Raw genomic sequence first — 72,089 nt, forward strand, 5'->3', positions numbered from 1 at the left:
GTCAAAACCCCTTATTTTGTAAAATAATGGGATTAAATTATATGTTTTGAGTCTGCCCATGGTTTGCGGACCATGGTATTGTAAGGGAAAAAGATATATAAAGTGATATCTTAATAATTCAAAGGCATGTTATGTTAGTATTGGATGTTTTGAGTCTATAATTATTATATATTTTTGTATTCGGGTGAAGGAGAAGGCTCCTACAGTTTTGTGCACGAAGACCTTGGTAAGTCTCTAGCTGTGTGCGCAGGCCCCTACAGCTATGTGCACAGGGTAAGAAATATTGTAATTCTGAAGATAATAAAGAATATTTTGAAGGCATATCTATGTACTTACATGTTGTGCTTCTTTTATATTTTTTTCTTGGCGTAGTTAAGCTCACAAAGATGAATGGAGAACTCTTTCCTAGATGAGTAAATGGGAGTAGGTTGAAACTCTACAGGGATGATTCTATCCCTGTGACTGTGCAATGACTATATGAATGGAAAATAGTCTTAGTGATTTAGGAAGTTGGAAGGAAGCATGGGACTTTAAACTACGCTACCAAAGAAGGAATTTGTCAAGGAGGAATTGTTGCATGGTATTCAGGAGGATGGTGCACATGGAGGAAGCTGCGATGAAGAAAGAGTAACTTCACTATAGGGCAGGGTCTGACACAGTTCATCTAGAATATGACAATTGGGATTTCTATAGTTGACTTGACAGAAAAATTGACGTTAAAAGGAGTGGGGGGAACACATTTAATGAGAAAATCTAGGCAAATTTGCTGCCAAATTTTCATTTATGAGGTCGATCTGAAGGAGATCATGAATTTTAAAATTCAAAAGAGTTATAAATATGGAAACCCGCTCCACATTCGAACACTTTGCTTACTGAGATTTTGACTGGTTGTTTTTTGCTTAAGTGTGAGTCGAGCGTTCTATTGCATGACTTGGGAGGCGATTGAGCACACATATCTTAGACAAGGGCTAGGATTCCTAATGGCTGCTACACCGCCAACACCTGTCACTAGGTCGAAGTCCCAAAGGAGGAAAACCATTGGCACAAGAGCGCAGAAGTAGAAGACGAAGTAGCCTCTAGTTAGGGAATTGTCGAGAAAAATAATTAAGGAATAAAGAACTAAGGAGAGGATGGACAAGAAGGAACAATCGATGGATCCCCAAGATTCAGATGTGGAAGAAGTGACCGGTAGAATAGAAGATATCGACGTAGAAGATGTGGAACCAATCTCCAAGTTTCCACCTTATATGCTGCCATGAAAATGAAACTCAAAAGTTACCAAGGACCCAGATGCTATAAAATTAAAAGTATCTACACCACTACAACCAGATGAGATGCTAAGTGAGGGAGAGTTGTTGGCAAGGGTGCCACAAATGCACATGGATCACTGGGATCTTAAATTTCAGAGAAATTATCCCTAATTCGAGCCATGCCTATCTGAAATAATTTTACTATGAAGAAGTTGGAGAAACAAGGGTCGGACCATTGCCATGGGCAGCAGGAATTCAGTGATCTGGGCTATTGAATATGCTATATATTCCGCACTTTGGGGACAACAATATCAACACAATTTGGGTGTGTCAACTGTTATCGTTGGTGCTGTTAGGTTCCTATACCAATAGGAGTTATAATTTTGAATGACTAAGGTTAAGACTTGTAATATTGTATATACCTTTGCTTTCTACAAATGTTTTCCATATTAAAAAATTTAAAAATGTAAAGAGGGCATGTCCTAAAAGAAAAATCAAAGGATAAAAAGAATGAGAAAAGGTCAAAAAATGAAAATATATGAACCCCAAAAAACAAAAGGAGACCATGAAAGTGAGCAAGTCTAAATGCCACTACTATTTACTTTTATGCATAATAATGATTATGTGCATCTTGTTATTCATGCCACAATCCATGGTGATCAAACTGTTTAATTTGATTATATCATGTTTTGAATTTTATGTTTACAGTTCGAGAATAAAATCTGACCAAACAGTTTAATCTTGGGAGTTCATTAAATAGGTAGAGAAAATAAAAGGAGCTCATCACTTTAATCTAATCCCTTAGATCATATAAGGTTAGAAATAGATAGTTTGTTTTATTAAAGAAAAGATAGAATAAGGGTTTGCTAGCCTAAATGCACCCAATGAAATGAAGAAAACAGGTTAGGATAAGAAATGGGTAAGTAAAAGAAAAGTTGTTGAACTACAAATTTTATTGGATCAAAACACATGCATTAGGCTTAGGCACATATTTCAATATGTATGATCAACTATGGAAATGCAAACAAAGGTTTACAAGTTAATTTAATTAACTCCCCCTTAGTCATTTTTCCCCTATACTTACTAATTTCCTATCTACAAGTGTGTTCTACTACTTTAAATCCTTCAAGTCAAAGAGGCTCAAAGCATTTCTCTGACTTTTGGGTGGATTGGACCCTCGGCTTAATGGCTTATGGACATCAAGTGCTAGAATCCCCTTCATGAAAACCACCATATAAATCCCATTTCACCCAAAAAAACCCACAAAAACTTTTTACCCTAAGTATAAAGTGCAAGCACAAATATTACACTTTACACTATGCTTAGGGCGATATCCACTCCGCCCATCACATTTCACATTAATTATTAACTTTATTATATAATTCCTTGATAAAACCTTTTCCCATATATTAAATAAATTCCTTAAATAAATATCCCAACCCTTAGTTTTGATAAAAACTATACAGTTTACCCCTTATCCCGACAAAATAAATAAAACCCGTCATTAAGCCCCTCTCGATCTACTAAGCCCGAGATTAAGTCTTAAATTAATCACAAACCACCCGGGATTAAAGCTTTGGGCCCCTCGAAACCCATGCTCTTATCACCCACGCACTTCCCTCGTCCGACTGTCATCCGATCATCTTCCAATTCATCCAACGGTCCACAGCCATATTGGCCGCGCTCAATGGCTGACCGTTACCCACCTGATAAAGCGATTTTCTCTGGCCCCCCCAACTGCTACATGTCATTCTTTGGATTAGATCGAGTGACCCCTCCTCAATGCTGCCTTCCCCACGAAGATGGTGCGATGGCCTGGGAAACTGCCTCCCTGCTTAACCCGCCAAACCATCTACTATTCATTTGAAATCACTCGCCAAAAAATAATTGTTGCTCCATAAAAAGGCTGAGAAGCCCTTTTTCACCTTTTTTTTTCTCGTTTTCTCTGTGAACCTTTGTGAACCAGTGTGATTCCTACAAACACTGAATTCACCATTTGAACTCCGAATTCACTCCTGAAGAAAGTTGCAGAGAACCTAGTCGACCTCTCAGTCCGTACTAGATCCATTCGAACCTCTGCAGCTACCATAAACTCTGAAATTTGCAAATAATTAACCCAATTCCAGGGATACGAATTACCACTCACCCTTTCAAATTTGGAAAAAGTTCAATCTGTGAAGTATTGTAATTAAGTAAAATTAATTGAAAAATACTCTAAATTTGAAAACCCCTGGCCAAACCATCTGAAAGTTTCCAGTTTCCGTTCAAAACCCCTAAACAAACCTGTAAATCCAAATTTAAATCCATAAGAACTAAATTATGGCTACCCCTATTTCCATGGATGTTAGATCTATCACAACTCCACATTTGGACTTGGACCACCTTCCCCTGGCTAACAGGGATTTCCAAATTAATTATACATCTACCCAAAACCTCCTGCTTAAAATCCATTGTTTAAGTAGGGACAAATACTTCAACCATGTTGATGATATTGGCCTTTGGGAGTCAAATTTTCCCAAATACTTGTTCCCATAGGTACATGTTTTCCTTGAAATTGTCCACTAGTGCCATGCCTGTTACATTCCCAGCCTGAGAGCTATTATGTCCTCAGGCCAAAAGATTCTATTCACCATTACAGCTGATTCCATTAATGAAATGTTGCAAATCCAACTAGGTCAAAACCTAACCCCACTCCCCATTGGGGATTTGCTAGACCAGTACTCCAAGTTGAGTCCATCTAGGTTAGCCCAAATATTCTAGACATTCATTGTAGAAGAGAGGAATATTACCAAAGATCTCCATCCATATGTTTTTGCCATGTTCTTTGAAAGGGGAAAACAAATCATCACCATGATGTCATGTGTTCTTGGCTGCACCACTGATGAATTTGGTGATGAACTTGTCCTGGCCTTCATGTCAATTTATACCCTAGGACAACCTCCTACTATTTTGTACAATTATGTTTTGTTCATAGCTGAGAGAATGCATGAAAAGTTCACTAGGGTGCACAATGAGAGAGTGTTTAAATACTCATCTGTCCTCTATGATATGTTCCTATATTATCAACCAAGCAAATTTCATTTTGCCCTTCCGAAGCTGGATACCAAAGGCCAACCCAATTCTGTCATTTTTTGGACCCCACTATTCCATAAGTTTGAGTCACCATATACCTATTCAAATTTCATAGATTCTTTTGTTCATCCAGTCATGACTATGCTGACAGGAAGCCCTCCACCCAGGATTAGTCCAGAGATCAAAAGGGTCCTTCAATTGTCTAAACAAAGCAAAGTGGGAGATTCATACCTTTACCAAAACCACACAGAGATAAGAATTTATGGTTGCCATCTTGAACCATATAAACTACCCAAATACCTCCCCATGAGGTTATTTTCTCTAGAGTACTATAGACAAATAATGAAATCTGATGAGATAAATTTTGTCTTGGCCAAGGAAAGATCACAATTCAAAGTAAAAAACCAGTTAGGACCCTTCATCTGTAATTCTAGAGAGGCAGGGGAGGAAGAAGACCAAATTTTGTAGAAAATGAAGTTCCAAAAGAGTTTCATGTGGAGGTATAACCCTCAAGAATTTATAAGCATATTGATAAAGAAGGGCAAGTCGGGACCTTATATTCACCATCCCATGCCAGAGAGAATGATATGCAAATCAATCTGAGTGGGTGGAAAATACTCTTGTAGATAGAGACAGTACGAAGGTAGAAGTAGAAAATGCCTTATGTGACTTAGAAAGACAGTTTGATGAGAGCTCATTTCGACAGGTACCTGAACAGCAAGAAGCATCCATGGGCACTGCTCCTATCATGCAGACTCCTCAAAATGAGGAAAGGAATCCCAAGAGAAATAAAGAGGGAGCCTTCACTTCAGGAATGGAAACATCCAATGTACACCAAGAAACCAGTCAAAGCAAGAGGTAAAGGCTTAATCCCGTTTCAGAGCAGGAAGACACAGAAGGCTCAATAGAAATAACTAATACTGAGCTGGACAAAAGTAAAAGCACGACTCCATCGGAGGAAACATAAGGTCCATCCACATCAAAGACCCAGATCTTGGAAAGGAAACTGAGTGTAGAAGTATCCTCATTCAGCAGGGCTGCTGATAAGGATAAGGATATAAAATAGAGATATAAAGAGATCAAGAAGAGAAATGAGAAACTAAAGGCCCAAACTTATGCTCAATAACTCAAACTCACACCTACTAATCAGACCAGATTGATGTCTGCTTTCGACATCAAAGAAGGAAAACTACATATGTCCTTCATGAAACCAACTGCACAACAACCAAGGACATCAACAGATTACAAGACAATTGATTTTGAAGTGATGGCAAGGGATATTCACCCCATATACCAAAATGAGTTTCATAAACAGGATGGAGAAATGATATACTCCACTCTCACAGGTAAAGCGATAGCTGCTCATCAGTTACATAATTGATTGAGCAACATCTCAGCTCAATATCAATTAGAGAAGGCCTCCTCATAGGCCAAGGATACTAGAATCAAGTCTTTGGAAGACTTAGTGATTGAATTGGGACATGATCCAAAAGACATTAAAGCCACTGAGAAGCTGATTAAACGAAAGAATGATGACATTGTAGCACTGAAAAAAAATTGAAGATACCTCAGCTGCAGCATCCCCAAACATTGGAAGTTTTGGAGAACTAGACTAGACATGAAGAGTTGATGGACTTGGTCCTAAAACTTAATGATCAATTAAAGGAAACAGAGAAAGAATTGGACACTTTAATTCAACTGAGGCAAAGTGATATAGCCACTACATCTATAATGTCATCCCAATGGTCTCGATAACAGTCGCTTCAATGCTGGCATCCTTATTGGCTCCCACAGTTCCCATGCCTACAACACAACCAATTTCAATAGAGTCTACATCAGCAGCAGGTGCATCATGAGAAGAAGTAGCAGAGTTGGTTAGAGCCATGGAGGAAATTTCTATTCAGGCTATAGAAATGAACAAAGTGAAAGAAAAGGTGATCAGATTAGAAACAGATTGTAAGCATTCCAAAATTATGCACAAGGAAGAAGTGCAGAAAGCTGCCAGAATGAATGAAAGATTAAAGGCCATGGAGAAAGATCTAACACTAAAGGGACCCCTTGGGCAAGCCAAGGAACTACTATGGGCGAATATCATTGACTCTGTCAATGATATTTGGCCATCCATTCATGTGATTTTTGAATAGATTGATCTGATAAAGATAGCTACAGAAGCTATCCAAAAAGTCAAGGAAGAATTAGGAGACATGCCTGAAGATGCTACTAGACTTATCCACTTCCTCAACAGTAAAAACAAATATGAACTTCAGGAATTGGATATAGAAGACATGATAGAAACAATTTTGGAGGTAAGAAAGGTCCTTTCCAAGAGAAACTTAATGTTAAACTTGGAGGACAAGTGTTAAAATATGTAGGTAGAAGTTGATAGATTTATGGCCAAGTTTGAAATTTTGAGAGAGAAAGGGTTATCCAGTCCCTTGGTCATAAAGGACAAGCTCATGACACAACAGGATTATGACAACAACATTAGAGAGATAGCTAAAGAACAGGCCAGTACATCATCGATAAAGGCATTGCCAACAGGTAAAGTTCTTTACCAGACATTTGAAAACCAGTTTTTCCTCTAGCATGAGGTGAAACACCTATTCATTACTAGGCCTACTTTTGCTAAGTACACCGAGGTAGATGAGATATGTAGGAGAATTTTGAAACTCAAGTTACCTGATGCTGAATTATGGGAAAAATTGACTGATTTACTATTATAAAATGTAGTAAAATAGTTAATGTACAGTCAACAGGGTAAAAGGGTGAAGGCAGGTCAACAGGATTAAAGAGTTCAGTGTCAAAGTGTATATGATGAAAGCCAAAAGTGAATGCAGCTTCCAGCGTAAAAAACCAAAAAGCAAGGCAGCATAAAAGGCTAGAAACCCAAATATAAAGGCCAGCAGCACCAAAATACTAGGGACATCATGAAGCAGTTTAATAGATGTCTCTACCTTCTAGCAAGAAGATATTTTTATTTCCTATATTAAATCTCAAGTTAGTTTGGGATATTTTATAATAAACTTTTTTATAAATACTTCAGAAATCGAAGTATGTAGGGTTGATTCTTGGGCATTTCTATATACTTCTTGATCAAAAGACTGTAAAGCTATCGTATCACTGACTGGGCCAGTAAGCTAGATTGATGGATAAAGACAAGATATTTCACAAGATTCATGTGTTAAGTGAAATGCAGACAAGTATTTTCTCATGTTGTTGTTATCTTTCTTAAAATTTTTACTCAATCTTTAGTGTATTTCTGAATCTGAATGCTATAACTGGAATAATATGTCAGAATTTGTTTAATTACACTCTATTTTAACAGTTTGGCATTTAAATGTTTTCAACTGATATGTAAGTTAAGGAATTCTTAATTGCTCCTTAGTTTAGGTTGTTTCTCGCTAATCCATATCAAAGGATTCTTAATTGCCCTTTGTTTTGATTACCCTCCATTCCTCCGTTATATCTTGGTCTTAGAATTCTTAATTTTTCTATCACCCTGATTAAAACCATTTCACCCCCCTGTTCCAAAGAACTGCACTTTACTCTGCTAGCTTTCCCTCTGAACATTCCCTTTAGTGAGTTGATCGAGTCTGGATGCATTTCTGTTGACTCCATAACCGAATGGTCTAAATGCATCATTCTATCCATCTGTTTTATGGATCCCACCATCCAATCTTCAATACAAATAAAAAACCGCCTTGAACATTCATAACTAGCCTAAAATCCCAGCAAACAAAGCTAAACCATACAGAGAGAGCCCTCTCTGAGCAAAGGTTGGCTAGAGCCTATGCCCAAACGTTGGTTTGTAGTTACCTCGGTCATTTTCTTTCTTCTGATAACTTCTAGAGAGAATTTAGAGTGATAACATAGTGGTGACCATATTGGGGAGCATCGAACCCTCAGTCCTAATAAAGATTTAAGAAAATTATAAATTTACATTTTGAGCCTCTTAAAGTCATTTGTTAGAAGATTTCTTGAAAAAATCTCACAAAACAATTAAAAAAAAAATTTGAAATTCTGGCTTCGAGGAAGTCTCATTTTACTAGGGCTAATCTAGACCCAAACCCTACCCCAGTAGTTGATAATCCTAACCTAATTTCAAGAAAATCCAAAAAGAAGAAAGTTCAGTTAGTCAAATACCATTAGTTAAAGCTAATTCATGTCCTGATGAGTGGTTATTTTTAGAAGAACTTCCCTTTGATGTGCCATCCAGACATTCATTATTTAGAACAAAATGCGAAAATGCACTCAGTAAAACTGTTCTATATCCTGAGTTTATCACAGACCTTGATGTTCAACATTCCAACAAATCCATTGATGAATACATTCTGAATTCTCCACAATCATCCATTAATATTGCCACAACCCCAGAGCTTTCTGAACCATTTTCCATTACTTTGAGTTCACCATTGTTCCCTTCAACTTCATGAATAATACCTTCTGAAGTCCATTCTTCACCACCATTTATACCTACACTCCCTCACCAACCTATCATCACTCCCTCACCAACCTATCATTACCCATTCATCACCTACTAGTCCTAGTTCTTCATCCACTACTGCATCATCTCCAAGTACCTCAACCCCACATCTTACCTCCTCCTAGATTACAACCATGGCAAATAGATATGCTCCTCTTGTTTTACCTACCCAACTTGGTGCTATGCCAGCAGACTACCAAAGTAAAATTGTTCAATTTGAATGCACAGGACATTACACTTCACAACAACATGTCAAAAAGATAACAGATTACTTTGAATTGCACAAGACTAACACAGATAATGTTCAAATGAGACTCTTTGCCCAGACTTTGGCTGGTGATGTTAGGAAATGGTTTAGAGAATTGCCTGCTAATAGTATTGATAGTTTAGATGCATTTCACCAAAAAATTTTAAATAGATGGGAAAGGAAAAAGAATCCCCTTCAAATGCTTTCAGAATATGAGAATATTAGAAGAGGACCTAATGAAACTATTCAAGATTACTGCACCAGATTCAATAATATATATAACGCCGTCCCAGTTAATCTTAGACCCCCACATGACTTAGCATTAATAAAGTTCCCTGATGGTTTTGACACAGATATGGCATACCAACTTAGGGAAATAAATCCCCTAACATTAGAAGAAATGCAAAGTTTAGGAGTTAGTGTAGAGGCTAATTTTGTTAGCCAAAAGTGCTAGAGTTAGAAATGAAAGGAGAGGAACTACAAAGGATGAAGCTTCACCCTTTGACATCAAAATAGATAGTTTAGCCAAAAGTATGGAAAAACTAATGGATAGAATAGAGAATATGGAGAGGAAACCTCAATGGGATAACCAACAAACACCTCTAGTTAGAAACCCAAAGTTTAGAAAAAACCAAAACATTGGGGAAAATGGACTGGATCAGAACATTAGGCCTGCTTTTTAAGAAAATTATGCAGAGACATCACAACTAGAAGATCCAAAACAAGATACACAAATTAACCTAATGGGAATAAATGATGAGGACACTGTTTTTCTAACCCAAGATGAGCAGGAACTGCATATGTTGCAGCAATTACAAATACAGTCTAGAGAATCATTTGATTACAAATAAGGATATGATTCTGCCATCTTTGAATTACATAAACAATATAATCTAAGAAGCAAAAAGAATGTTGATGTCCCTGAGAAAACCACCAAAACAATACAAATTCAACCCAAGAAAATAAAAGAAGCCCCTGTTTCAAAGATCCTCCAAATTCTCCCTAGGCGGAACCCAAAATCTTTTGGCCCCACAATTGTAGACATAAGCTCTGATCAACCTTCTGTTGATCCTCCATCAACCTCAATTCCACCTAAGGAACTAGTGGAAAAAGCTCAAAAAATCAGATTTGAGAGTCCACCGAAGGAGGTCCCCATTAAAGGAAAAGAAGACAAGCCTACTCAAGTCCCTGCTGCAAAAATTCAAAACCTTCAAACAGAAAAAATCTCTTTTCCATTCAATTTGGGAGTAGAGATAGCAAAGTTAAAGATTTCAGTTCCTTTAATGGAACTAATCAAGAATGAAACTTACAAATAACAGATAAACCGGACCTTAAACATTGGTGAAAATGAGGATTCTGTCAACTTGTTTGATGACCAACCGGAACTCATATTTGGTCCAGATGTTAATGGTAAACCATTAGAAGGAGGAGTTCCACCTTTTTAAATTAGCCTTAGTATCCATGAAAAAATTCTACATATTGGAATGTTGGATTCTGGGGCCTCTCAAAACTTAATGCCCAAATTAGTGATGGATAAATTAAACCTAGACATTACAAGGCCTTACAAAGACCTATTCTCATTTGACTCCAGTCAGGTACAATGTCTAGGATTGATCAAAGACCTGTGTGTCACTCTAGTCCAATATACTGCCAAAAGAATCCTTATGGATATTGTAGTTGCTGAGATCCCACCAAAGTATGGCATGTTGTTATCCAGATCATGGGGAGCCAAACTTCAAGGATCCTTACAACTAGATATGTCATATGCAATAATCTCTGTTTTTGGACAACCGAAGAAACTATACAGAGAAACATTAATGAAATATATGGTAAGTAGCTAGGATCAACCTCAAAACTTTCCCATCTACTCCATACACTCAGATATAGATTATTTTATCCTGTATAATTCTGATCGGACACAAGAAGAAATTTTAGATAGTATTAATACAGAACCAAAAGAAATTGCAGCTTCGACACAAAGTCAAACTAACAAAAATACAGAACTTTTCGATGAACAAGATGGTCAAATTGCTATAAATAATGAAAAATTTGTTGCACCAGATAGTGAAAATTATGAGCATGAGATATTATGACATCTAGAATTTGATGGGCCAGTGAATAGGTTAGGAGTAGGAGGAGGAGTGGGGATATATAATTTGGAAAATAATCACTCAGAAGGCCATGCATATAGATTGAATTTTAAATGTACCAATAATATGTCCGAGTATGAAGCATTAATTTTAGGACTTAAGTTAGTTAGGAATCTAGGAGCTAAAAGAGTTTCTGTCATGGGAGACTCTAAACTAATTATAAAACAGATAGATATTGTATATATGACAAAGGACCCCATATTAAGTTGTTATAGGGGAACTATCGTAGAAATACTTAATACTTTCCTGGAAACAAAGCCTACAGTGATCCCTAGAAAACACAATATGTAATCCCATAGTTTAGCGATGTTTTCCAGCACCCGCAAATTACCCTTCCAACCTAACCATCAGTACACTGCTGAAGTTAGGCACAGACCTACAATTCCAGATAATTTGAAGAACTGGAAAATATTTTCTGATGACAAACAGATAGATAACTTTTTACTTTTAGAAAAAGAGTTTGTAAATAACAATATAGATACTAATACTTCAATAGATCCTGACACTAAGGGTGAGATAGAAATAAATGAGATAGAAGGTGATGAACTAAATAGACTCAACCCAACTAAATTTGCCAAGTTAGATGTAGATAGCCTGGAGCAAATTGATATTGATGAAATAATCAGTGAAGAAACTGAAGTAATTAATCTCAAGGATAATTTCTTACCAAAGGGATTAACTCCTCTGGAAGATTTATTTGATTCAAATGATGTTCCTAGGAAACCTAAAATGGAACCTTTAAATTCTGATATAGAGGAATGTAATATAAGCACCGATGAAAATCCTAAACTGATCAAAATTTCAAAATCATTACCCCCAACTAAAAAAGTGAAATACATTGAGTTGTTGAAATAATTTCAGGATGTCTTTGCTTGGAAATATGAGGACCTCAAATCCTACGACATCGGCATCATCTAGCACACAATTCCTGTTAAGGAAAATGAAAATCCTTTCAAACAAAAAATTAGAAGGATTAATCCTGTCTTATTACCTGTAATTGAGAAAGAAATTCAGAGGATGTATGATGCCAAAATAATTGCACCAATCAGATTTTCTAATTGGGTCTCAAACTTGGTTCCAACTTGAAAGAAACTGGTGAGATCAGATTCTGTGCGGATCTCAGAAACCTCAACAAAGTGTCACTAAAAGAAAATTACCCTCTTCCCAAAATGGACCTCATTTTACAGAGAGTAGTTGGATCAACCAAAATCTCATTTTTGGATGGGTTTTTTGGTTACAATCAAATCTTGGTTCATCCTGATGACCAACCCAAAACTTCTTTTACTACTCTTTGGGGGACATTTATGTATGTGAAAATGCCTACTGGCTAATGAATGCAGAAGCCACTTTCCAAAGGGCTCTGGATATAGACTTTGCATAAGAAATTCATGACTTTCTTGTGATATATCTAGATGATATTACCGTATTTTCAAAATCTGACAATCAACATTTGGATCATCTAAGACAAGTTTTTATTAAATGTAGGAAATTTGGAATCTCCTTGAACCCCAAAAAGTCTTTGTTTGGGTTAGAAGAAGGAAAGTTGTTAGGTCACATAATTTCAAAAGATGGTATAAGAATAGACCCTGTGAGAATAGAAGCCATCTTGGAAATACAATACCCTAGGAACATTAAAGGGTTACAAGCTTTCTTAGGAAAACTTAATATTCTTAGAAGATTTATATCTAATCTACTAGAATTAATTAGATCACTAAACAAAATGTTGATAAAAGACTCCACCATAAAATGGATTGTTGAGGCTAAAAAATCCTTTGAAGACATTAAACTAACCTTGACTAAAACACATGTGTTAATCAATCCTAAGTTTGACAGAGATTTCATCTTGTTTTCCTTTGCTTCTGAGCACACAATCATTACAGTTCTATTGCAGAAAAATGACCAGGGATATGAATAACCCATAGCTTTCTTTAGCAAAGCGCTGAGAGATGCCCCCTTGAAATATAATATAATGGAAAAACAAGCATTGGCTTTAGTCAAAGCCATTAAGGACTTTAGGGTATACATCTTATATTCTCATATAGTAGCCTACGTTCCAAATTCAGTAGTCAAAGACATCCTAACTCAGGATGCTCCTGATGGAAAGAGGGGAAAGTGGTTTGCTACTATTTATAGTATGATATAGAAATCAAACCTACTAAGTTAATCAAGGGCCAAGGTTTAGCCAAGCTCATGGCTGAATCGAACTGTCAGGCCTTGGATATAAACTTTATTGCAATAATAGATAATGAAGAGGAGATGGCGACTCCACTAATCAGTCAGGCCTTTATTGAATCACCTTGGTATGCTGATGTTATTTATGTTTTACTAAACTTACAAGCTCCTCCTGAAATATCTAGGACTAAAAGCAAGTTTTTGAAAACGAAATCCTTGAAATATTTTATATTAGACAATGATTTGTTTTGGGGAGATCATGAAGGTATTCTTCTCAATTTCTTATTAAAAGAAGAATCTGACAAAGTTTTGCAATAGTTTCATGTAGGTGACTATGGAGGACACCTTTACTGGAAGACCACTACAGATAAAATCATTATATCTGGTTTCTACTGGCCTACCTTGTTTGCTAATGTCAAAAAATATGTGACCTCCTATCAAAAATGTCAGATTTTTGAGGGGAAGAAAAAGGTCTTACCTTTACCCCTCAAGCCAATATCTGCAAAAATACCTTTTCAACAATGGGGTTTAGAATTCATTGGTGAACTTCACCCACCCTCCTCTGCCCAACAAAAATGGATCCTCACAGCCACAGACTACTTCACAAAATGGATAGAGGCCATACCTTCAAGGCAAGCCACATATACTGTTATCATAACCTTCCTTGAAACCAATATTCTATCAAGATTTGGATGTCCAACTAAACTCATTACTGATAATGCAGCAGCCTTTAAATCCAAAAGAATGATATATTTCTGCAATAAATATCATATCACGCTGAGCCATTCTACAACCTATTACCCTCAAGGTAATGGATTGGAAAAATCCTCAAACAAAACCCTGGTAAACATAATCAAGAAGTTACTAGAGGACAATAAGAAAACTTGGAATAAAAAGCTAGTCAATGCCTTATGGGCAGACAGATTGACTACCAAGAAATCAATTAGCACTTCTCCCTATCAGTTGGTTTATGGGATGGAAGCTATCTTTCCATCCTCTTTGGGAGTATCAGTAATGAAGATACTTCCAGAATTGCAGGTTGAACCAAATAGTGTCCAAAGAAAAATCAACCAGACTATTCATCTACAACAAACCAGAGAAGAGGCCTATACCAAGTCTCAAGTTGTGCAGGAAAGGGTTAACAAGATTTTTGATAAGAGAACCAAGACTGAAGATTTCTACCTTGGTGACAAGGTGCTCAAGTGGGATTCAAGGAGGGAAGACAAAGGTAAACATGGAAGATTTGATTTCCCATGGAAAGGTCCCTATGTCATTTATGCTTACATAGGAAATAATTCTTTCTTCCTGAGAGAAATTAATGGTATAGATGCAGAAGGAGGGCGAGTGAATAGTCGAATGCTAAAACATTACTTTGAACCAAGTTACTAATTTTCATTTCCCATTTTGTACATACTTCATTTACAAAGTCTAGTTTGGGTTGGGTGGTGATCTTTGAAGTTGAAGCCCGAAGAGAATGCCCTAAGCTTTAAAAGCTTTACTATCATAAGTATCAATAATGCAGGTTTGCAGAAGGACACCTGGCTGGGTAACATCAACAACAATTCAAAGGGTACTGATCTTTAAAGTTCTTGACATTTCACTAGAAAATGCCATCCCCAAGTGGAGCCAATGTTAGGTTCCTATACCAATAGGAGTCATAATTTTGAATGACTAACGTTAAGCCTTGTAATATTCTGCATACCTTATCTTTCTGCAAATGTTTTCCATATTAAAAAATTAAAAAATGTAAAGAGGATATGTCCTAAAAGAAAAATCAAAGGACAAAAAGAATGAGAAAAGGTCAAAAAATGAAAATATATGAACCCCAAAAAACAAAAAGAGACCATGAAAGTGAGCAAGTCTAAATGCCACTACTATTTACTTTCATGCATAATAATAATTGTGCGTAGCTCATTGTTCATGCCACAATCCATGGTGATCAAACTGTTTAATCTTGATTATATCATGTTTCAAAATTTTATGTTTATAGTTAGAGAAGAAAATTTGACGAAACAGTTTAATCTTGGCAGATCATTAGATAGGTAGAGAAAATAAAAGGAGCTCATCAGTTTAATCTGAGCCCTTGGATGATATAAGGTTAGAAATAGATAGTTTGTTTTTATTAAAAAAAGATAGAATAAGGGTTTTCTAGCTAAATGCACCCAAAGAAATTAAGAAAACAGGTTAGGATAAGAAATGGGTAAGTAAAAGAAAGGTCGCTGAACTACAAATTTGATTGGATCAAAACACACGCATTAGGCTTAGGCACATATTTCAATATGTATGATCAACTATGGAAGCACAAACAAAGGTTTACAAGTTAATTTAATTAACCCCCCCAAGTCATTTTTCCCCTATACTTACTAATTTCCTATCTACAAGTGTGTTCTACTACTTTAAATCCTTCAAGTCAAAGAGGCTCAGAGCATTTCTCTGACTTTTGGTGGGACCGGACCCTCAGATTAATGGCTTATGGACATCAAGTGCTAGAATCCGCTTCATGAAAACGGCCATGTAAATCCCATTTCACCCAAAAAACCCACAAATTTTTATTACCCTAAGTATAAAGTGCAAGCACAAGTATTACACTTTACACTATGCTTAGGGCGATATCCACTTCACCCATCACATTGCACATTAATTATTAACTTTATTATATAACTTCTCGATAAAACCTTTTCCCGTATATTAAATAAATTCCTTAAATAAATATCCCAAACCTTAGTTTTGATAAAAACTATACAGTTTACCCCTTATCATGACAAAATAAATAAAACCTGTCATTAAGCCCCGCCTAATCAACTAATCCCATGATTATGTCTTAAATTACTCACAAACCACCGGGGATTAAAGCTCTAGTGCCCCCTAAAACCCATGCTCTTATCACCCATGCACTTCCCTCACACGACTGTCATCCGATCATCTTCCCCTTCATCCAACGGTCCACAGCCATATTAGTCGCGCCCGATGACCGACCGTTACCCACCCGATAAAGCGGTTTTCTCCCCCCCCCTCCCCCGACTACTATGTGTCGCGCTCTGGAGTACATCGGGTGACCCCTCCTCATTACCACATTCCCTGAGAAAGTAGTGCGATGGCCTCGGTAACCACCTCCCCGCTTAACCCACCAAATCATCTACTATTCATTTGAAATCACTCGCCAAAAAATAATCGTTGCTCCATAAAAAGGTCGAGAAGCTCTTTCTCACCTTTTTTCACTCATTTTCTTTGTGAACCTCTGTGAACTAGTGTGAATCCTGTAAATACTGAATTCACCATTTGAACTCCGAATTAATTCCCGAAGAAAGTTGCAGAGACCCCATTCGACCTCTTAGTCTGTACCAGATCGATTCGAACCTCTGCAACTGTCGTAAACTCCAAAATTTGCAAATAATTCACCCAATTCCAGGTATTTCACCACAAATTACCACTCACCCTTTCAAATTTGGAAAATTTTCAGTCTGTGAAGTATTTTAATTAAGTAAGATTAATTGAAAAATACTCTAAATCTGAAAACCCGCGGCCAAACCCTTTGAAAGTCTCTAGTTTACGTTCAAAACCCCTGAACAAACCTGTAAAGCCAAATTTAAATCCACAAGAACTAAATTATGGCTACCGCTATTGCCATGGATGTTAGACCTATCACAACTCCACATTTGGACTTGGACCACCTTCCCCTGGGTGACAGGGATTTCCAAATTAAGGATACATCTACCCAGAACCTCCTGCATAAAATCCTTGTTAAAGTAGAGACAGATACCTCAACCATGCTGATGATATTGGCCTTTGGGAGTCAAATTTATTTAAATACCAGTTTCCACAGGTACATGTTTCCCCTGAAATTGTCCACCAGTGCCATGCCTATTACATTGCTAGCCTGAGAGCTATTATGTCCCCTGACCAAAATATTTTGTTCACCATTACAACTAATTCCATTAATTAAATGTTGCAAATTCAACGAGGTCAAAACCTAACCCCACTCTCCATTGGGGATTTGCTAGATTAGTACTCCAAGTTGAGTCTGTCTAGGTTAGCCCAAATATTCCAGACATTCACTGCAGAAGAGCAACATATTCCCAAAGATCCCCCTCTATATGTTTTTTCCATGTTCTTCGAAAGGGGAAAACAAATCATCACCATGATATCATGTGTTCTTGGCTGCACCACTGATGAATTTGTTGATGAACTTGTCCTAGCCTACATGTCAATTTATACCTTAGGACATTCTCCTGTTATTTTGTACAATTATGCTGAGTTCATAGCTAAGAGAATGCATGAACAGTTCACCAGGATGCACAATGAGAGAGTGTTTAAATACTCATCTGTCCTCTATCATATGTTCCTATACTATCAACCAGACAGATTTCCTTTTGCCCTTCAAAAGCCGAATACCAAAGGCCAACCCAAGTTTGTCATTTTTTGGACCCCACTATTCCATAAGTTTGAGTCACCATATACCTATTCAGATTTCATAGATTCTTTTCTTCATCCAGTCATGACTATGTGTTATAGACATTTTTGTGCCTTACAGCATTGAGCATGAAATGTCCATAATCTAAGGGATCCAAAGTCCCTAAAAATGTTGTTCCTACCCCTAGAGGAACAAGGCTAACTAACCACAGCAATTCACAGAAGTTCTCCACCTGAAACCACTCAAAAACAAGTCAATTCAGGATCATGTCAACTGCTCCACTGAGCATCTGCGCTGAATGTCAACTGCTACACTGGCTACCTGCGCTGAATGTCAACTCCAACACTAGCTACCTGCGCTGAGTGAGTTTGGACAAGTGGCAGGCTCATTCCTCAATGTGTCAATGCTCAGGAAGCTTCCAAAATGACACTTGCCTCAGGGAATTTGACTGGTGATGAGTAAGAGGTTCCAAATCTCCAAGTGGAAGTAAGAACCTCCAAGTGGACTCAAGAACTGAGAGAGGGAGAGGACACTAGTCAGATCTCAAGCTGACTCATCCTCTCTCCAAAATAACTATATATAGATCTCTCCTCCATGAGATCTAGAGGCTGGAATTTTGTTATTGCAAAGAATTGCTGTTGGTTTGAGACTAGAATCATTGGGTGCTTAATGCTTTGAAGGGAGCTGAAGAAGGAATTCCATTCTGCTGGGAAGGAGATGCTGGATTGGAGCCCTCTGGGTTGTATCTCTTCCTGAACCTTGTTATCAATCAATAAAGCTATCTTGGTTTTCTCCTATATACTGGTGTATTTGTATGATTGCATTAGTGTATTTGATTTATTTCTAATCCTGAATCATTTATGAATATGAATATATGTCTTTGTGTGGTGTTCTTCTCTTGTCGCAAGTAGTTGTTCTCTTGTGATCTTGCAGGAAGCTGTAGCTGGATAAGCAAGAAGGCAAGTAGCTGTGAACACCCAAAGAGAAGGGAGATTGGATCGAGGGACAAACGGAAGACACTGGTAAGTCTATTGATCTCTCTTTTTTCACATTTCAAAAAGGAAGAAATCAGTGTAGCTGTACTCGTTTGTTGCTAAGGCACTGTCACACTTTAGGTGGATAGGATCATCCTGCATAGGCATTTTTCCCCACTACACTATGCTGACAGGAAGCCCTCCACCCAGGATTAGTCCCAAGATCAAAAGGGTCCTTTAGTTGTCTAAACAAAGAAAAGTTGGAGATTGGTACCTTTACCAAGACCACATAGAGATAAGAATTTATGGTTGCCAACTTGCACCATATAAACTACCCAAATACCTCCCCATGAGGTTATTTTCTCTAGAGTAATATAGATAAATAATGAACTTTGATGAGATAAATTTTGTCTCAGCCAAGAAAAGATCACAATTCAAAGTAAAAAACCAGCTAGGCCCCTTCATCTGCAATTTTAGAGAGGCAGGGAAGGAAGTAGACCAAATTTTGTAGCAAATGAAGTTCCAATAGAGTTTCATGTGGATGTATGACCCTTAAGAATTTATGACCAGATTGAGAAAGAAGGCCAAGTTGGGACCTTATATTCGCCACCTCATACCAGAGATAGAATGTAAATCAATCTAAGTGCATGGAAAATACTCTTGTAGATAGAGACAATACGAAGGTAGAAGTAGAAAATGCGTTATGTGACTTAGAAAGACCGTTTGATGAGAGCTCGTTTCTACAAGTACTTGAATAGGAAGAAGTAGCCATGAGCACCCCTCCTATCATGTAGACTCCTCAGAATGAGGAAAGGAATCCCAAGAGAAACAAAGAGGGAGCCTCCACTTCAGGAATGGAAACATCCAATGTACAACAGGAAACCAGTCAGAGCAAGAGCCAAAGGCTTAATCCTGTTTCAGAGTAGGAAGACACAGAAGGCTCAGTAGAAATAACTAATACTGAGCTGGACAGGAGTAAAAGCACAGCTCCATTTGAGGAAACACAGGGGCCATCCACATCACAGACCCAGATCTTGGAAAGGCAACTAAGTGTAGAAGTATCCTCATTCAGCAGGCCTGCTGATAAGGATAAGGATATAAAAGAGGGACATAAAGAGATCAAGATGAGAAATGAGAAACTAAAGGCCCAAACTTATGCTCAATATCTCAAACTCACACCTACTAATCATACCAGATTGATGTCTTCTTTTGACATCAAAGAAGTAAAACTACAAATGTCCTTCATGAAACCAACTGCACAGCAGCCAAGGACATTAGCAGATTATAAGACAATTGATTTTGAAGTGATGGCAAGGGATATTCATCCCATAGACCAAATTGAGTTTCATAAACAGGCTGGAGAAATGATATACTCCACGCTCACAGGTAAAGCCATAACTGCTCATCAATTACAAAATTCGTTGAGCAACATCTAAGCTCAATATCAATTAGAGAAGGCCTCCTCAAAGGCCAAGGATACTAGAATCAAGTCTTTGGAAGACTGAGTGATTGAATTGGGACATGATCCCAAAGATATTAAAGCCACTGAGCAACTGATTAAAAGAAAGAATGATGACATTGTAGCACTAAAAAAACAATTGAAGATACCTCATCTGTAGCATCCCCAAAAACTGGAAGTTTTGGAGAACTATACTAGACATGAAGAGTTGATGGACTTGGTCCTAAAACTTAATGACCATTTAAAGGAGACAGAGAAAGAATTGGACACTTTAATTCAACTGAAGAAAATTGATATTGCCACTACATCTGCAAATGTCCTCGCAACGGTCTCGACAATAGTCCCTTCAACATTGGCAACCTCATTGGGTCCTACAACTCCCATGCCTATAGCACAACCAGTTTCAATCTACATCAGCAGTAGGTGCATCAGGAGAAGAAGTAGCAGAGTTGGTCAGATCCATGGAGGAAATGTCTATTCAGGCTACAGAAATGAACAAACTAAAAGAAAAGGTGATAAGAGTAGAAACAGATTGTAAGCTTTCCAAAATTATGCACAAGGAAGAAGTGCAGAAAGTTGCCAGAATGAATGAAAGAATAAAGGCCTTGGTGAAATATCTAACACTAAAGGAACCCCTTGGGCAAGCCAAGGAACTAATATGGGCCAATATCATTGACTCTGTCAATGATATTTTGCCATCCATTCAAGTGATTTTTGAACAAATAGATCTGATAAAGATAGCTACAGAAGTTGTCCAACAAGTCAAGGAAGAATTAGGAGACATGCTTGAAGATGCTACCAGACTTATCCACTTCCTCAACAGTAAAAACAAATATGAACTTCGAGAATTGGATATAGAAGACAGGACATAAACAATTTTGGAGGTAGGAAAAGGTCGTTTCCAAGAGAAACTTAATGTTAAACTTGGAGGACAAGTGTCAAAATACGCAGGTAGCAGTTGATAGATTTATGGTCAAGTTTCAAATTTTGAGAGAGAAAGGGTTACCCAGTCCCTTGGTCATAAATGAAAAGCTCCTGACACAACATAATTATGACAACAAAATCAGAGAGCTAGCTAAAGAACAGGCTAGTACATCATTGATAAAGGCATTGCCAACAAGTAAATTTATTTACCAAACATTTGAAAACTTGTTTTTCCTCCAGCATGAGGTGAAAAACCTATTCATCACTAGGTCTACTTTTGCTAAGTACACCGAGGCAGATGAGATATATAGGAGAATGTTGAAACTCAAGTTACTTGATGTTGAATTATGTGAAAAATTTACTAATTTACTATAGTAAAATGTAGTAAAAAAGTTAATGTAGAGTCAACAGGGTAAAAGTGTCAAGGCAGGTTAGCAGGATTAAAGAGTATCAGTGTCAAAGTGTATCAGATGAAAGCCATAATTGAATACAACTTCTAGCATAAAAATCCAAACAGCAAGGCAGCATAAAAGGCTAGAAACCCAACTATAAAGGCCAGCAACACCAAAATACTAGGGAGAGCATGAAGCAATTCAATAGTTGTCTCTACCTTCTAGCAAGAAGATATTTTTATTTTCTAGATTAAATCTCAAGTTAGTTTGGGATATTTTGTAATAAACTTTTGTATAATGCTTCATAAATAGAAGTATGTAGGGTGGATTCTTGGGCGTTTCTATAGACTTCTTGATCAAAAAACTGTAAAGCTATTGTATCACTGATTGGGCAAACAAGCTTGATTGATGAATAAAGACAAGATATTTCAAAAGATTCATGTGTTAAGCGAACTGCAGACAAGTCTTTTCTCAAGTTGTTGTTATCTTTCTTAATGTTTTTACACAATTTTTATTGTATTTTTGAATTTGAATGCTATAACTCGAAAAATATCTCAGAATTTGTTTAATTACACTCTGTTTTAATAGTTTGGAATTTAAATGTTTTCAACTGATATCTAAGTTAAGGAATTCTTAATTGCTCCTTAGTTTAGGTTGTTTCTCGCTAATCCATATCAAGGGATTCTTAATTGCCCTTTGTTTTGATTACCCTCCATTCCTCCGTTATATCTCGGTCTTCGAATTCTTAGTTGCTCTATCACCCTGATTAAAACCATTTCACCCTCCTGTGCCAAAGAACTGCACTTTACTTTGCTAGCTTGCCCTCTAAACATTCCCCTTTGTGAGTTGATCCAGTCTGGATGCCTTTCTGTTGACTCCATAGCCTAATGGTCTAAAGACATCATTCTATCCATCTGTTTTAAGGATCCCACCATCCAATCTTCAATACAAATCAAGAAGCCCCTTGAACATTCATAACCAGCCTAAAATCCCAGTAAACAAAGCTAAATCATATAGAGAGATCCCTCTCTGAGCATAGGTTGGCTAGATCCTATGCCCAAAAGTTGGTTTGTATTTACCTTGGTCATTTTCTTTCTTCTAATAACTTCTAGAGAAAATTCAGAGTGATAACATAGTGGCGACCATATTGGGGAGCATCGAACCCTTAGTCCTAATAAATATTTAAGAAAAATCTAAATCCACATTCTGAGCCTCTTAAAGTCATTTGTTAGAAGTTATCTTGAAAAAATCTCACAAAACAATTAAAAAAAAAATTGAAATTCTGGCTTCCAGGAAGTCTCATTTTACTAGGGCTAATCTAGCCCCAAACCCTACCCCAGTAGTTGATAATCCTAACCTAATTTCAAGAAAATCCAAAAAAGAAGAAAGTTCAGCTAGTAAAATACCATTAGTTAAAGCTAATTCATGTCCTGATGAGTGGTTATTTTTAGAAGAACTTCCCTTTGATGTGCCATTCGAACATTCATTATTTAGAACAAAATCTGAAAATGCACTCAGTGAAACTATTCTATATCTTGAGTTTATCGCAAACCTTGAAGTTCAACATGCCAACAAATACATTGATGAATACATTCTGAAATCTCCACAATCATCCATTAATGCTGCCACAACCCCAGAGATTTCTGAACCATTTGCCATTACTTTGAGTTCACCATTGTTCCCTTCAACTTCATCAATAATACCTTCTGAAGTCCATTCTTCACCACCATTTATACCTACACTCCCTCACCAACCTATCATTACCCATTCATCAATTACTAGTCCTAGTTCTTCATCCACTACTGCATCATCTCCAAGTACCTCAACCCCACATCTTAGCCCCTCCCAGCTTACAACCATGGCAAATAGATATGCTCCTCTTGTTTTACCTGCCCAACTTGGTGCTATGCCAGCAAACTACCAAAGTAAAATTGTTCAATTTGATGGCACAAGACATTACACTGCACAACAACATGTCAACAAGATAACAGATTACTTTGAATTGCACGAGATTGACACAGATAATGTTCAAATGAGACTCTTTGCCCAGACTTTAGCTGGTGATGTTAGGAAATGGTTTAGAGCATTGCCTGCTAATAGTATTGATAGTTTAGATGCATTTCACCAACAATTTTTGAATAGATGGGAAAAGAAAAAGAATCCCCTACAAATCCTTTCAGAATATGAGAATATTAGAAGAGGACCTAATGAAACTGTTCAAGATTACTGCACCAGATTCAATAATATATATAACGCCATCCCAGTTAATCTTAGACCCCCACATGACATAGCATTAATAGAGTTCTATGATGGTCTTGACACAGATATGGCATACCAACTTAGGGAAATAAACCCCCCAACATTAGAATAAATGCAAACTGTAGGAGTTAGTGTAGAGGCTAATTTATTAGCCAAGAGGGCTAGAGTTAGAAATGAAAGGAGAGGAACTACAAAGGATGAAGCTTCACCCTTTGACATTAAAATAGATAGTTTAGCCAAAAGTATGGAAAAACTAATGGATAGAATAGAGAATATGGAGAGGAAACCTCAATGGGATAACCAACAAACACCTCCAGTTAGAAACCAAAAGTTTAGAAAAAACCAAAACATTGGCAAAAATGGACCGGATCAGAACATTAAGTCTCCTTTTCAAGAAAATTATGTAGAGACATCCCAGCCAGAAGATCCAGAAAAAGATACACAAATTAACCTAATGGGAATAAATGATGAGGACACTGTTTTTCTAACCCAAGATGAGCAGGAACTACATATGCTGCAACAATTACAAATACAGTCTAGAGAATCATTTGATTACAAATAAGGATATGATTTTGCCATCTTTGAAGTACATAAACAATATAATCTAAGAAGCAAAAAGAATGCTGATGTCCCTGACCAAACCAAAAACACAATACAAATTCAACCCAAGAAAATAAAAGAAGCCCCTGTTTCAAAGATCCTCCAAATTCTCCCTAGGTAGAACCAAAAACCTTCTGGCCCCACAATTGTAGACATAACCTCTGATCAACCTTCTATTGATCCTCCATCCACCTCAATTCCACCTAAGGAACTAGTGGACAAAGCTCAAAACATTAGATTTGAAAGTCCACCTAAGGAGGTCCAAAATAAAGGAAAATAAGACAAGCCTACTCAAGTCCCTACTGCAAAAATTCAAAACCTTAAAACAGAAAAAAATATCTTTTCCTTTCAATTTGGGAGCAGAGATAGCCAAGTTAAAGATTTTAGTTCCTTTAACGGAACTAATCAAGAATGAAACTTACAAATCCCAGACAAACCAAACCTTAAACATTGCTGAAAATGAGGATTAAGTCAACTTGTTTGATGACCAACTGGAACTCATATTTGGTCCAGATGTTAATGGCAAAGCATTATAGGGAGGAGTTCCACCTTTCTACATTAGCCTTAGTATCCATGAAAAAATTCTACATAATGCAATGTTGGATTCTGGGGCCTCTCAGAACTTAATGCCCAAATCAGTGATGGAGAAATTAAACCTAGACATTACAAGGCCTTACAAAGACTTATTCTCATTTGACTCCAGTCAGGTACAATGTCTAGGATTGATCAAAGACCTATGTGTCACTCTAGTCCAATATCCTGCCAAAAGATCCTTATGGATATTGTAGTTGCTGACATCCCACCAAAGTATGGCATGTTGTTATCCAGATCATGGGGAGCCAAACTTCAAGGATCCTTACAACTAGATATGTCATATGCAATAATCTCTGTTTTTGGACAACCGAAAAAACTATATATAGAAACGTTAATAAAATATATGGTAAGTAGCCAAGATCGGCCTCAAAACTTTCCCATCTACTCCATACACTCATATATGATTATTTTATCCTGTATAATGCTAGTCAAACACAAGAAGAAATTTCAAACAGTATTAATATAGAACCAAAAGAAATTGCAGCTTCTACACAATGTCAAACTAACCAAACCACATAACTTTTCAATGAACAAGATAGTCAAATTGTTGTAAATAATGAAAAATTTGTTGCACCAGATAGTGAAAATTATGAACATGAGATATTATGGCATCTAGAATTTGATGGGTCAGTCAATAGGTTAGGAGTAGGAGGAGGAGTGTGGATATATAATTTGGAAACTAATCACTTAGAAGGCCATGCATATAGATTGAATTTTAAATGTACCAATAGTATGGCCGAGTATGAAGCATTAATTTTAGGGCTTAAGTTAGTTAGGAATCTAGGAGCTAAAAGAGTTTCTGTCATGGGAGACTTTGAACTAATTATAATACATATAGATGTTGTATATATGATAAAGGACCCTAGATTAAGTTGTTATAGGGGAACTATCGTAGAAATACTTAATACTTTCTTGGAAACAAAGCTTGCAATAATCCCTATAAAACACAATATGCAAGCCCATAGTTTAGTGATGTTTTCCAGCACCTACAAATTACCCTTCCAACCTAACCATCAATACACTATTGAAGTTAGGCATAGACTTGAAATTCCAGATAATTTGAAGAACTGGAAAATATTTTCTGATGACAAACAGATAAATAACTTTTTACTTTCAGAAAAGAGTTTGTAAATAACAATATAGATATTGATACATCAATAGATCCTGACACTAAGGGTGAGATAGAAATAAATGAGATAGAAGGTGATGAACTAAATAGACTCAACCCAGCTAAATTTACCAAGTTAGATGTAGGTAACCTAGAGAAAATTGAGATTGATGAAATAATCAGTGAAGAAACCGAAGTAATTAATCTCAAGGATAATTTCTTACCAAAGGGATTAACTCCTCTGGAAGATTTACTTGATTCAAATGATATTTCTAGGAAACCTAAAATGGAACCTTTAAAGTTCGATGTAGAGGAATGTAATATAAGCACCGACGAAAATCCTAAACTAATCAAACTTTCAAAATCTTTACCCCCAACTGAAAAAGTGAAATACATTGAGTTGTTGAAAGAATTTTAGGATGTCTTTGCTTGGAATTATGAGGACCTCAAATACTACGACATCGGCATCATCGAGCACACAATTCCTATTAAGGAAAATGAAAATCCTTTCAAACAAAAACTTAGAAGGATTAATCATGTCTTATTACCTGCAATTGAGAAAGAAATTCAGAGGATGTATGATGCCAAAATAATTGCACCAGTTAGATTTTCTTATTGGGTCTCAAACTTGGTTCCAACTAAAAAGAAAACTGGTGAGATTAGAATCTATGTGGATCTTAGAAACCTCAACAAAGTGTCACTAAAAGACAATTACCCTCTCCCCAAAATGGAGCACATTTTACAGATAATAGTTGGATCAACCAGAATCTCATTGTTGGATGGGTTTTCTGGTTATAATCAAATCTTGGTTCATCCTAATGACCAACCCAAAACTGCTTTTACTACTCCTTGGGGGACATTTATGTATGTGACAATGCCTTTTGGGCTAATGAATGCAGGAGCCACTTTCCAAAGGGCTATGGATATAGCCTTTGAAAAAGAAATTCATGAATTCATTGTGATATATCTAGATGATATTATTGTATTTTCAAAATTTGACAATCAACATTTGGATCATCTAAGACAAGTTTTTATTAAATGCAGGAAATTTGGAATCTCCTTGAACCCCAAAAATTCTTTGTTTGGGTTAGAAGAAGGAAAGTTGTTAGGTCACATAATTTCAAAAGATGGTATAAGAATAGACCCTGCGAGAATAGAATCCATCTTGGAAATACAAGACCCTAGGAACATTAAAGAGTTACAAGATTTCTTAGGAAAAATTAATTTTCTTAGAAGATTTATATATAATCTAGAAGAATTAATTAGATCACTAAACAACATGCTGATAAAAGAATCCACCATAAAATGGATTGTTGAGGCCAAAAAAGCCTTTGAAGACATTAAACTAGCATTGACTAAAACACCTGTGTTAATCATTCCTAAGTTTGACAGAGATTTCATCTTGTTTTCATATGCTTCTGAGCACACAATCGCTGCAGTTCTATTGCAGAAAAATGACCATTGCTATGAACAACCCATAGCTTTCTTTAGCAAAGCCCTGAGAGATGCCCCATTGAAATATAATATAATGGAAAAACAAGCATTGGCTTTAGTCAAAGCCATTAAGGACTTTAGGGTATACATCTTATATTCTCATATAGTAGCCTATGTTCCAAATTCAGTAGTCAAAGACATCCTAACTCAGGATGGTCGTGATGAAAAGAGGGGAAAGTGGTTTGCTACTATTTTAGAGTATGATATATAAATCAAACCTACTAAGTTAATCAAGGGCCAAGGTTTAGCCAAGCTCATGGCAGAATCAAACTGTCAGGCCTTGGATATAAAATTTATTGCAATAATAGATAATGAAGAGGATATGGCGACTCCACTAATCAGCCATGCCTTTATTGAATCATCTTGGCATGTTGATGTTATTTATGTTTTACTAAACTTACAACCTCCTCCTGAATTATCTAGGACTAGAAGCAGGTTTTTGAAAATGAAATCCTTGAAATTTTGTATATTAGACAATGCTTTGTTTTGGAGAGATCATGAAGATATTCTTCTCAATTGCTTATTAAAAGAAGAATCTGACAAAGTTTTGCAATAGTTTCATGTAGGTGCCTGTGGAGGACACCTTTACTGGAAGACCACTGCAGATAAAATCCTTAGAGCTAGTTTCTACTAGCCTACCTTTTTTGCTGATGTCAAAAATTATGTGACCTCCTGTCACAAATGTCATATTTTTTAGGGGAGGAAAAAGCTCTTACCTTTACCGCTAAAACCGATCTCTGCAAAAATAACTTTTCAACAATGGGGTTTAGAATTCATTGGTGAAATTCACCCACCCTCCTCTTCCCAACACAAATGGATCCTCATAGCCACAGACTACTTCACAAAAGGGATAGAGGCCATACCTTCAAGGAAAGCCACATATACTGTTATCATAACCTTCCTTGAAACCAATATTCTATCAAGATTTGGATGTCCAACTAAACTCATTACTGATAATGCAGTAGCCTTTAAATCCACAAGAATGATATATTTCTGCAATAAATATCATATCCCCCTGGGCCATTCTACAACCTATTACCCTCAAGGTAATGGACTGGCAGAATTCTCAAACAAAAACCTGGTAAACATAATCCAGAAGTTACTAGACGACAATAATAAAACTTGGAATAAAAAGCTAGTCAATGCCTTATGGGCAGACAGATTGACTACCAAGAAATCAAATGGCACTTCTCCATATCAGCTAGTTTATGGGATGGAAGCTATCTTTCCATCCTCTTTGGGAGTACCAGTAATGAAGATACTTCCAGAATTACAGGTTGAACCAAATAGTGTCCAAAGAACAATCAACCAGACTATTCATCTACAACAAACCAGAGAAGAGGTATGTATGAGGTCTCAAGTTGTGCAGGAAAGGGTTAAAAAGAATTTTGATAAGAGAACCAAGGCTGAAGATTTCTACCTTGGTGACAAGGTGCTTAAGCAGGATTCAAGGAGGGAAGACAAAGGTAAACATGGGAGATTTGATTTCCAATGGAAAATTCCCTATGTCATTTATGCTTACAGAGGAAATAATGCTTTCTTCCTGAGAGAAATTAATGGTATAGATGCAGAAGGAGGGCGAGTGAATGGTCGAATGCTAAAACATTACTTTGAACCAAGTTACTAATTTTCATTTCCCATGTTGTACATACTTCATTTACAAAGTCTAGTTTGGGTTGGGTGGTGATATTTGAAGTTGAAGCCCGAAGAGAACGCCCTAAGCTTTAAAAGATTTACTATCATAAGTATCAATAATGCAGGTTTGCAGAAGGACACCTGGCTGGGTAACATCAACAACAATTCAAAGGCTACTGATCTTTAAATTTCTTGACATTTCACTAGAAAATACCATCCCCAAGTGGAGCCACTGTTAGGTTCCTATACGAATAGGAGTCATAATTTTGAATGACTAAGGTTAAGCCATGTAATATTGTGCGTACCTTTTCTTTCTGCAAATGTTTTCCATATTAAGAAATTAAAAAATGTAAAGAGGGTATGTCCTAAAAGAAGAATCAAAGGACAAAAAGAATGAGAAAAGGTCAAAAAACGAAAATATATGAACCCCAAAAAACAAAAAAAGACCATGAAAGTGAGAAAGTCTAAATGCCACTACTATTTACTTTTATGCATAATAATTATTGTGTGCAACTCGTTATTCATGCCACAACCGATGGTGATCAAACTGTTTAATCTTGCTTATATCATATTTTAAATTTTATATTTATAGTTAGAGAAGAAAATCTGACCAAACAGTTTAATCTTGGCAGATAATTAGATAGGTAGAGAAAATAAAAGAAGCTCATCAGTTTAATTTGATCCCTTGGATGATATAAGGTTAGAAATAGATAGTTTGTTTTATTAAAGAAAAGATAGAATAAGGGTTTTCTAGCCTAAATGCACCCAAAGAAATGAAGAAAACAGGTTAGGATAAGAAATGGGTAAGTAAAAGAAAGGTTGGTGAACTACAAAGTTGATTGGATCAAAACACATGCATTAGGCGTAGGCACATATTTCAATATGTATAATCAACTATGGAAGCACAAACAAAGGTTTACAAGTTAATTTAATTAACTCCCCCTCAGTCATTTTTCACCTATACTTACTAATTTCCTATCTACAAGTGTGTTCTACTACTTTAAATCCTTCAAGTCAAAGAGGCTCAAATAATTTCTCTGACTTTTGGTGGGACCAAACCCTCGGCTTAATGGCTTATGGACATCAAGTGCTAGAATCCCCTTCATGAAAACCCCCATTTAAATTCCATTTCACCCAAAAAACCCACATTTTTTTTTTACCCTAAGTATAAAGCGCAAGCACAAATATTACACTTTATACTATGCTTAGGGCGATATCCACTTCACCAATCACATTTCACATTAATTATTAACTTTATTATATAATTCCCTGATAAAGCCTTTTCCCATATATTAAATAAATTCCTTAAATAAATATACCAACCCTTAGTTTTGATAAAAACTATACAGTTTACCCCTTATCCCGACAAAATTAATAAAACTCGTCATTAAGCCTTGCCCGATCAACTAAGCCTGTGATTATGTCTTAAATTAATGGCAAACCGCCAAGGATTAAAGCTCTGCCCCCCCCTGAAATCCATGCTCTTATCACCTGCGCACTTCCCTCACCCGACTGTCGTCTGATCATCTTCCCCTTCATCCAACAGTCCAAAGACATATCAGCCGCGCCCGATGGCCGACCGTTACCTGCCTGATAAAGCGATTTTCTCTGGCCCCCCGATTGCTACGTGTTGCGCTCTGGACTACATTGGGTGACCCCTCCTCAATACCGCATTCCCCTCGTAAGTAGTGCGATGGCCTGGGAGACCACCTCCCCGCTTAACCCTCCAAATCATCTACTATTCATTTGAAATCACTCGCCAAAAAATAACCATTGCTCCATAAAAAGGCCGAGAAGCCCTTTTTCAGCTTTTTTCACTCGTTTTCTCTATGAACCTCTGTGAACTAGTGTGAATCCTGTAAACGCTGAATTCACCCTTGAGGAAAGTTTCAGAGACCCCAGTGAACCTCTTAGTCCGTACCAGATCCATTCAAACCTCTGCAGCTGTCGTAAACTCCAAAATTTGCAAATAATTCACCCAATTCCACGTATTTCACCACAAATTACCACTCACCCTTTCAAATTTGGAAAAATTTCAGTCTGTGAAGTATTGTAATTAAGTAAAATTAATTGAAAAATACTCTAAATTTGAAAACCCGTGGCCAAACCCTCTGAAAGTTTCCAGTTTCCATTCCAAACGCTTGAACAAACCTGTAAAGCCAAATTTAAATCCACAAGAACTAAATTATGGCTGCCCCTATTGCCATGGATGTTATACCTATCACAACTCCATATTTGGACTTGGATCACCTTTCCCTGGGTGACAGGGATTTCCAAATTAAGGACACATCTACCCAGAACCTCCTGCTCAAAATCCATTATTCAAGGAGGGACAGATACCTCAACTATGTTGATGATATTGGCCTTTGGGAGTCGAATTTTCCCAAATACCAGTTCCCACAGGTACATGTTTTCCCTAAAATTGTTCACCAGTGCCATGTCTATTACATTGCTAGCCTGAGAGCTATTATGTCCCATGACCAAAAGATTCTGTTCACCATTACAACTAATTACATTAGTGAAATGTTGCAAATTCAACAAGGTCAAAACCTAACCCCACTCTCCATTGGGGATTTTCTAGACCAGTACTCCAAGTTGAGTCTATCTATGTTAGCCCAAATATTCCAGACATCCATTGTAGAAGAGCGGCATATTCCCAAAGATCCCCCTCCATATGTTTCTACCATGTTCTCCGAAAGGGGAAAACAAATCATCACCATGATATCATGTGTTCTTGGCTACACCACTGATGAATTTGTGATGAACTTGTCCTAGCCTTCATGTTAATTTATACCCCAAGATAGCCTCCTAATATTTTGTACAATTATGCTGAGTTCATAGCTGAGAGAATGCATAAACAGTTCACCAGGATGCACAATGAGAGAGTGTTTAAATACTCATTTTTCCTCTATCATATGTTCCTATACTATCAACTAGATAGATTTCCTCTTGCCCTTCAGAAGCTGGATACCAAAGGCCAGCCTAGGTCTATCATTTTTTCAACCGCACTATTCCATAAGTTTGAGTCACCATATACCTATTCAGATTTCATAGATTCTTTTCTTCATCTAGTCATGACTATGTTGATAGGAAGCCGTCCACCCAGGATTAGTCCCAAGATCAAAAGGGTCCTTTAGTTGTCTAAACAAAGCAAAGTGGGTATTGGTACCTTTACCAAAACCACATAGAGATAAGAATTTATGGTTGCCAGCTTGCACCATATAAACTACCCAAATACCTCCCCATGAGGTAATTTTCTCTAGAGTACTATAGACAAATAATGAACTTTGATGAGATAAATTTTGTCTTGGCCAAGAAAAGATCACAATTCAAAGTAAAAAACTAGTTAGGCCCCTTCATCTGCAATTCTAGAGATGCAGGGGAGGAAGCAGACCAAATTTTGCAACAAATGAAGTTCCAAAAGAGTTTCATGTGGAGGTACGACTGTCAAGAATTTATGACCAGATTGAGAAAGAAGCCCATGTTGGGACCTTATATTCTCCACCTCATACCAAAGATAGAACGATATGAAAATAAATCTGAGTGGGTTGAAAATACTCTTGTAGATAGAGACAGTACGAAGGTAGAAGTAGAAAATGCCTTATGTGATTTAGAAAGACCGTTTGATGAGAGCTCGTTTCTATAGGTACTTGAAAAGCAAGAAGCGGCCATGAGCACCCCTCCTATCATGCAGACTCCTTAAAATGAGGAAAGGAATCCCAAGAGAAACAAAGAGGGAGTCTCCACTTCAGGAATGGAAACATCTAATGTACAACAGGAAACCAATCAGAGCAAGACCCAAAGGCTTAATCCTGTTTCAGTGCAGGAAGACACATCAGGATCAGTAGAAATAACTAATACTAAGCTGGATAGAAGTAAAAGCACAACTCCATCTAAGGAAACATAGGGGCCATCCACATCATAGACCCAGATCTTGGAAAGGAAACTAAGTGTAGAATTATCCTCATTCAGTAGGCCTGTTTAGAAGGATAAGGATATAAAAGAGAGATATAAAGAGATCAAGATGAGAAATGGGAAACTAAAGGCCCAAAATTATGCTCAATATCTCAAACTCACACCTACTAATCAGATCAGATTGATGTATGCTTTCGACATCAAAGAAGGAAAACTATAGATGTCCTTCATGAAATCAACTACACAATAACCAAGGACATCAGCAGATTATAAGACGATTGATTTTGAAGTGATGGCAAGGGATTTTCATCCCATAGACCAAATTGAGTTTCATAAACAAGCTGGAAAAATTATATACTCTACCCTCACAGGTAAAGCCATAGTTGCTCATCAGTTATAGAATTCATTGAGCAACATCTCAGCTCAATATCAATTAGAGAAGGCCTCCTCACAGGCTAAGGATGCTAGAATCAAGTCTTTGGAAGACTTAGTGATTGAATTGGCACATGATCCCAAAGATATTAAAGCCACTAAGAAACTGATTAAAAGAAAGAATGATGACATTGCAGCACTGAAAAAACAATTGAGGATACCTCAGCTGCAGCATCCCCAAAAACTGGAAGTTTTGGAGAACCAAACTAGACATGAAGAGTTGATGGATTTGGTCCTAAAACTTAATGATCAATTAAAGGAGACAGAGAAATAATTGGACACTTCAACTGAAGCAAATTGATATTGCCACTACATCTGCAAGTTTTATCCCAATGGTCTCGACAATGGTCCCTTCAATGCTGGCAACCTCATTGGCTCCCACATCTCCCATGCCTACGTCACAACCAGTTTCAATAGAGTCTACATCAGCAACAAGTGCATCAGGAGAAAAAGTAGTAGAGTTGGTCAGGGCCATGGAGGAAATGTCTATTCAGGCTATAGAAATTAACAAACTGAAAGAAAAGGTGATAAGCTTAGAAACAAATTGTAAACTTGCCAAAATTATGCACAAGGAAGAAGTCCAGAAAGCTGCTAAAATGAATGAAAGATTAAAGGCCGTGGAGAAAGATCTAACACTAAAGGAACCCCTTGGGTAAGCCAAGGAACTACTATGGGCAAATATAATTGACTCTGTCAATGATATTTGGCCATCCACTCAAGTGATTTTTGAATATATAGATCTAATAAAGATAGCTACAGAAGTTATCCAAAAAGTCAAGAAAGAATTAGGAGACATGCCTGAAGATGCTACCAGACTTATCCACTTCCTCAGCAGTAAAAACAAATATGATCTTCAGGAATTTGATATAAAAGATAGGACAGAAACAATTTTGGAGGTAAGAAAGGTCGTTTCCAAGAGAAACTTAATGCTAAACCTGGAGGACAAGTGTCAAAATATGCAGGTAGTAGTTGATAGATTTATGTCCAAGTTTCAAATTTTGAGAGAGAAAGGGTTACCTTGTCCCTTGGTCACAAATGACAAGCTCATGACACAACAAGATTATGACAACAAAATCAGAGAGCTAGATAAAGAACATGCCAGTACATCATCGATAAAGGCATTGCCAACATGTAAAGTTCTTTACCAGACACTTGAAAACCTCTTTTTCCTCCAGCATTAGGTGAAACACCTATTCATCACTAGGCCTACTTTTGCTAAGTACACCGAGGCAGATGAAATATATAGGAGAATGTTGAAAATCAAGTTACCTGATGCTAAATTATGGGAAAAATTAACTAATTTACTATAGTAAAATGTAGTTAAAAAGTTAATGTACAGTCAATAGGATAAAAGGGTCAAGGAAGGTCAGCAGGATTAAAGAGTATCAGGGTCAAAGTGTATCAGATGAAAGCCAAAAGTGAATGCATATTCCAGTGTAAAAAACCAAACAACAAGGCAGCATAAAAGGCTAGAAACCCAACTATAAAGGCCAGCAGCACCAAAATATTAGCGACAACATGAAGCAATTCAATAGTTGTCTCTACCTTCTAGCAAGAAGATATTTTTATTTCCTAGAATAAATCTCAAGTTAGTTTGGGATATTTTGTAATAAACTTTTGTATAATACTTCATAAATCGAAGTATGTAGGGTGGATTCTTGGGCATTTCTATAGACTTCTTGATCAAAAGATTGTAAAGCTATTGTATCACTGATTGGGCCAGTGAGTTGGATTGATGAATAAAGACAAGATATTTCAAAAGATTCATGTGTTAAGCGAAGTGCAGACAAGTATTTTCTTTTGTTGTTGTTATCTTTATTAAATTGTTTACACAATCTTTAGTGTATTTCTGAATCTGAATGCTATAACTGGGATAATATCTCAGAATTTGTTTAATTACACTTTGTTTTAACATTTTGGAATTTAAATGTTTTCAATTGATATCTAAGTTAAGTAATTTTTAGTTTCTCCTTAGTTTAGGTTGTTTCTCGCTAATCCATATCAAGGGATTCTTAATTTCCCTTTGTTTCGATTACCCTCCATTCCTCCTTTATATCTCAGTATTAGAATTCTTAATTTCTCTATCACCCCGATCAAAACCATTTCACCCTCCTGTTCCAAAGACCCGCACTTTACTTTTCTAGCTTGCCCTCTAGACATTCCCTTTAGTGAGTTGATCTAGTCTGGATGCCTTTCTGTTGACTCCATAGCCCAATGGTCTAAATACGTCATTCTATCCATCTGTTTTAAGGATCCCACCATCCAATCTTCAATACAAATCAAAAACCCGCTTGAACATTCATAACTAGCCTAAAATCCCAGCAAACAAAGCCAAATCATATAGAGAGAGCACTCTCTGAGCATAGGTTGGCTAGAGCCTATGCCCAAAAGTTTGTTTATGGTTACCTCGGTCATTTTATTTCTTCTGATAACTTCTAGAGAAAATTCTGAGTGATAACAGGTGCATGATGGATCTGTATGGCTCCAGGCGAGGATCCCCATTAATGATATGTTGATTAGAAGGATAACTATGCCTCCCTACTAAGGATCGAACCCTTTCGACGCATTCGTTAGAAAATATCAAGAGAAAATGTTGGCTAAGGTGATGAAGAAGGATATGATATGATCAATAATTCGAGGGGATTTCTCATCAGATCCATTAATGATTCGGTTGTGCGCTTTGTCAGGCACATTTTGGCGAACAAATTAATGAGAAAGTTTTGGGCAGACAAGGAACCCGCGCTCCTCGTATCACTGGTTGCATAGTGTAGCAAGGGCATCCAGTTTAACTAGGCAGGATATTTGTCCTAGGAACTTTTGGATGACTGTCGAGAGGAACAAAAAGAGGGAAAGAAATTACACTACATGTGGTTATTGCTCTTGATAACATTGACAACATGGAGAACACTGAAGGAGTCACAGTTCCCCATAGTGGACTCGGGTATCTGCGACGCTATGAGGTTTTCCTTTCTATGGGATTCCAAGGAGCCAACCCGTATTATAGAGAACAAGATGTTCTGGGTCTTGGATGAAATGGAATTGCACACCGTGATTAGCCAGAAGTTGAGGTTGTCACCAGTTTTATTTGAGAAATACAAAGCGATTGTAGACTTCATGGTGAACTTTCATTGTGTACACATCCGTGCCAAGAAGGACTTGGAGGAGGTATGGTACGAGCTGCCATTCTTGGTCACTAATGATGACATGGTGCAAGTGGTGAGAAATTGGCCAAGTGATTGGCTAACTCCACCAACAGAAGGAGCAAAGAAAGAACAAGCAGGCACCAGTCGAGTAGCGACAGATGTTTTAGGTGAGTGGACTGAGAAGTAGCCAACCAAGAAGAGCAACAAGAAAGGAAAAAAGAAGGTGACTGATAAAGTCATAGTCGACCTAGAGAAGGACACTCCATCGAAGACAAAGCACACAATTGAGAAAGAATAAGAGGTCGCCAAAGGCGATGACCAGGGTGTTGAAGACCCCTTTTGTTGACACTGAGGAGGTACATTCCCTATTCATAGTTAAAAGGTGGAGACAAAGTGTTGGAGGAGTGAAAAATAAGAAAAAACCAGATAGATTCACTGACGCGGATCCAACAATCCTCACTAGGGGGACATCGATGTGATTGGGGACACATTCCAAGTAGTGACAGAGGACATATTGGGAAACATTGAAGACTAGTACAAATCAGTGTTGACAGAGGTCCAACAGGGCCTCAAGAAACTGGAAGTTTAGGTGAGTGTGGTTCAAGCAAGCATGGCTCAGGCACATGTGGGTCAAGCGAGAGTGGCACCATTTAGTACAACTAGCTTTGGGTTGTGCAACTACTAGGGGGCTCTCTACATTTGATACAGTTGAAGACTAGGAGAACGTGAAACACTAGAAAAATATGAGTCTCAACCTTGTGAAACTGCCCATTCAAACATTGCAAGAGTTACATCAGGGAGTCACTGATGAACTGAAGATATGTGAATATAACGCTCTATTTATGATGAAAGAAGTTAAATATGAAAATTGACAGATGTTCGAGACCAAGAATCATGTCATCATGGAGCGTGATGAGGTAGTTGCGCATAGGAAACAACTAGAAGAGGCATTCACCAAAGCATGCAGTGAGCTACCCATGCTCTAGATCCAGATAGAGGAAGCACCAGAAGAGAAGCTTCACAAGCTTGCGGCAGTAGTAAAAGACTCAAAGGCACAAGTTGGAAAAGTAAAATTTGAGTTGGAAATGCAAATTGTAGAGTTGCAGATGAGGATATAGCCGACAACTCCGCTAGAGGTTCGTGAATAACATGCAGTGGACATCAAGGATGTTATGGAAGATATATCGACTATAGTCAAGGACTATAGTCAGATCATTGAAAGTACTATGGAGATATGGACCTCATTGCAGGAGGGCCCACATGTACAGAAGATATAGGTAGAGATCCACCACATGCATCAAAGGTTTGACAAAATTAAAGTGATGATGCAGACCTTAGCACTTGCGCAATGGTTTTCCTATCTCTAGGAGGTAAAATTTTTGTAGGGACATTTTGATGCGTTGAGGCAAAAAGAGTAGATTATTTCAGCATGGACATAGCCATGGGCCAAGGAAGCCATTCATCTCTCACAAATAATGGAGAACAAGTTGAATAACATTGGGCAGACACAAAGAACCATCGGTCTGGTGACAGCAGGGCTGGCGATTGAGAAGTTGGTTAAGGAAATCCGACTGGATGCTACGAAATGCGCAGAGACAGTTCAACCTTTGAAGGATGCATAGAACAGTCTCAAAGCAAAGATTTAGGACATACCAATTGAGCGACTCGGGATAAGTAACATCGTTGTGTTGGGAGCCTATTGGGTAGGGTCCCCCCTAGGTCAAATTTCTATCAACGTTTTGTAAAGAATCATCATTTTGACGAGTGAAATTTGATTCACGCAATGCTTTAGGAGTCATAGGGGCTTTAGGGCAGGGCAAAGCCCCTTATTTTGTAAAAGAATGGGTTTAAATTCTATGTTTTGAGTCTGCCCATGGTTTCTAGACCATGGTATTGTAAGGGAAAAATATATATAAAGGGATATATTAATAAGTCAAAGGCATGTTATGTTATTCTTGGACATTTTGAGTCTGTAATTGTTATATATTTTTGTATTCGAGTGAAGGGGAAGGTTCTTGCAGCTGTGTGCACGGAGACCTTAGTAATTCTGTAGCTGTGTGCGTAGGTTAAGAAAGATTGTAATTATGAATATATGAAGATAATAAAGAATATTTTGAAGGAAGATCTGTGTACTTACATGATGTTCTTATTTTATATTGTTTACTTCTATGTTGCGCAAGTAAAATATAGATCAGAATTGATGTATGAATGTGTTGATGCCCCGAAAATCGTTGTATCAACATTGGGGGATAACCACCCGGTCCGGACCTTAATACAACTCCTTTTCCATTTGGAATGGTGGCTCCGACTGGGGATAATGGGACCAGTTTCCCAGTAATGAATAAACGGGATGGATGAATGATTGATTGTCTAATCTAATGATAGGCGAATAACTTAATCTATCAGCAAAATAAAAGAAACTATTACTAATCCCATGAACTATTGTACTTTGAAGTGTAGCACTTGATGATCTATGTTTATTAACAGGCATATAGATGAATCCATCTAATAAACATGGACATTTATTCATTCAAGGATTACTTTGCTTAAATAGTTAAACAAAGTGATTAACGCAATATTGCTACACTTATCATTTATATCATCAATACATATATGATCAAAAGAAAAGCATTACCATAAACATCCAATAGTGGAGGAAATAAAGAAATGTTGTTAAAACACATACATATATTCGATAATAGCAAAGGCGATCAAACGACAATTCATATAAAAGGAATGAATTTAGATATAGATAATAGTACCATATGAGCTGCTAGTCACTCCCGATATCAATCGCTATTTGAGATTCTTCTTTCAACATAGAAATACTTTCAAACAAAGACAGTAGTGCACATTTGCATAAAAGCTTCCTTGCCAAAATTAGAATAATTGGTCCAGTCTTATAAAAGAATATTCCTGAAGTACAGTAGTGCAACTTCAGGCTTTAAGCCAAGTACAAAACTTTACGACCCTTTCCAAAACAATGAAAGGGTCTATAAATACTGAATTAAACTAACTATCTATGAAACTGAAATCCTACTTAATTGGTATCGAATGATCTTGAATATCTCCTTCTCAGCAATCTGGCAGTCGGCGGCATGAATCATCATGTAGGCTGTTTGCCTTTAAACCTGAGCTGACTTATCGCAAGCATTGGCTCCACTTCGGGCGGTCTGTTGAGGCGGGAGTTGAGCTGGGCGGCATAGGTGGCATCCTGAATATCGGGAATAATATACCCGATTGCATCTGTAAGGCATTTGAGGGTGGCTCTTTGACTGTGCGGTTTTACCAAGAAGAACCAATAGGCGTCCCATGTTAAACTGTTAATTCCAGCAATTAATCTCCCATTTTTCTCTAGATCTGGATAACATGACTGCTCCAATGTTTTCGCCGCTGTCAATTTACCTGGAGAGCATAGGGAAATCATGTTAGACAAGTAGAGAGTATTATTAACCAATTCAACCAAATTACTTGTGGTTGATTTGCATCTTGAAATTGCCCTCTCTGCTTTCATTAACTGGGACTGCCATTCTGTAAATAATATTTCTTTATGTGATTCTAAAATCCTTGGTAAATTTGCCGCATGTCCCTGATCGGTATCTTGCCACTCAAGAAATTCAGTTAATGTTTCATCAGTTTGATCCAAGTCTGTTCTAGCCTTTTCTGATTGTTTACTTATTGATGTCGTTAAATCGCATAATGGTTCCGCCTGGGCAATTTGTTGGCATAAAAGCTTGATCTGTGTTATTAATGCCTTATTTATCTGTAATGCTTCTGATTTGAATTCGGCTATCTGTGGAAGATTCTTTGTCTTCTCTAGCTGGGCTGATAGTTGAGCAATCTGCTCATCTTTCAATTTCAGCATTTGTTCATTCGCTGCCCTCAGTTGTTCCAAGGCCTCAGACAACTCTTTCTGCTTTTGGACTGCGCTGTGATCAATTCTCTGTTTCTCTTCCTGCAATTGTTGAGTTAATTGATTATTTATTTGCTGTTGTGTCAACAATTGCTGTTCTGCCTGCTCTGCCTTCTGCTGTGCTTCTGTTAGTTGTGCTTGCAATAAAAAGATCTCCTGGTCTTTTGTTTTTAATAAAAGACTCACCTTTGATGCCTTATCTATTGTTGCTGCCGAATAGGCTCCAGCATATTGTGATAGTTTTGTTAGGTCATCAGAGGGGTCAAATTCCTCCTTCCAAACCACATTGCCTGTGACCGTTTGTTCTGGGAATAGGGAAGGTTGATCAGTCCTTCTCCTCTTCCTCTGTCGTTTTACCACAGCTTTGTGTCTTGGGCTATAGAAGACATCCAAGGAAGGAATTTCTTCTATCTGCAAGATAATTTGATCGGAGGGATCCTTTGGGATTATTTCTACTTCCTTCGAACTGGGTAGGCTGCTGGTTCCACTTGGAACCTGTTTTGAAGTGGTCTCTTGTGTATCTGCCGCTTTTGAAGTTTCAGTGTCCTTTGAGCATTCAAGAATACTGATAATTGAATCAAATTGCTGCCATTCCTGGAGCAATTTGGGATCAATTTGAGTGTCTACATTTACCTCTATGTTGCTCTGTTCCTGCTCTTTAGTCTGGGTTTCCTCTTGCACTTTCTCCTGTTCTTCTGATGTAACCGGAGGTTCCTTAGTATGTCGTTGTTCAGGCTCGCTTGATTCTATTGCTGGGGTTGTTGCTAACAGATCTAGAGGCAGAGTTTGCAACCTCTGTTCTCTAATTCTGTTGAATTCAACTAACCCTTCATCCTTGTATTCCATTATGGCCAGCGATCTAACTTGATACATTGATTCAGCTGAGGAGAATAGGTCATCAAACTTATCTTCTATATGATCAAACTTTGTCAATTTGGCCTGTTCAAGTGCATTATAGGCGACTTTGTTGGGATCAAATCGCCTGTTAGGGAGAGTCGCTAGAGTTAATGACTTCATCTTCGTAGCTTCTTTTTCTGCATGTTTGAAATCATGCAAAGTGTAGACACCACATCTCAGAGGAAAAGAGGGCCAGACCTGCTTCTTATTTTTCTTCAAAGTTTGTGTAACCCCTTCGGCAATAATCTGATAGGCTATCTCCCTTGCCAGCAGTTTATCAGGTATGTACAAAGGAAGGACATGAGGTTCGGCTTGGCTGCCGAAAATTCTTATATAAGTAAATTTCTCCTCTCCGAACCATCTCCCTATTGATGTCAAATCAATCCTTGCTTGGTAAGAAATTTTGGGAGCAAGTTTATTAAAAATAGAGTAATGAATGGGTAACATGAAGCCGTTGCAGACTCGGTATAAATGGTGCTTATAGGAAGTCTTCCACAATTTCTGATGGTATATGTGAATAGGCGTGGGGTCTTGTGCAGTCCACCTCCAGCCGAGTACAGGAAACTCAGAATTAAAACACAGGGTATCTAGTATATAAGCACTGTAGTAGAATGGGGAAATAAGCCTTTCGGAGACGGAAGTTTTAGTTCTAAAATTAAGAACTGCTGTCGCTAGCTTATCTGACAATATAAGTGCCCAATCCATTATTTCACTGTTACACGCCGCTTCCATCAAGGGAACCATTTCTATAGTGAAATTAGTGAAATCGTGCAACCCCCATAATCTAGACATCATTATCCCAACATAACAATACGGAGAACATAGAGAATCAACAGAGTACTTACCAGAAGTTTCATGCTTGTGTTTCGCCGGATTTTGCCTCCAATCCCGAATGGGTTCGGATTCAGTTTCATTCTCACTTCGGAATTTCTCCAGAAATGCCTTGTTGTACTTCTTCTCTGGCTTAGGCAAATGATACATTTGCCTCAAATCATTAGCCTTGAATGAATCGAAGATTCTCCCATCTCTGGTGCAGAAGGTTCTGTCTGTGATTGGGATTTCCTCAATTTCCCACCTCACTACATCCGTATATGGGAGAATTTGTTCCCGAGCTGCTATCTGATGAAGGAAAGAGTCGGCCAAGTCTTTTAAAGTACCATCAGATTTCCGATTGGAACCCGCTGTAGCTTGTACTGCCGTCACCTTTGGTTCTTCGGCCTCGATCAAATTATAGGTACTTTTCCAAGTGGTCTTGCCAAGTCCTGAACATGTAGTATCAGATATCAATCCTTTCTTTTTAGTTGCTGGATCAGCGACGGCTTGTCCTGTGGCTGGTGCAGCGGAAGCGATTGCGGTTTTCTTAGACTTCTTCCCCATTCTGCTTGAATCTATTACTTCGGAAGAATTCTACACAGTAGTGGAAATAAGCGTAACACAGAGAATTGGTAGCGAAAACCAAATACGAGTGAGATATATTGATCAATGCACGATGAAGGATTAACTTAAAGTGGCCGCGGATACAATCTATGAGAAGATTTTTTAAATTTACTATTTCATTAAATGGCCGTTAAAACCTGCCAATCCTTTAAATGCCCATCATATCGCTTATTGGCCGAATGATTTGTTTAAGCGTGCCTTGGATGTTTTGGCGGTTGAGTGCAGGTGAATCACTATTTGAAAGATAAGGCCTTTAATACGAATTAATCGTAATATCTCTGCTTTAACGGTTTTTTGAAGTTTGCGCTTTTGGCTTTATTGCAATCGGGCATCGGGGAAAACTTAAATCTTTATATTGACACCTTTTGGAATCCCCGATCGCCGATAGTGATATCGCATTGCATCGGGATTATTGACTGGGGGACTTTAAAAAGCATGCATGGTATATCCTCGATCGGCGATAGCAATATCGCATTGCATCGGGGCGAACGGGACTTTATCACATCGCGTCGGAGCGAAAGGCACTTTATTTATGGGAACTTATGATTGCCGATATCCGATAGCCTATTGCATGTTGTCGCGTCGGATAAAACCAAATGGGGCTTTAAGTTATGCCTCCTTTGTCATTGCAATATGCGATATTGCGATCGCTTTATCGCAATGATAAAAGATTAATCATTTATAAGATGAAATAATTGGTTTGTCAAGAAGGTTTTTTGTAATGTTTTCATTTTGTTTTCGGACCTCTTTGAATAATACAAAGTTGATACCAATTAAAAATAAAAAGGGACCCATTTCATATTATAGTTTTGTGAATAAAATGGTATGAAATGGGGGGTTGTTATAGACATTTTTGTGCCTTACAGCATGAAGCATGAAATGTCCATAATCTAAGGGATCCAAAGTCCCTAAACATGTTGTTCCTACCCCTGGAGGAACAAGGTCAGCAAACCACAGCACTGAATATCAGTTCTCCACCTGAAAACACTCAAAAACAAGCTAATTCTGGATCATGTCAACTGCTCCACTGAGCATTTGCGCTGAATGTCAACTGCTCCACTGTGTACCTGCGCTGAATGTCAACTGCAAAGAAGGCTACCTGCACTGGGCAAGTTTGGACAAGTGGCACAGTCATTCCTCAAGGTGTCAATGCCCAGGAAGCTTCCAAAATGACACTTGGATCAGAGAATTCGACTGGTGATGAGTAAGAGGGTCTAGATCTCCAAGTGGAAGCAAGAACCTCCAAGTGGACTCAAGAACTGAAGAATAACTGAAGTGAGAGAGGACACTAGTCAGCTTCATGCCAAGCTCAAGCTGACTCATCCTTTCTCCAAAAATCCTATATATAGATCTCTCTCATGAGGTCTAAGGAGGCTGGAATCTTGTGAATGTAAGGAAGTGCTGTTGGTTTGAGTATAGAACTATTGGGTGATTTGCTTGAAGGAGGTGAAGAGGAGATTTCTTTCTGCTGGGAGGTGATGCTGGATTGGGCCTCTTATGGTTGTATCACTTCCTGAACTTTACTTCTTCCATTAATAAAGCATTTGAGGTTCTTCTATATGCATGTATCTCAATGATGCATTGTTATATTTGTGTATTCGATTTATTCTAATCCTTGAATCAATTATGAATGTATGTTTCTTGTAGTTTCCCTCTCTTGCCATTTTGCAGGATCTTGGTGTAGCTGGGTCAGTGAAAGAGCAAGGAGCTGGGAGCAAGCAGCAAAGAGAGAAGATTGGATCAATCATTAGCGAAAGACATCGGTTAGTGGATCTCTTTCTCCCCTCTTTTACATCTCATAAAGAAGTAATCTCAAATAGCTTTGCTTTGATTGTTGCTGAGGTACTATCACCCTTAGAGTGGGATAGGGTCATTCCGTATTGGATACTTTTCCCAACAACAAATTGGCGACTCCGCTGGGGAAAATCAAGGGGGAAGAGGCACCTCCAGAGCTCCAACAAACCAAATGCAAATGAAATGGTAAATGAGAGGTAAAAACACCTTTTAATGAATTTTTACGTAGTTCAAAGTGAAATATTAGGGTTATAATCTCATTTTCATGCAAATATTATTCATTTCTAACAAAGTTTGTTGCAGCAATTGAGAATGCAGTACTATCCTTGAAAAGAGGAAAGCTAGTAATGGTAAAAAATCAAAATTTGACCATATAATCGAGCAGTTTTAGCATAAAGTTCATGCTCGTTAAAAAATAAACGCAAGATCCGAGCAGTTTTAACGCGGTCTTCATGCTCGTTAAAAAATAAATAAAAGCAGTGAGCAATGTTTCCCCCAGAGTTTAAGCTCATTTTTAAATAAAAAATGAACCTATCCCGGTAAATAACCTCTGTGATCGTAAATTTATCAGCCATAAAAAGCCTTGGTCGTGTTTTGCACCTGCCACCTCCATTCCATTTGGTCGATCGTGAAGTGATCCGTCAAAGGAGGGCCTTAATGAATCCCACATCAGTGACACGGAACGGAGCTAATGATTTTAATGGAGGTGAAAACAATCTGTGAAATATGATTCAGGGTGGCGGTCATGAATGGATGAAGGATAATGTATGGTAGTGGATGGGACACGGTTGACTCTTTCTGAACGACATCTCTTGAACATATAACGACACTGATGCGATGGATCGGTAACATTACCCCAAATGTTGATGGTTTGGCGAGACCATGGTGATGAGACCGGTGAATGGAACAACCCAACCCGATGTGATACGAAGGAAAAGTGTCATGTTCAAGAGCGACTTGCTACCATTAAAGCTTTGAGGTTCTCCCAATTTTTCCCCAGTCATTTCTGACCAGTACCTCTTTATTTTTGTCAAGCTTGAGGAGGATAACATATGCTTGTTCTATAACCTGCCCTTCGGGCAAGCCCATCGCTATGTTTTAACGAGCCTAGCGATAGGGAAACTCGTTCTCGTCTAAAGACAAGTTTGTCGCTATTTAATCATTTTAACGAGTCTAACGACAAGGAAAACTCGGTCCTTTTCATTTTTAGAGAGTCTGAAAAGGTACAGAAAGTTAACTCCAAAATTCCTTTTTCGTCATCTAATCCCTTAAGTCCGAAAAAGTATAAAACAATACAGAAGGGATGAGTTTTCGATAATTTTAACGAGCTGAATAAAACAAGCGCTCGACCTTTTTGTGCAATAATCCCTCAGGTCCAAAAAGATTAAAATCTAGAGGAGGGATAGCTCTTCCGGTCCTTTTAACGAGCTGGAAGGCCAAAACTCGGCAAACTTTTCATATTTTACGAGTCAAGAGAAAAGAGCTCAAAGAAGACTCGTCTTTTGAGGAACGAGTGATAAACAGGGATAGCAACTGATTCCAGGTACAGGTTGGAATTTTCCAATCACGGCAGTGTCATAAGGATGGCTAGGTGAAATCACTCTTCGCAGCTGTTCCTCAAAATTGGTAAACAATCATATGGAGGTGAACGATCGGCCAAATGGAATGGAGGTGGCAGGTGCAAAACACGACCAAGGCTTTTTATGGCTGATAAATTTACGTTCACAGAGGTTATTTACCGGGATAGGTTCATTTTTTATTTAAAAATGAGCTTAAACTCTGGGGGAAACATTGCTCACTGCTTTTATTTATTTTTTAACGAGCATGAAGACCGCGTTAAAACTGCTCGGATCTTGCGTTTATTTTTTAACGAGCATGAACTTTATGCTAAAACTGCTCGATTATATGGTCAAATTTTCATTTTTTACCATTACTAGCTTTCCTCTTTTCAAGGATAGTACTGCATTCTCAATTTCTGCAACAAACTTTGTTAGAAATGAATAATATTTGCATGAAAATGAGATTATAACCCTAATATTTCACTTTGAACTACGTAAAAATTCATTAAAAGGTGTTTTTACCTCTCATTTACCATTTCATTTGCATTTGGTTTGTTGGAGCTCTGGAGGTGCCTCTTCCCCCTTGATTTTCACCAGCTGATTCCGGGAGATTCTGCGGACAATTTTTGGCGCCGTCTGGACCAGGTATGAGCTAAACCCTAGCTCTTTCTTTTCATGGTTTCCTTCTCCAGTTCCCTGCAAAGCAAACAAGAGAAGGAGTAAGTTCCTGATTTTGATGAAAAACTGGCGAAAATTCATCAAAAAAATGAGCTGGAAACTCAGTTTTCTGAGCCCAACGCAGGTAGAGAGTGTCCCACCTGCACTGAAGGTCAGGCTGCCTTAAGGCAACTTGACATTCAGCGCAGGTTTCGAATGGGGAACCTGCGCTGAAGTTAGGGCACCCTGGCAAAACCCTTGAGGCCCAAAAAGACTGAAAAACAGACATGAAACTGGAGAAGGAAACCATGAAAAGAAAGAGCTAGGGTTTAGCTCATACCTGGTCCAGACGGCGCTGAAAATCGTCCGCAGAATCTCCTGGAATCAGCTGGTGAAAATCAAGGGGGAAGAGGCACCTCCAGAGCTCCAACAAACCAAATGCAAATGAAATGGTAAATGAGAGGTAAAAACACCTTTTAATGAATTTTTACGTAGTTCAAAGTGAAATATTAGGGTTATAATCTCATTTTCATGCAAATATTATTCATTTCTAACAAAGTTTGTTGCAGAAATTGAGAATGCAGTACTATCCTTGAAAAGAGGAAAGCTAGTAATGGTAAAAAATGAAAATTTGACCATATAATCGAGCAGTTTTAGCATAAAGTTCATGCTCGTTAAAAAATAAACGCAAGATCCGAGCAGTTTTAACGCGGTCTTCATGCTCGTTAAAAAATAAATAAAAGCAGTGAGCAATGTTTCCCCCAGAGTTTAAGCTCATTTTTAAGTAAAAAATGAACCTATCCCGGTAAATAACCTCTGTGAACGTAAATTTATCAGCCATAAAAAGCCTTGGTCGTGTTTTGCACCTGCCACCTCCATTCCATTTGGCCGATCGTTCACCTCCATATGATTGTTTACCCATTTTGAGGAACAGCTGCGAAGAGTGATTTCACCTAGCCATCCTTGTGACACTGCTGTGATTGGAAAATTCCAACCTGTACCTGGAATCAGTTGCTATCCCTGTTTATCACTCGTTCCTCAAAAGACGAGTCTTCTTTGAGCTCTTTTCTCTTGACTCGTAAAATATGAAAAGTTTGCCGAGTTTTGGCCTTCCAGCTCGTTAAAAGGACCGGAAGAGCTATCCCTCCTCTAGATTTTAATCTTTTTGGACCTGAGGGATTATTGCACAAAAAGGTCGAGCGCTTGTTTTATTCGGCTCGTTAAAATTATCGAAAACTCATCCCTTCTATATTGTTTTATACTTTTTCGGACTTAAGGGATTAGATGACGAAAAAGGAATTTTGGAGTTAACTTTCTGTACCTTTTCAGACTCTCTAAAAATGAAAAGGACCGAGTTTTCCTTGTCGTTAGACTCGTTAAAATGATTAAATAGCGACAAACTTGTCTTTAGACGAGAACGAGTTTCCCTATCGCTAGGCTCGTTAAAACATAGCGATGGGCTTGCCCGAAGGGCAGGTTATAGAACAAGCATATGTTATCCTCCTCAAGCTTGACAAAAATAAAGAGGTACTGGTCAGAAATGACTGGGGAAAAATTGGGAGAACCTCAAAGCTTTAATGGTAGCAAGTCGCTCTTGAACATGACACTTTTCCTCCGTATCACATTGGGTTGGGTTGTTCCATTCACCGGTCTCATCACCATGGTCTCGCCAAACCATCCACATTTGGGGTAATGCTACCGATCCATCGCATCAGTGTCGTTATATGTTCAAGAGATGTCGTTCAGAAAGAGTCAACCGTGTCCCATCCACTACCATACATTATCCTTCATCCATTCATGACCGCCACCCTGAATCATATTTCACAGATTGTTTTCACCTCCATTAAAATCATTAGCTCCGTTCCGTGTCACTGATGTGGGATTCATTAAGGCCCTCCTTTGACGGATCGCTTCTTGTCGACTTCAGCTCATTATCCAATAATTTGGTCTAGGAACACCCCCCCAGTACTTTGAAGCTTGCATGCCTCAATGGCAAGTTTCTCACTTCCGGCGACAGGTATACATCAATGACCTTCGACCAAAAGATTTGGCGTGGTGTTCGACGCCAATTCCTTTATTCACACCACGTGAATTGTACTGCAGTACCTTGAGGGTCATTATCATTATCGGTGATTCCTCTCGCGCTTGTTAACGGTTTACATCATTGACCGGTAATCAAGCGATGTCTTTCCATGTTCGACTTCAGCGCAATTCTCACATGGACCGACTTGTACTTAGAGTGAATATCGAACGAGTTTGAAGACCCCGGATCTAGTTTCATCCATCCGGGATGTGATATATATTCAGGAAATATAAAGACATTTGACATGTACATCATTGTAGCAGATGATCATCCTATTCAAAGGATGATAATTTCAGCAGAGAATTATCAGTCTATCATCAGATGATCGTCTGTTCTATGTACCAAAATGAGTTTATAAAGCTGAGCATGGGAATGCCCGCCTCAGCTAGATCATGAAAGTAGAATGAAAAATAATGTATTTTATTGTATTTTATTACAGGTCACCTCTCAGCGATTGAATGAACTTCGGATCCTCCTGATAAAGCATTTCACCCGATAAACGACCTCATACTTTAGGGGGCAACTGTTATAGACATTTTTGTGCCTTACAGCATGAAGCATGAAATGTCCATAATCTAAGGGATCCAAAGTCCCTAAACATGTTGTTCCTACCCCTGGAGGAACAAGGTCAGCAAATCACAGCACTGAATATCAGTTCTCCACCTGAAAACACTCAAAAACAAGCTAATTCTGGATCATGTCAACTGCTCCACTGAGCATCTGCACTGAATGTCAACTGCTCCACTGTGTACCTGCGCTGAATGTCAACTGCAAAGAAGGCTACCTGCGCTGGGCGAGTTTGGACAAGTGGCACAGTCATTCCTCAAGGTGTCAATGCCCAGGAAGCTTCCAAAATGACACTTGGATCAGAGAATTCGACTGGTGATGAGTAAGAGGGTCTAGATCTCCAAGTGGAAGCAAGAACCTCCAAGTGGACTCAAGAACTGAAGAATAACTGAAGTGAGAGAGGACACTAGTCAGCTTCATGCCAAGCTCAAGCTGACTCATCCTTTATCCAAAAATCCTATATATAGATCTCTCTCATGAGGTCTAAGGAGGCTGGAATCTTGTGAATGTAAGGAAGTGCTGTTGGTTTGAGTATAGAACTATTGGGTGATTTGCTTGAAGGAGGTGAAGAGGAGATTTCTTTCTGCTAGGAGGTGATGCTGGATTGGGCCTCTTATGGTTGTATCACTTCCTGAACTTTACTTCTTCCATTAATAAAGCATTTGAGGTTCTTCTATATGCATGTATCTCAATGATGTATTGTTATATATGTGTATTTGATTTATTCTAATCCTTTAATCAATTATGAATGTATGTTTCTTGTAGTTTCCCTCTCTTGCCATTTTGCAGGATCTTGGTGTAGCTGGGTCAGTGAAAGAGCAAGGAGCTGGGAGCAAGCAGCAAAGAGAGAAGATTGGATCAATCATTAGTGAAAGACATCGGTTAGTGGATCTCTTTCTCCCCTCTTTTACATCTCATAAAGAAGTAATCTCAAATAGCTTTGCTTTGATTGTTGCTGAGGTACTATCACCCTTAGAGTGGGATAGGGTCATTCCGTATTGGATACTTTTCCCAACAACAGGGGTTGTTGTAGAGCACAACAATTGGCGATTCGCTGGAAGAAACAGTTATCTCTGAAAAGTATGGAAATACTTAAACTTTTTCAAAACAGAGTTCTGATCAAAGGGGAAAATTCTAATATAACTAGGTATATATGCATTTTGAATAAAATGAAACTATCTTTGCTAATTTCCTCTCTTGTTTAAAATTAGATACATTCTAAGTTTTAAATTGGCCTTCATTGGTTGATAGTGATAAAACAGAAAACCTTTCCTAATCAGCTTTTAGAATTGACTCCTTTGTCATAGGTAGAGCCTCTGTTGCCAGCAAAGGTTCATAGTTTCGACGGGGATACCTTTTTAACCATGATATTGTCCATTGTCCTGCTCATTTCAGAGTATGATTAACATAATGAATTCAAAACATGCTTTTCGTATTTTGCATTTCTTTTCCACTTTTCCGTTATTTTGTAAGATAAAAAGCCATTGTCCTGGTTTGGTGACCAGCTTAGTGACAATGCCATTCACTGGTAGTAATTTAATCGAACAAGCTGGCTCGTGATGAGACCCCTTGTCTTATAATTCTAAGCCATTACCCTATTTTGGTATGCAGTATTGGTAATGTCGGTTAAACTATTTCCCTATGATCATGGTAAGCAGGCTTGTAATAAGACCTCTTATCTTTTATATCAAATATTTTAGAATTACACTCTGAGTAATCATAAGCTTTGGGGAGTGGGATGGACAATTTTCTCCTTAACAGTAAATGGATGACAAGGTAAGAGTTAAAGATGCTGGAGTTGGATTAGTTTCTATTTTGATATTGATAACCTTTTTGTGACCAATTTAAAAACATAAAATGATTTACAATATTTCTAAACTTTGAGAAGCGTTCACAAAAATTGAAGTGTAGTTTCAGAATGAAATTACACCTAATTTCCCAGAAATTATCCCTCTTGTTTAAGACTTCTATTAATTTTAAAAGTAAATATCAACCCTACTTGTTTTGAGCAACTTTCAAGTACAGCAAAGGTCAATGGAAGATATCTCACAACTTTATTTTCTAATGATCCTACAAACTATAAAATTCTAAAAAGGGAGAAGGGGTTACCTTCTCACTTGAAGAATTTCTTTAAGATAAGGCCATTAACAGGGAGAGAATCTCTCAGACCTGATAAATCTTGTAATATGAAGGTCGAATGGCCTATCTTCTCATAGATCTGAAATGGCCCAAGCCACATCTTCTGGAACTTGGTGTGTTTTCCCTTGTCCTCATGGGCTTTGTCCCACTTCAGAACCAAATCACCAACTTGAAATTGTTTTGAATCAGATGAGACTAAATCAAAGGATGACTTGATGATTTTCTGATGATTTTTTGATGTTTTGCATGAATAACCTTGGCTTTTTCTCTTTCCTCTTCTAATTTTAAAATTTGGTCATGTCTAAGTTGAATAGAAGAAGAAGGGCTTTCCTCGATAAATTGAACTAGGGCTAGAGAAGGAAGAACAAGGTTTGTTGGTAGCACTACTTCTTTTCCATATACAAGGTTGAGCGGAGAAGAACCTATGGAATCCTTCTGCATTATCCTATCAGCCCATAGTGCAAATATTAACGATTTGTGCCATTTTTTATGATTCTGTTCGAAGGTTCGCTTAATAATTTTAATCAGATTTTTATTTGTAGACTCTGCTAAACCATTACCTTGGGGATAGTAATTAGCAGAATATTTTAATTTAAATCCTCTTTTAATAGCGAAATCCAACATAGCATTTCCTGAGAAGTAAGATGCATTATCAAAAACAAGAGCATTTGGGACACCAAACCTGGTAATGATGAATTGATCTATGAATTCAATGATTGTCTCAGAATTTGTTGTCTTCAAAGGAATTGCTTCAACCCATTTAGTAAAATAATCAGTAGTGGTAAGGATATACTTATGCTGTTTGGAAGAATGTGGAGTAATTTCCCCAATGATATCCAATCCCCATTGCTCAAATGGTTGTTCAATGTTGACTGGTTGTAAAGGGAAAGCTGGTTTTCTTTGTCTTCCACTAGAAGTTTGACAATTTCGGCATTTCCTTACATATTCATGAGCATCTCTAAACAGAGTGGGCCAGTAATATCCAGCATAAATAATTTTATGGGCTGTTGTATCAGCTCCAAAATGTCCTCCTGCTGGTCCATCATGTAATTCCTGCAAGACCTTTTGTGCTTTAGGTTTTTCTAGGCATCTTAATAAGATTGAATCATAATTTTGCCTAAAAAGCACATCATCAATAATTGTGAAATTTTTTGCTTTTAATCTAATGGCCCTTTTGTTTTTGTAAGACAGGTTAGGAGGTGCATATCCATTTTTCAAATAAAAGATTAAGTCGGCATATTGTGATTCAGAATCATTAATACTTATCTGGTTGATTTCTTCGGTTTGATTTGTATCACTTGATTCTGGAATGTTGGATGCTCCTGCCAATAACCTGCAAAAACCTTGGCCTCTAACAATCTTTGCTGGTTTAATTTCTAAATCATATTCTTGAAGTGCTTTAACCCAATTTGCCTTTTTTTCACCTAGTTCTCTTTGGATAAATAGTTGCCTTACTGCAGGGAAAGGAACTATAACTTTTGTATGGGCTTTTAAAAGGAAGGGTCTGTAATGTTCGACAGCTTTATATACAACAAAGGCTTGTTTTTCTACTTCGGAGTAATTCAATTCAGCACCCTGAAGATTTGAACTATAGAATGAAATGGGTGCTTCCGAATTGTGATCGTTAATCTGTGTGAGTACTGCTACATAAGACAAATCGGATGCGATAGTATACAGTGTGAAATGATTAGAAAAATTAGGGGTATTTAAGTCGGGGGCATTAATTATTGATTGTTTGATTAAATCAAACGCTTGCTTTTCTGTTGATCCCCACTTAAAGACTGAATTTTTCTTAATCATAGTTTGAAGTGGCAAAATGATTTGAGAAAAGTCTGGAACAAATCTTTTGACAAAATTGATTTGGCCTAAAAATGACTGCATGGATTTTTTATTATGAGGGAAAGGGATTTCAGAGATTTCTTTGATCCTATTGGGATCGATATAAATGCCATCTTTAGAAACAATAAAGCCTAAGAGCTTTCCTTGGTCAAGAGTGAAGAAAGATTTTTTAGGATTAAGTGAAATACCATACCTTTTGCAGCATTGAAAAATTTGATTTAAATCATGCAAATGATTGGACTTCTCTTTTGAAAATACAGTAATATCGTCTAAGTAGACGACTACTATTCTGTTAATCAATCCTTTAAAAGCTATATCCATCGCTCTTTGGAATGTGGCTCCTGCATTAATAAGTCCGAAAGGAATTTTCTGATACGCATATGTTCCCCATTTTGTTCTGAATGTGGTTTTAAGTTGGTCATCAGGATGGACCAAAACTTGGTTATATCCTAAAAAACCGTCTACAAAGGACATTAACTCAGAGCCTGCTACTGATTGGAGTATCTGCTCCATAGTAGGTAATGGGAAATTATCTTTTAAGCTCGCCTTGTTCAAATTTCTGAAATCTATACAAATCTTAATGTCGCCATTTTTCTTTCTGACTGCCACCATATTGGAGACCCAGTTTGAGTGTCGAATGGGAAAAATAATCTTAGCTTTCAAGAGTTTATTAAGTTCAGATTTTATTTGACTCTCTAAGTTCGGATGTATTTTTCTCAACTTCTGCTGAATTGGTTTCTGTTCAGGAAGCATTGGAATGGTATGCTGGATGATGGATGTATCATATGTCTTTAAATCGTCATATTTCCAAGCAAAAACATGTTTATTTTTTCGTAACAGTCTAATGAATGCTTCCTTTTCTTCCACGGAAAGTCCTAATCCTAAATTAATGTTTTGAGGAGTTTGCTCAGTGCCAAGGTTTATCAATTCAAACCTTAAGGTAGAACTTTGGAGCTTTGTATTGGTCACAGGTTTAAACCTGTCTTTAATATCATAAAGATCCTCAAGCTTCACCACAGGCTTAGGGATTGAATTCTCCTCGGGTTTACCTCTCATTTGAAGGTCATGCTTGTTTTCCTCAATGATTTGATCATCATAGGACTTTTTGGAAGTTAAAAATTGTAAAATGTCTTCATCGTGGTTGAATACTCTCCAATAAGTGACATTGTCAGGAATTGATGGCCTAAAAAATAATTCTACTGAAAATCTATCTGGGCTATAGTCTTCGGAAGGTAGGAGCTTGGAAGAAACATTGGCTAGCAGGTCGGCTGCCAAATTTTGAGACCTGGGAATGGAAGAAATATTGAATGCCGAAAAGTGGGAGGTGAGTTCCTGTACCAGCGATTGATAATGTTTGAGATGGGTGGAAAGGCAATGAATTGTATTCCTTACATGTTTGATAATAATTTCAGAATCTCCAAACACTTTCAAACATTGAACCTTGAGGCCAATAGCTTTATATAGTCCTTGGACTAAGGCTTCGTACTCTGCTGTATTATTCATGCATTCAAACTCTAACCTACAGGACAACATTGTTTTTTCTCCTTGCGGGCTAATCAAAATACATCCTGCTCCTGAGCCCTCACTAGACTTGGACCCATCGAAATATAATGACCAAAATAAAGAAGTATTAACAATTTTATTTACAGTTTCCTCAGTATCATTGAAACATCTTGACCTATCTGTTTGTGAATAATTTTCGATCTGAGATGTAAAATGGTTTACTGAGAAAGGAGATGGTTGGGCAGCAAAGTTGCCAAAGAATGACTCTGATGAATAATTCCCCAAAATGTTGTTATTAAATGCTATTGGTTGGTTTTCTTGTTCAAATTCAGTAACTGTATGGGTCATATGATTTTCCCGATCGATTCTTATTTGATTTGGCTTACCCTTATAGGGAAGCCACATATGTGACCAATCGGTAGAAATATACCCATGTAGTTTTTCAGACCAATCCCTACTCAAGATCAAACCATAAAATTCAGGTATATCGGCGATCAAGATATCAATCCTTTGTACTACTCTGGGATCAGCAGATAACCTGATAGTTACGGAGTTGATCTCTCCCAAAACCTGTACTTTAGTCCTGTCCAACTGCACAATATGAATAGCGGACTTCTGGGGTTCAATGTTCAGTTTGGAACAAACTGAAGCTGGCATTATGTTAGAGGATGCCCCTGAGTCAATCAAACAGTTGTGCAGGTTTCTATTGTAGATCTCATAGGTTAGAAGGAAAGGTGGAGTATGAGAATTTGATCTATCTCCTATTAGAACTGCATCAGTAGCTTCGACCATACCAGAAGGTGGTTGACCTGTATCGTTTGCATCTTTAGCACTGGGAAGGAGTGAAGTAGGAACAACATTTAATTCTTTGAGAAGCAAATTTTGCTGATGTTTCAATTTACTAAGTTCAAACATGGTAATGTTTTCCTTGGTCTTTTTCATGTCATCAACAATATTGTAATCCATTGAATAAGACACCACCAATGTCTTAGATGTTGATGGAATTGTTGAGATTGAAGGTTGGTTTTGTGGAATTGTTACAGGTGGCTTCTTCGGGGGAGCCTTTTCTTTTGTTGTAACAACACCTGCACTTCTTTTCTTCGAAGTTGTCTGAACAGGTTCAGAGGTACCTCTACTCCTGGTAGTGACAGGAAATGCTTCTTCTTCGTTTTCTGTATCGGAGTTAGGCAATATAAAATCCCACATTCCATGACATTTAACAACTTCCTCTTCTTCATCAGTTGGTGTAGCTGTTTCTTCTTCTCCTTCTTCAAGATCTGAATCTGCATTTGATATAACATTCGGTGGTTTTGATTCAAATTTCTTGTAATTTCTAAAGGGTCTTCTGGTTGAGGTTTCAACTACCTATTTTTTGATTTCAACCATTTCATTTGACATAGTTTTGAGGACCTTTTGTAGACCCTCCATGTCATATGGATCTTTAGGGGTTTTCTTCTTTGAATCATCTTTAAAAGAAACTTTTTTGGCTTTTCTATCTTCAAGAGCAGCTTTCTTCTCTAGAGCATTAATACGTTTCTCCACAGCAAGTGCTTCTTTCATGTTTTCAGCTAAAGTTGGTTTTCCAGCCTCGTCTAAAAAAATAGTTATATTGGCAGGTAGGGCAGTTATATACCACTCGCTTCGGATTTGCTCACTTGGTTTGGAGGCCGTTGGGATTTTATTCAAGAGTTTATTGAATCACGCATTAAATTCTTTAATTGGTTCCCTATGCTCTATCCTAAGATTGGAGAGATCATTTATTAGTGTAGCCAAAGACCTATCATCACCATACTTAGTAAGAAACCGTTCTTGGCAAGTAGTCCAGCTGGTAATGGAACCAGAAGGTAAAGAAAAATACCAGGATCCTGCTGATCCTTGCAAAGTATAAGGGAAAATCCTAACGACAACATCTTGCTCTGTTACTCCCTTCAAATTAACTGCCAACATGAAATTATTAATATGTTCCTCAGCTTGTGTTCCATCATCTGGATTAAACTTGGGTAGCCATTTTTCAAGTGCATCAGGTAATGCATGCAATGGAGCAGGCATATTGACTGCACCAGGCCTGGTCCATGGATCTGCCATTGTAACCGCAGTAGTGGATGATATTACTGTTGAACTTACAGAAGTCTGGGAAGGAGTTAATATTAAGGATTGCGTAGTTTGGGATGTTGCAGTTTCTAATCTCTGATGAACAAAAATGTTTGATGAGGGAGTGGATGGTTGACTTTGCACGGGGGAAGGTGAGATGGAGGATGTGGTTGAAAATTCTTCATTGTCAGATCCTTAAGTGTTTTTCTCTGCCTTTTTCCTTTTGGGTAAAGGGAACTCAGTAGGTTCAATACCGAGCTTTCCACTCTGAAGCTTGGTGAGAGGGTGAGGTAAATTGAACTGCGAAGTCACGGTGCTTTGAGATACTTCAGATTTCTGTGGTGATATCGAAAAGCTTTGAAGTTTATGGATAAGAGACTGGACTTCAGGGGATTCAAGGCTTAATTGTTCTGAAGTATGATGGGTTTGAGCAGTGGTAGTTGATTCCTCTTCTTCTTGTTTGGATACTGGAGAACCAGCATGCAATTGGGAAGTACGAGGTGATGCGGAGGGAGAATTACTCTTAGAATGGTTTGTAGATTTGGGTTTGCTTGCCATTCACAGTTGATGGCCCTCCTTCTAGCACCAAAAATGTTGATGCCCTGAAAATCGTTGTATCAACATTGGGGGATAACCACTCGGTCCGGACCTTAATACAGCTCCTTTTCCGTTTGGAATGGTGGCTCCGACTTGGGATAATGGGACCAGTTTCCCAGTAATGAATAAACGAGATGGATGAATGATTGATTGTCTAATCTAATGATAGGCGAATAGCTTAATCTATCAGCAAAGTAGAAAAAACTATTACTAATCCCGGGAACTATTGTACTTTGAAGTGTAGCGCTTGATGATCTATGTTTATTAACAGGCATATAGATGACTCCATCTAATAAACATGGACATTTATTCATTCAAGGATTACTTTGATTAAATAGTTAAACAAAGTGATTAACGCAATATTGCTACACTTATCATTTATATCATCAATACATATATGATCAAAAGAAAAGAATTACCATAAACATCCAATAGTGGAGGAAATAAAGAAATGTTGTTAAAACACATACATATATTCGATAATAGCAAAGGCGATCAAACGACAATTCATATAAAAGGAATGAATTCAGACATAGATAATAGTACCATATGAGCTGCTAGTCACTCCCGATATCAATCACTATTTGAGATTCTTCTTTCAACGCAGAAATACTTTCAAACAAAGACAGTAGTGCACATTTTCATAAAAGCTTCCTTGCCAAAATTAGAATAATTGGTCCAGTTTTATAAAAGAATATGCCTGAAGTACAGTAGTGCAACTTCAGGCTTTAAGTCAAGTACAAAACTTTACGACCCTTTCCAAAACAATGAAAGGATCTATAAATACTGAATTAAACTAACTATCTATAAAACTGAAATCCTACTTAATTGGTATCGAATGATCTTGAATATCTCCTTCTCAACAATCTGGCAGTCGGCAGCATGAATCATCATGTAGGTTGTTTGCCTTTAAACCTGAGCTGACTTATCGCAAGCATTGGCTCCACTTCGGGTGGTCTGTTGAGGCGGGAGTTGAGCTGGGCGGCATAGGTGGCATCTTGAATATCGGGAATAATATACCCGATTGCATCTGTAAGGCATTTGAGGGCGACTCTTTGACTATGCGGTTTTACCAAGAAGAACCAATAGGCGTCCCATGCTAAACTGTTAATTCCAGCAATTAATCTCCCATTTTTATCTAGATCTGGATAACATGACTGCTCCAATGTTTTCGCCGCTGTCAATTTACCTGGAGTGCATTCGGAAATCATGTTAGACAAGTAGAGAGTATTATTTACCAATTCAACAAAATTACTTGTCGTTGATTTGCATCTTGAAATTGCCCTCTCTGCTTTCATTAACTGGGACTGCCATTCTGTAAATAATATTTCTTTATGTGATTCTAAAATCCTTGGTAAATTTGCCGCCTGTCCCTGATCGGTATCTTGCCACTCAAGAAATTCAGTTAATGTTTCATCAGTTTGATCCAATTCTGTTCTAGCCTTTTCTGATTGTTTACTTATTGATGTCGTTAAATCGCATAATGGTTCCGCCTGGGTGATTTGTTGGCATAAAAGCTTGATCTGTGTTATTAATGCCTTATTTATCTATAATGCTTCTGATTTGAATTCGACTATCTGTGGAAGATTCTTTATCTTCTATAGTTGGGCTGATAGTTGAGCAATCTGCTCATCTTTTAATTTCAGCATTTGTTCATTCGTTGCCCCAGTTGTGCCAAGGCCTCAGAAAACTCTTTCTGCTTTTGGACTACGCTGTGATCAATTCTCTGTTTTTCTTCCTGCAATTGTTGAGTTAATTGATTATTTATTTGCTGTTGTGTCAACAATTGTTGTTCTGCCTGCTCTGCCTTCTGCTGTGCTTCTGTTAGTTGTTCTTGCAATAAAAATATCTCCTGGTCTTTTGTTTTTAATAAAAGAATCACCTCTCATGCCTTATCTATTGTTGTTGCTGAATAGGCTCTAGCATATTGTGATAGTTTTGTTAGGTCATTAGAGGGGTCAAATTCCTCCTTCCAAACCACATTGCCCATGACTGTTTGTTCTGGGAATAGGGAAGGTTGATCAGTCCTTCTCCTCTTCCTTTGTCGTTTTACCACAGCTTTGTGTCTTGGGCTATAGAAGACATCCAACGGAGGAATTTCTTCTATCTGCAAGATAATTTGATCGGAGGGATCCTTTGGGATTATTTCTACTTCCTTCGAACTGGGTAGGCCGCTAGTTCCACATGGAACCTGTTTTGAAGTGGTCTCCTGTGTATCTGCCTCTTTTGAAGTTTAGGTGTCCTTTGAGCATTCAAGACTACTGATAATTGAATCAAATTGCTGCCATTCCTGGAGCAATTTGGGATCAATTTGAGTATCTACATTTACCTCTATGTTGCTATGTTCCTGCTCTTTAGTCTGGGTTTCCTCTTGCACTTTCTCCTGTTCTTCTGATGTAACCGGAGGTTCCTTAGTATGTCACTGTTCAGGCTTGCTTGATTCTGTTGCTGGGGTTATTGCTAACAGAACTAGAGGCAGAGTTTGCAACCTCTGTTCTCTAAGTCTGTTGAATTCAACTAACCCTTCATCCTTGTATTCCATTATGGCCAGCAATCTAACTTGATACATTGATTCAGCTGAGGAGAACAGGTCATCAAACTTATCTTCTATATGATCAAACTTTGTCAATTTGGCCTGTTCAAGTGCATTATAGGCAACTTTGTTGGGATCAAATCGCCTGTTAGGGAGAGTCGCTAGAGTTAATGACTTCATCATCGTAGCTTCTTTTTCTGCATGTTTGAAATCATGCAAAGTGTAGACACCACATCTCAGAGGAAAAGAGGGCTAGACCTGCTTCTTATTTTTCTTCAAAGTTTGTGTAACTCCTTCGGCAATAATCTGATAGGCTATCTCCCTTGCCAGCAGTTTATCAGGTATGCACAAAGGAAGGACATGAGGTTCGGCTTGGCTGCCGAAAATTCTTATATAAGTAAATTTCTCCTCTCCGAACCATCTTCCTATTGATGTCAGATCAATCCCTGCTTGGTAAGAAATTTTGGGAGCAGGTTTATTAAAAATAGAGTAATGAATGGGTAACATGAAGCCATTGTAGACTTGGTATAAATGGTGCTTATAGGAAGTCTTCCACAATTTCTGATGGTATATGTGAATAGGCGTGGGGTCTTGTGCAGTCCACCTCCAGACGAGTACAGGAAACTCAGAATTAAAACACAGGGTATCTAGTATATAAGCACTATAGTAGAATGGGGGAATAAGCCTTTCGGAGACGGAAGTTTTAGTTCTAAAATTAAGAACTGCTGTCGCTAGCTTATCTGACAATATAAGTGCCCAATCCATTATTTCACTGTTACACGCCGCTTCCATCAAGGGAACCATTTCTATAGTGAAATTAGCGGAATCATGCAACGCCCATAATCTACACATCATTGTCCCAGCATAACAATACGGAGAAAAAAGAGAATCAACAGAGTACTTACCGGAAGTTTCATGCTTGTGTTTCGCCGGATTTTTCCTCCAATCCCGAACGGGTTCAGATTCAGTTTCGTTCTCACTTCCGAATTTCTCCAGAAATGCCTTGTTGTACTTCTTCTCTAGCTCAGGAAAATGATACATTTGCCTCAAATCATTAGCCTTGAATGAACTGAAGATTCTCCCATCTCTGGTGCAGAAGGTTCTGTCTGTGATTGGGATTTCCTCAATTTCCCACCAAACTACATCCGTATATGGGAGAATTTGTTCCCGAGCCGCTATCTGATGAAGGAAAGAGTCGGCCAAGTCTTTTAAAGTACCATCAGATTTTCGATTGGAAACCGCTGTAACTTGTACTGCCGTCACCTTTGGTTCTTCGGCCTCGATCAAATTATAGGTACTTTTCCAAGTGGTCTTGCCAAGTCCTGAACATGTAGTATCAGATATCAATCCTTTCTTTTTAGTTGCTAGATCAGTGACGGCTTGTCCTGTGGCTGGTGCAGCGGAAGCGATTGCGGTTTTCTTAGGACTTCTTCCCCATTCTGCTTGAATCTATTACTTCGGAAGAATTCTGCACAGTAGTGGAAATAAGCGTAACACAGAGAATCAGTAGCGAAAACCAAATACGAGTGAGATATATTGATCAATGCACGATGAAGGATTAACTTAAAGTGGCCGCGGATACAATCTATGAGAAGATTTTTAAAATTTACTATTTCATTAAATGGCCGTTAAAACCTGCCAATCCTTTAAATGCCCATCATATCGCTTATTGGCCGACTGATTTGTTTAAGCGTGCCTTGGATGTTTTGGCGGTTGAGCGTAGGTGAATCACTATTTGAAAGATCAGGCCTTTAATACGAATTAATCGTAATATCTCTGCTTTAATGGTTTTTTGAAGTTTGCTCTTTTGGCTTTATCTCAATCAGGCATCGGGGGAAACTTAAATCTTTATATTGACACCTTTTGGAATCCCCGATCGCCAATAGTGATATCGCATCGCATCGGGATTATTGACTGGGGTACTTTAAAAAGCATGCATGGTATATCGCCAATCGCCGATAGCGATATCGCATCGCATCGGGGCGAACGGGACTTTATCGCATCGCGTCGGAGTGAAAGGCACTTTAGTTATGGGAACTTATGATTGCCGATATCCGATAGCCTATTGCATGTTATCGCATCGGAGAAAACCAAATGGGCCTTTAAGTTATGCCTCCTTTGTCATTGCGATATGCGATCTTGTGATCGCTTTATCGCAATGATAAAAGATTAATCATTTATAAGATGAAATAATTGGTTTGTCAAAAAGGTTTTTTGTAATGTTTTCATTTTGTTTTCGGACCTTTTTGAATAATACAAAGTTGATACCAATTAAAAATAAAAAGGGACCCATTTCATATTATAGTTTTGTGAATAAAATGGTATGAAATGGGGGGTTGTTGTAGAGCACAACAGAATGTTGTTATAGTTAATTACTGTTAAGATCCATTTATTTATGCACAATAGATAGATTTTAGATCTGCGAGTAGTCTTTTTGTATGAATAGATCAGACTCAGTATAATACTAAGTAAGATTGCATAGCACAGATATAGATCTAAGACTAGGTCAAGATCCACACTTCGTATCCTTATGGATGCAGAAACCTAGTTCCAGCATCCCCCAATATCCCCTTGGGTGAGACTGTCATCTGCGAGAGTAGATTGTTTTCAAAAGGGCCGGTGGTATAGGGTTTTGTTAGTTAGTGTAGCCAACTCTGAACCTGGGTCTAAGCCCCTCAAGCCAACACAACACCATATGTACAACATGCACACAACACCACATGGACATAGTACTGTATATCCAACATGTACATAGCATAATCTGTACACATCACTGAATATCCAACATGCACACAACACCATATGCATACAAGACAGCATATCCATCATGTGCATAGTATAATATGTACACATTAGTTCATATCCAACATGTACATAACAACATCTATCCCCAACAATGCATATGCAATATTCACACAACACTATTTGTACCACCCTGTACATAACATTGTATAAAAAACATGTACACACACTATATATACACAACACCACATGAGCAAAACGTCACAAAAGTGACATGTACAACATATACAACATATGCACAACAATAGTACCACACACCCAAAACACACCATCTCTACCAAGAAACCTTGTTTCCAATGTCTTATCCATGCTTGTTCCAACATGTCGCAAACCACACTGCTTTTATTTCACTGGTATAGCCTATCCATAACATAGACATAATATAATCACATAATATCAACTCATAACCACATGACACTAACCTTGTAGATTTGTCAAGACTACTCTTCCACTTGATTCCTCATAAAACAAGAACCTCTTCATGTCATTCACCTGCATAAGCAAGCATTCCTCCATAAGAGTGATTCCCAACGAACCTATTAAATGAAAACATACATACATACATATATATAAATATAAATATTAGCATTAAATAATCATGATCCTATCAGAAAACAATATACATACATACATATATACATATAAAAATTACCATAAAAACAATCATGATCCATGATGACCCTATCATACATGACGTACATACATACATACATGTATACACATATAAAGATCAGCATAATCATTATCATAATGTAATTACTAGATATCATAAGGTCAAGGTTAAGAGAACTCCCTTTATGCATGCAACACATGTGTAACATCGAGAATAACAGTTCCCATCATAGCCAAGGCATATGATGTGTCAAATCCATTCACCATACCTTTCTTAATTACCTTTCCCATGACTATCCTGCGATCGTCCATTATACCAATGGACCCAACCAATCTAACTAGTTGTCATACACTTGCCTTCATCTTCCCTTATACATGTATTGAGCTTCAACCAGGTCTTACATCACCTGATGGATACTCTACAACTCTCCCTAAACTCCATTAACTTTCCTCTTTCCCAAACCAATTCCCAAGAATCAAAGCATAAAAGGAAAGACAAGAAACAAACAAGAAGAAAACCATGAAAACCAATAACAACATGACACCACAACAAAGTGGCAAGGCCTTGCACTAGACATAAAAAAAACTGAAAATCAAGTGCAAGAAAATCACAAAAGACCAAAAGAACAAGACTAACAATAGACACCATGACTCAATACCCATATTTCCCAGTGCTTCCAAAGGAAAGCTCAACCTGAACCTTCTTCAAGATTTCATGGAAGTCTCTTTTCCATGCAATCCCCTTGTATCATACTACCACAAACACATAATTGTCAATTTATAAACAAATATACCAATATAACAGTTATCATACCTTATTATGGCAATCACGTTGCCTTGTAACTGAACACATCCATTCCATCTCTTAGGGGCTCCAATTCCCTTAACGAATCGATCAATAACTGGAAATTAGATGATATACCTGTCAAATACATGTTCATGACTATAGCACATATCCGCATAATGTCAGATAAAATCAAGGTTAAGAAGACTTCCTGTATGCAAATCACTCATTCGTTTGGAATTAGGGTTTCCAAACATAGCCAAAGCAATTCTTGCCCAATTCCTTCCTTTTACATTTTTTACCTTGTTGGAATCAAGGCTTACTATGTATTGTCACATCACCCAAATGTTAGTTATATAAACACATCAATTATTACCTTGTCACACTAATACCAAGCATGTTTCCTGTACCTGTTTACACATGTCAACCACATGTTCCAAATATCAAGACAATCATATCTATCAATTTGAAATCAACATTTACCAATACTAACAATCATGTCACAATCCATAGTCAGCTCATAGTCATTAGACATAATGATATAACTGTCACCTACTATGCTCAAGTACATATCAACTATCTCAACACATATGTGCTATCACAATCATCTTAAAACAATACCATTCATTCGTATAATATTTTAGACACATATTCATATCATGCAATTAATCAAACATTCAAACAACTTGAAAACATACCATGTTAGATAAATCAACTAGATGACATAATAGACACCAAACACTCAAACACCAAATAGACAACGTAATCAAACAATTAAGCACCAAATATACGACAGAAGCAAACTCATACCTTAATATATCTTAGGGGAGGATATCTTGTCTGCACACTCAATCTAAATTAGCATGATATAACTTCACAACATATCAACTCAATGTAAATAAGGTCATGATATTCATAACAATAACTATCTAACATGTTCATATCATGAACTCAGAAACAATTTCTGTTCATGCATAACAATCACATATGTAAAGTCAATCTAGATTAGTACAACACCATATCACAGATATGTCGGCTCATACTTGAATATCGTAACCATAACCATCTATATAGGCCAATCTAGGTTAACACAATAAATATAACATCAAGATCTTAAATGCAATAACCCTAATCTTCAGGTTACTAGCATATAACAACAACAAGTTACATATCATGCTCATCAAAATAATATAACCTAATCATCAAGTTATCTAACCTAAAACAACAATAGTAATGCCTACATCTACATGTTACTATCATTCATGACTATCCAACACATGTGCATATGACCACACTAATCAACTAGCAGTTATCACACATGTAACCTTAATAATAATAGAATGACAAACATGTATATAACCCTACTGCATATAACAATCCATTAACTAACATACCTGCATGCCAAACATACAGTACATGTATGATGATCTTCTATTACCTCAAGGTCCAATGCCGTGCTTCGCTTTGATGATCTGCATCTCCTGCTCTAGCTCAGCCAGCACATTAGCATCATAACATACCAATATCCTCATGATGACCCAATTGCATGCAATGACCTCACAATGCATGTTTTACCTACTATACATGCATAACTATAACCATGACAATGCATGCATATAGACATCGACATGCATGACAATGCATATACACCCATACACTCATGACGACACATCCCACAACAACACCATCAACCTTCACATGGCGACATCACTACAACCATGATCAACACCATGTGAATGAAACAAGCACATGGAATACAACCACAAGAAACACATATACAACCAACATAAATGCATGACCAACATACAACCCATCTAGTCTAAGGGGTGAACCATACTCTGATACGACTATGTAACACCCTCATCCCACATCTACCAAATAAACTGGCTAGTCAGGGTAAACATGCAACGAGAGGCCACTATGATATGATTCAACCTCCTAAGTCGTGTTAATGAAGTGAAACTGATGGGAAAACACCATACAAACATTCAACATCAGGATTAGGACCCTTAGGAGCAAATCCAACCTTTCTTCCAACTCGCCCCTGGGTTTGATTGAGATTTTGGACCACTTGACCTATGAACGCTCTCATTCTATGGGAATTCCAGCATCCAGGGACCTTTGGACTGTCACAGGCCTGCAATCCAACATCTAGGGACTATTTTTCACAGTGTTGTGCTAGCATCCTTGGGATTTGAGCCACTTTTTTAGTGCCCATGATTGAATGACATCTTCAAAATAGTATAACAAGAAGGAAATGGTAGTATAAATGAAATCACTTGAATGAGACCTTGATTGGACCCCTACTAGCCATGACATGAATTTCGTCAAACATATCATGAATATGTAATCTACAGTAGTAAATAATAGATCTAAGCATATGAGTCTCATACTTAGTTGAGAATCTCTAAGAAGAATTAATGCCTCAACACATTAACTGTCATTTCATCCATTAGGTCATAGATACATTGTTCATTCATTTACTAGAAGAAACATGATGAGAGCCATACATAGCCACTGTCATAAAACATATACATAACTAGCATAATAGAAGCAGAAATACCAATGAAATCATAGCCATATAAACCACACATAACAAGTATAATACTCATAGAAATACAAGGAGAAATAACCTCATATTAATGATGCGAAATCCAAACCCGGGATGGGACTTCCACGTCCCACCCAATCATAGAATGGCTGAGCCAAATATCTCTTCAGCCATTCACCCTCATGCCATATTCCAAGCATGAATGTGGGATCTCATAGAACACATCAATCCAAAACCATCTAGGGTGTACAACGGCCAACCACCTCAACCCATAAAATAGTGATTCCACCTCATGGTTGGACATCACAAAACCATCATCATATTGGTCTCCACCCAATCCTTCTAGTGCTCCAGAGTGTTTGTTCCAACTCAGCTTCCAATACTAGTAACTCAACCAATAGCTGCTCCCGAGCTCTAGAGTGTTTGTCCAATCAAGGCTCTAGGACTAGTAACTCAACCCACAATTGTTGCATTAGACTCGCATGTACCATTCCCTGCAATACACTGCTGATGATGATAGTTTCTAGAATTAAATTGAATGAAGGAGTTGAGAGTCATTCTGTCTTTAAGAATATGTTCATAGGACATCAAATGTATCTCATGTTGCTTATCCTATTTATGAATAAGATTTCTTGGAAAAGAATTAACCACCTTGACCAATTGATCTATAAACTGAATCTCGCATTCCGAACAATCATCCTTATGTTGTTCCTTAATAAACATGAGTACATATTTACTTGAACTTATTAACTGCTTAACTTGATTTGTAACAATTAAATCCAAGTTTGTTTTGATTTTATGTGCCTTAACAATAAATTCAACCCCTTCTTTCTTTAGATGATATTTATGTTCTCTTCTGTAAAACACTACATCTCTATCATAAAGATAAGGACTTCCTAAGACAACTCCACATATGTCTACTGGGACCACATCTAACTCCACTTCATCAATGTACTTAGATGTAATTGCAAATCTTAATCAACACTATTTGGTGACTTTTATCTGAGTTGATTTATTTAGCCATCCTAATGGGTAAGGTCTTGGATGATTACGTGTTTCCAAACCCAAGCTTTTAACTAAATATTCCGAGATTAAATTCACCTGTGATCCACTGTCAAACATTGTGTTTATCTTTGTATGCTTAGAAGTTATCCTTATGTTAAACAATTCAATTCTTTTATCCTCATGTGAAGGATTTATGTTTGAAGAAGATGCAATAGTTTTCGAACTTGAACTAGTGTCAGAAGTTTTACCTATCGTAACCATGGCGGTTATCCTCCTTTCATCACCTGAATCTGAACCTAGATCTTGCTGGACTGCTACAATGGCATTATTTTCGTCCTTCTCCTTAAGGAACTTTTTGGGCTTAAGTTTTGGATGAAGTTTCCAGCACTTCGATTCATCATGACTGATTCTCTGGCAATGAGAACAAGTAGGTCTTTCCTTCTGAATGATTGTTGATTTCTTTCTCTTCGAATTCTTCTTCCCCTTACTGTCACTAAAATATTTGGTTTCCAACTCTTTGGATGACTGTGATGAAAAATTGAATGATCTGCCACCTGATTCAATATGTATGGCTTGAACAAACACCTCATCAAAATCATTAGGATTAAACATCAATAAAGTATGTTGCAAATATGAATGTAAACTGCCGATGTATTTTAACAAAGTTTCACGTGTATCCAATGAAATACCAACTGCCAATACTTTCTTTCTGAACTCCTGAGTAAACTCCTGAACAATCTTCCCTTTACCTTACCTCAGATGCTGCCAATCAATAACAACTTTCTGCATGTATCCTAAAGGATAGAACTATTTCCTAAGAGCTTTTAAAAACTTAGACCATGACGAGATGACTTTTCTTTTACGCTTTACATCTAGCTGAGTTTTACTTTCCCACTAGATTAAAGTCGTCCCCCCATTCTAAATGTAGCTAACTGAATTTTAGTTTTATCACTAGAAATGTTTTGAATCCGACAATACACTTCTAACTACTTAATCCAGTTATCTAGCTTTTCAGGATTCATTTCGCCATCATAAACAGGTAACTCAAATTTAACATCAAGTTTCAAAAGACATGTTTTCTTAGGTTTCTTTTCTGTTTGAGATTTTGCATTGGAAGAAGAAGAAGAAGAAGAAGAAGAGGATGATGGAGATGATGGAGGTGAAGGTGGTTTATCAGTCTTCTCTTTACCTTTTTCCTTCTTCGAAGGCTTTGACGAAGAAGCTTCATCTCTCACCTTCTTGTCTTCGTACAATTCTCCCAACATCTGCTGCATGGTTAAGAACGCCTGCTAAAACTGTTCTTCACTCATCTTAGTTTCAGTGTTTTCACCTGCATCAGGTCCTAACATGGTTGATTTATGAACGACTCTTAGCTTTCCAATCTATGGATTGATCTACTTAAGGATTCCTTCTCCTCGTTGCGACTTTGACCTGGTTAACATTCAATGGAAAATTCTACAAACACAACCTACTCTGATACCAAATTATATGATCTGAAATGATCATAAACTAAAAAACTGGTGTAGAATTGATTATCCATTATTGATTTGAATGTTAGTTGAAAGTACACAAATCGAGGAAAACTGCTTGAAAAAAACACTTTACAACAACTGATTAAACATAGAATCGATGCATAACAGAAGTACAAATAGAAAAAGCACAATGATACTAGACATCAAGATTGATGACGGAGTTCGTCCCTGATGGACTGCTTCTCTGGGTCCACTTTCAATATGGGCAACCATTTTTATTAGGAATGAGAAGAGGGTGTTGATTACACAGAGAAAAGACCAGACTGAATGTGCATGCAGGCACTTCTGATCACTGTCATTAGATATCCTTCTAAACCAGCTTTCCAACACTTCTTATAGTTTCTAAAACTGACCCTAGATTCTCCCATAACTTTGAAAACAAAAATTCCTATGACCTCCAGAATTTTCATACAAAAAGTCAAAAACCACTCTCCTTCCCAATGAGGACAAAACTGCCTTTTATAGGCCTCTAGGTTCATGAAAACCACTTTAGCTAGTTTAGCGATGCATAAGCTGAAAATAGGGTTTGTTGAGCTAAGGTCTTGTCATGGTAAGACACCTTAGGTGTTGGTTACATGGTGGTTTTATTAAAAATAACATAAAACATAATTAAAAACCCATAATAGACTTTGGTTTTAGCGTTGACTGCTAAACGTTAGCTGATCAGGTGGAGTTTCTCCTACCAGCGCATGTGAACAGAGGTTCTTTACCCCAGCGGTTCTGGTTTGTTTCACCGAATGGTTTTCTGACTCCGACGGTTGCGGCTTAACCTGCGAACCATTCACATGTTCACGGTTGTGATTTCTCTGTGCAGTTACCTCCAAATGCTAACCTCCGCCTAACCTCTACTCTACCTGCTCACATGGCACAGTCTTGACATGGTTTATCTGGCAGTTAAGGTCGTGGTCTACTTCGACGGTCTTATAATGACTCCACTCACATGTCAACCACCCGCACAGTCTTGGGATGGCGGTCTTCTTCCACTACGGTTTATCCTTTGCCTTGTTCACATGGCATAGTCCCGCTGTGGTTTGAGTATGTGGTTATGGACTGTGGTTATGTATTTTGTAATGTTTACTATATTTTTCTATAATATAAAAAGGCCGAGAGTTGTTGAAGCTAGGGTTAGGAACATAGGGATAGGTTCAGACTTAGGCAATGTATAATGATTTAGGATTAGGATTTTGATTAGGTGTTTAAATTTAGACTAGGGTTTAGGTTTTACATTAGGTGTAAAAACACCCTTTTACCACACTTTTGTCGCAATGTGACATAAACCATATACATATCGTCGACACCAGTTACCTTTGCAACGATATCCCTTTGTCGACACCCAAATCCTATGAGGAAATGACATGACACATGTCATCGACCAATCTTGGTGGAACTGTCGATGAACACAAGTCGACAACTAGGTACAAACCCTCTCAACTGAATGCCATGTAAAACCATAAACATTACCTGAACAAACTAATCCATAACCAACACTGTCGAACTATCGAAGTTGAACTGAAATGACGACAACACTAAACACTGATGACGACACTTGAACACCTGTACAACTGAATCAACAGAATCCTCCTCTATCAAGAGAGCTCCACCAAAGCCTGCCCTAACCAAGCTTACACTAACCAATCTTGCCCACTGATCCCCATAAGCCTTTTTATCAATGAGGCCTCTAATTTTCTTCATTTACATTATTTTCCTTCATTTTCCTCCTCACATGCAACCTGTGACCTTTCACCTTCCTTTTCTCCTAATTTCCATTATTTTCATAAATAAAATGCCAATAAATGCCTCATGCCTTTCCAAATCCTTTGCCATTTCCTTTGCCAATTTCCTTAGCCATAATAAACCGAATTAACACCCACTAGGATGTTTTTCCCACCATTCAGCTTGGAATACGTGTTCCATGACTTTGGTCTTATTTATTTTTACATGGAGTTTTAACCAGGTTGTTACACAACCTAAGGAGCATTTGTAACATTAACACAAACATATAGAGGTATAAGTTAGAGACGTGTTATGGCATCTATAAACATAAGAGCTATCATTTTTTTCCAACATTTCATTTTGAGGGTGATATCTTGTTCAATGTACATAAGTGTATCAAACCATTATCCATGCACCTTCAGGTATATTGGATGGAACTCCACGCATGAAAAGTATATGGGAGCATTCTCATCATACGATTATGCATTAGACAACACTAACACAGACTACACTTCCATGTACCTTCAAGTATATTTTGGAAGTCCACCATAGATTTTTATCCTCACCATAGGTAACCGAGTAAGTTGCCTTGTACACTATGATACAACGAACACAACATTCGAGGATATTTCATGCTCGTACATAAATCATTGGTTCCCCAAGGTTGTGTATTGAAATTCACAGTTTCTTGGTAAACATTTATGCCTATTTTTCCCTCTTTGATTTATTTCTTATGTTAATTGTTAACATTTATTAATCCAACATGG

Source organism: Pinus tabuliformis, chromosome 3_2, assembly GCF_031772625.1.
Source record: "Pinus tabuliformis cultivar Carrire ecotype Pingquan chromosome 3_2, CPIR1, whole genome shotgun sequence".
Lineage (NCBI taxonomy): Eukaryota > Viridiplantae > Streptophyta > Pinopsida > Pinales > Pinaceae > Pinus > Pinus tabuliformis.